At 47.2% G+C, this 68,825-nt stretch overlaps 8 protein-coding genes across 19 annotated transcripts in view; 6 read left to right on the top strand and 2 right to left on the bottom strand.

Moving 5' to 3' along the window:
• The window catches only part of rnf224 (ring finger protein 224), a 2,933-nt gene extending 1,795 nt beyond the window's left edge, over nt 1-1,138 (top strand). The window contains exon 2 of the mRNA XM_041238473.1: nt 1-1,138. This exon is cut by the window's left edge and continues 209 nt beyond it. Within this exon, the coding sequence (XP_041094407.1) occupies nt 1-274 (274 nt within the window). The 3' untranslated portion in view covers nt 275-1,138.
• Nucleotides 1,139-3,526: 2,388 nt separating this feature from the next.
• LOC121306666 (E3 ubiquitin-protein ligase RNF183-like) lies at nt 3,527-4,084 on the top strand. Its single transcript, XM_041238495.1, has one exon. The coding sequence runs from the start codon at nt 3,527-3,529 to the stop codon at nt 4,082-4,084; it is 558 nt and encodes a 185-aa protein (XP_041094429.1).
• Nucleotides 4,085-4,449: 365 nt separating this feature from the next.
• prpf4 (PRP4 pre-mRNA processing factor 4 homolog (yeast)) lies at nt 4,450-11,317 on the bottom strand. The gene is made up of 15 exons (XM_041238470.1): nt 11,220-11,317; nt 10,252-10,431; nt 9,794-9,960; nt 8,424-8,443; nt 8,140-8,227; nt 7,952-8,031; nt 7,518-7,611; nt 7,320-7,414; nt 7,048-7,106; nt 6,805-6,928; nt 6,276-6,365; nt 5,849-5,971; nt 5,589-5,696; nt 5,371-5,489; nt 4,450-5,075 (listed from the first exon to the last, which is right to left on the bottom strand). Exons 2-15 carry the CDS (start codon nt 10,415-10,417, stop codon nt 4,882-4,884), a joined length of 1,527 nt encoding a protein of 508 aa, XP_041094404.1. The 5' UTR covers nt 10,418-10,431; nt 11,220-11,317; the 3' UTR covers nt 4,450-4,881.
• Nucleotides 11,318-11,388: 71 nt separating this feature from the next.
• cdc26 (cell division cycle 26 homolog) lies at nt 11,389-13,393 on the top strand. The gene is made up of 3 exons (XM_041238472.1): nt 11,389-11,468; nt 11,806-11,911; nt 12,993-13,393. The coding sequence occupies exons 2-3, from the start codon at nt 11,831-11,833 to the stop codon at nt 13,152-13,154; spliced, it is 243 nt and encodes an 80-aa protein (XP_041094406.1). The 5' UTR covers nt 11,389-11,468; nt 11,806-11,830; the 3' UTR covers nt 13,155-13,393.
• Nucleotides 13,394-14,985: 1,592 nt separating this feature from the next.
• On the bottom strand, nt 14,986-19,245 carry slc31a1 (solute carrier family 31 member 1). The gene is made up of 5 exons (XM_041238471.1): nt 18,998-19,245; nt 16,646-16,851; nt 15,932-16,004; nt 15,464-15,632; nt 14,986-15,273 (listed from the first exon to the last, which is right to left on the bottom strand). The coding sequence occupies exons 2-5, from the start codon at nt 16,805-16,807 to the stop codon at nt 15,072-15,074; spliced, it is 606 nt and encodes a 201-aa protein (XP_041094405.1). The 5' UTR covers nt 16,808-16,851; nt 18,998-19,245; the 3' UTR covers nt 14,986-15,071.
• Nucleotides 19,246-21,807: 2,562 nt separating this feature from the next.
• zgc:92275 (cholesterol 7-desaturase nvd) lies at nt 21,808-31,681 on the top strand. Its single transcript, XM_041238632.1, has 7 exons — nt 21,808-22,827; nt 27,092-27,280; nt 27,455-27,633; nt 27,832-27,957; nt 28,904-29,023; nt 29,155-29,331; nt 31,191-31,681. The coding sequence occupies exons 1-7, from the start codon at nt 22,431-22,433 to the stop codon at nt 31,350-31,352; spliced, it is 1,350 nt and encodes a 449-aa protein (XP_041094566.1). The 5' UTR covers nt 21,808-22,430; the 3' UTR covers nt 31,353-31,681.
• An 85-nt stretch (nt 31,682-31,766) lies between these two features.
• LOC121306715 lies at nt 31,767-34,364 on the top strand. Its single transcript, XM_041238601.1, has 2 exons — nt 31,767-32,604; nt 33,002-34,364. Exons 1-2 carry the CDS (start codon nt 32,558-32,560, stop codon nt 33,909-33,911), a joined length of 957 nt encoding a protein of 318 aa, XP_041094535.1. The 5' UTR covers nt 31,767-32,557; the 3' UTR covers nt 33,912-34,364.
• Nucleotides 34,365-38,242: 3,878 nt separating this feature from the next.
• grin1a (glutamate receptor, ionotropic, N-methyl D-aspartate 1a) lies at nt 38,243-59,721 on the top strand. Of its 12 annotated transcripts, none has more exons than XM_041238550.1 (23): nt 38,243-39,065; nt 40,582-40,716; nt 40,851-41,027; nt 42,709-42,771; nt 43,416-43,516; nt 44,093-44,214; nt 44,433-44,607; nt 44,793-44,937; nt 45,916-45,999; nt 46,378-46,513; nt 46,767-46,894; nt 47,570-47,734; nt 47,938-48,056; nt 48,549-48,661; nt 48,784-48,932; nt 49,287-49,444; nt 49,679-49,840; nt 50,230-50,339; nt 50,740-50,885; nt 52,035-52,091; nt 54,979-55,005; nt 55,643-55,765; nt 59,570-59,721. In XM_041238550.1, exons 1-23 carry the CDS (start codon nt 38,817-38,819, stop codon nt 59,636-59,638), a joined length of 2,913 nt encoding a protein of 970 aa, XP_041094484.1. In that variant the 5' UTR covers nt 38,243-38,816; the 3' UTR covers nt 59,639-59,721. The 12 variants fall into 12 exon arrangements, with proteins under 12 accessions (XP_041094484.1, XP_041094483.1, XP_041094487.1 ...); XM_041238549.1 differs by having other exon boundaries at nt 46,378-46,525; XM_041238553.1 differs by lacking the exon at nt 42,709-42,771 and having other exon boundaries at nt 38,244-39,065.
• Nucleotides 59,722-68,825: the final 9,104 nt, after the last annotated feature.

The following is a 68,825-nucleotide window of genomic DNA, read 5'->3' as shown; positions in this document are numbered from 1 at the left end:
CCCCTGTCCGCAGTGCCGGCAGAACACCCCCTGTCCACGGGGCGGGGCTGGCACGCTCGACCTGGACCTCAGCGCCTTCCTCGCTGCCAAAACCCAGGCGGAGACCCGCAAGACATCGACCCGGCCAACCGGCGCCGAACCCCACAGCAAAGCGCCCAGCGGCAAGCAGCAGCCGATCAGCGAGCAGCCCTCTGTGTGGAGCCTGGAGCTCCCCTCGGAGCCACGCTTCCCCAGGAGCCCCTGCTGCTGCTGTTGCTGCCGCTGGTGGGTGTGAGCGGCCAGCATCCCGGTTCAGTGCAAAGAGATCAACCCTGTCCAGGCTGGAGGGGTCACAGCGGCAAACCCAGCCCTCGTTTCCAGGAGGGCTGCCCCCTCGTTGACTCACACACGACCTTGACTGGCCCAGCGTAGCAACTTTCCAACTGACACAGGAAATGAACAGGATCAGAAATCAAGGACAGGCACCTGAGCCACCGCTGCTGTGTGGCACAGATAAAGAGAGTGTCTCCTTTCTCACCCTGACAGACTGAGACAGACTTGCACAGGCTCAGCACTGCAGGCACTTTGAGCAACGGCAGGTGGAAACACGTCGTATGATATGGGAGATGGATTCTCCAGCCCTGGAAACTCTTGCGGTAATTGTGTGAGAACCCTGACCCGTGTGAATCCAGAGGGGTTGTGTTGTAAACAGGAATCAGTACCGCCTCTATCCTCTGGAACGATGAGGAGAGTCTCTTGCAATGCAAGTGATGCTCAGATTAGCCGAGATTAGGGTGGATCGCTCTGCTTCACATTGCTCTGCACTGACACACTCTTCCAGTTTTTTGTATTAAATCCGCTTCATTTCCTCTAGTCCTGGTATCTGTGCTTCTGGTGTCAGCTTTGGTGTAACTTTTTTTTCAACTCTTACTTTTAAATCTCCACCTGATTCTTTTTTGTTCTCGGCTAAATAGATTCCCTAAATGGATGTAAATAAAAATAAAGGAACGATTACTTTTTGTCAATCTGATCGGCATTAATAAAAAAATAAAAAAATAAATACTCGCCAGAGTCACGTTTTAATTTTCAGCACACCTGTGCACGTGAGACCCACGCGGATCGACTGTGTCTGGAGAACGTTTCCATAGCAACCACTTACCTGCGGCTCACGGGGAAAATTAGCAGACCCGGAATAGGTGATTCAGCGTCTGTGGTGAAGACTGCGGGTTTGTTATACTGTGGAAACTAGATTACTGAAGCTGTGCGAGTGTATTACCAGACTGCGTGTTTGTTATACTGTGGAAACTAGATTATTGAAGCTGTGCGAGTGTATTACCAGACTGCGTGTTTGTTATACTGTGGAAACTAGATTATTGAAGCTGTGCGAGTGTATTACCAGACTGCGTGTTTGTTATACTGTGGAAACTAGATTATTGAAGCTGTGCGAGTGTATTACCAGACTGCGTGTTTGTTATACTGTGGAAACTAGATTATTGAAGCTGTGCGAGTGTATTACCAGACTGCGTGTTTGTTATACTGTGGAAACTAGATTACTGAAGCTGTGCGAGTGTATTACCAGACTGCGTGTTTGTTATACTGTGGAAACTAGATTATTGAAGCTGTGCGAGTGTATTACCAGACTGCGTGTTTGTTATACTGTGGAAACTAGATTATTGAAGCTGTGCGAGTGTATTACCAGACTGCGTGTTTGTTATACTGTGGAAACTAGATTATTGAAGCTGTGCGAGTGTATTACCAGACTGCGTGTTTGTTATACTGTGGAAACTAGATTATTGAAGCTGTGCGAGTGTATTACCAGACTGCGTGTTTGTTATACTGTGGAAACTAGATTACTGAAGCTGTGCGAGTGTATTACCAGACTGCGTGTTTGTTATACTGTGGAAACTAGATTATTGAAGCTGTGCGAGTGTATTACCAGACTGCGTGTTTGTTATACTGTGGAAACTAGATTATTGAAGCTGTGCGAGTGTATTACCAGACTGCGGGTTTGTTATACTGTGGAAACTAGATTATTGAAGCTGTGCGAGTGTATTACCAGACTGCGTGTTTGTTATACTGTGGAAACTAGATTATTGAAGCTGTGCGAGTGTATTACCAGACTGCGTGTTTGTTATACTGTGGAAACTAGATTATTGAAGCTGTGCGAGTGTATTACCAGACTGCGTGTTTGTTATACTGTGGAAACTAGATTATTGAAGCTGTGCGAGTGTATTACCAGACTGCGGGTTTGTTATACTGTGGAAACTAGATTATTGAAGCTGTGCGAGTGTATTACCAGACTGCGTGTTTGTTGTACTGTGGAAACTAGATTATTGAAGCTGTGCGAGTGTATTACCAGACTGCGTGTTTGTTATACTGTGGAAACTAGATTATTGAAGCTGTGCGAGTGTATTACCAGACTGCGTGTTTGTTATACTGTGGAAACTAGATTATTGAAGCTGTGCGAGTGTATTACCAGACTGCGGGTTTGTTATACTGTGGAAACTAGATTATTGAAGCTGTGCGAGTGTATTACCAGACTGCGGGTTTGTTATGCTGCAGAGACACCTGTTTGTGACTCGAGATATTTCACAGTGATCGCTCCTGAGTGACTACGTGCTTTAGGACCGGAGTGGCGCGACTACAAAGGCAAGGTAAGAAACGAGAATTAGAAAACGAACTTTAAAAACAAAATCAATAATTAGATTGATGGATTCGATTGCTAATGTTAAAGTGACGTAAAGACACCTTTCAAAATATTATTTGAATTTAATAAATCACTTAAAATTGTAGAACTACAATATCCCTCACAGGATTTATTGAGGATGTCATTGTTTTCATGAGTATTAGTGCTTGTTTAAATTTGAGTAACGCTCACCTGTTGGGTTTGTGTGTCTCTTGAAAGGAGGCGAGTGGAAACACTGTCGTAGTTAGATTTGTTATTGATAATATCTCAGGACCCGTTAGAAACGATGTCACTGAACGCAGCTCTGGGCGCTGCTGATGAGCAGAGAGTGCGCAGGAGGCTTCGTTTTAACCTCGTTCATTGTTGTTGCTTTTAGTTTCGACCCGAATGTGCAAACCTACTGCAGAAACCTGCTTCGAGCCCTGGAGAGATCTGGGATGTACTCTGCTCGTTCTTCAGGAAAAGACTTGCGACTCAATGCTTAAAGGGACATCTTTTTAAGTGCAGAGACGTTTGGTTTCAAATAACCGTCTCCCCCGGGAGCTCCGTGCTTCTTTAAGGGAGTTAATTCTGCCGCAGCGCCGGCTCTCACAGAACCACTGCGGCAGAGCAACGACTCCGTCCTGTAAACGGGAAGGACTCTCTTAGAAGGAGCACTTGCTGTGTGAATGTACCACAGTCACAGCCCCGCCAGGATGTAATGGTTGGATTTGAATATGGCTCAGTGCAAAGCAACACAAGCACTAAAACAAAGAAAACATTGCCAGAGCCTCTTGTGATTTCCAAACGCAGGCCTGTAAGAACACAGCTGGGTTGACCATGGCAGTGCTCAGCTGGTGTTGATCAAGCAGTCCAGTAGCCATGCAGGAGGAGGGCGATGCTGGCAGCACGCCCCAAACGGACTGTGCGATCTGCTGGAGCCCCTACAACAACACCTTCCAGACCCCCAAGCTGCTCCTCTGCCAGCACTCCTTCTGCCTGGAGTGCCTGGCCAGGATGAGCCTGACCTTGAACCCAGATGCCCCCGGAGGCCTGACCTGCCCGCTGTGCCGGCGAGTCACGCCCATGGAGCTTGGGCAACCAATCACAGAGCTGCCCACGGACCAGGCACTGCTGGCCAGCCTGCAGCTGCAAGCTATGCCCATGGTGGTGGAGGAGGGCCGGCTCTACTACGCAACCACATCCCACAAGCCCTGGTTTCTGCCTCAGAGACCCACGGTGTACACGCTCAGCCTGGATGTGGAGCGCAGACTCAGGATCAACCACAACCAGGTCCACCCCGCGCTGCTGAGCGCCGAGAGCCCCCCGAGCCCCCAGTTCTGCACCTTCACCTTGGTGATGCTCGCGGTGGTTGTGGGGGTGGTGATGCTCATCCTGTCCCTCTACTGGACCCGGCAGGGGGTCTGGGGCTTGACGTGAGCCGTCCTGACAAGAGACCAGCCCGTCCATTCTTCAAGCCGAAACCAGATCTTCACTTACAACACGGCTTCCAAACAAACCCCAGGCTGGAACTCAACGCCCACTCCATCTTCTCCAGAAGATTTGTCAAAGCTGAATTATTTTGTGCATCTGCATTTTAAATCAGCAAGAACAGGGTTAAACATTTCTCCCACTCAAGGGTACAGGACACAGAGCTCGTCTGGTATAAACAGGAAAGCGGTCCCAGGGGGTGTTGAAGGCAGCAGCACGCGGGGGGGGGGCTCGGACTGGGAATTCACAATATAAATATTGTTATATTTATGATGATGCATTTATTTGTTTTTTTAAGAAACTATTAACACAAATTCTGTACAAGTGATTTTTTTTTTTTTTTATAATAAACACATACATGCTATTTTGCTAAATGTTTGCTAAAGCAACCCCAATGCTAGGTTTGAATGAATACATTGCAGACACAATGAGATCTGAATACAATTACAGGCTACAGGAAAATCTCAGCTGTAACAATGCAAACAAGGCTACCACTGCAGAGCAGTTTGACTCATTTCAGATTCTACCTCTAACAGCCTCAGTTCCAGTGAAGCCTGTTCATGAGCTGCAATGGAACACACTCTCATGTATATGGATTGGTGGTGGTGGGGGGAAGTTTTGTTTTTTCAACTGCAAATAAAGAATAAAAGGCCAGAGTAAGGAAGAGAAGCTCTGGGATCCTCTGCAGTGGCGCCCAGCTTCGTGAGAGTACAGCGGGACAGCAGCCTGCACACATGTCCGGGCTGCTAATCTGACATCCACAGCTTGAAGGTGCGGTCGTAGGAGCAGGTGGCGATGAGCTGCCCGTCCAGAGAGATGTCCAGCCCCATCACCTTGCCCTCATGCCCGGCCAGTGTCTTCAGCGGAGACCAGCCCGGGTGCGTCCACACTTTGGCGGTGTTGTCATAGGCGCCGGTCAGTAAGAAGTGACCGTCAGTGGCTGAGGGAGAAGTCAAGTTACAGAGATGAGTAACAACAAGCAACTCACGAGCAAAAATGCATAAAAACAGCCTCTCCGGACAAAAGATAATCACCTAGAATTCTGGGATTGAGAGATTTTCATTATATATATATATATATAAAATGTATCATGAAATAAAACAAACTACAAAATGAAAATCGCTAAAGTGTATCGAAAGTGATAAAAGCAGCACAGTACTTCATGCCACATTTGTTTTTTCAGTTTTTCGGTCATTATCTGGAAAACTTCCCTACCGTCACCCAGCGATACTCACGCTGAAACCTGACCCCAGACAGCAGGTTCTGGTGGGCGGGGATCGTGTAGATGCACTTCCTCTGCCGCAGGTCCCAGACCTTGCAGGTGTGGTCTCCACTTCCCGTGGCCACGTGGAACCTGTGGAAGCACAAGCAGGAGGGGGAAGTAAGAAAACCACTCCATTGAAAGCGTGCGGCTGCCCCGGGATCGCAACCCTGTATGCCCCTGGTCTCTTACCCGTTGGGGGAGAAGCTGAGCCCGTAGATCTCCTTCAGGTGTCCCTCCAGGAACATGATGCAGCGTCCGGTGCGCAGGTCCCACAACCGGCCGAACGCATCCAGACCCCTGCCAGAAAACCAAGAGAAACTCTCACACTAAAACAGGACCATCACAAACAATAATATTATATTATATTCTGCCCTACTGAAGTACTCCCTCCAGTGGGCGAATGGTGTGCTATGCAGGGTCCGCACACTCTCCTCTCTCTGCTCTCTTACCCAGTCCCAGCCAGCGAACCGTCGGGGTGGAAGGCGATGTCGTGCACCCCCTTGCTGTGCCCCTCCTGGTGCAGAATCTCCTCCTGAGCCTCCAGGTCCCAGAGGCGCCACGAGTGATCATAGCTGCGGGAGGACAGAGAGATTGCAACAGGAACTCGCACAGCAAGCAGCTCTGCAGCCTTCGTGCTGGATCTGGGCTCTACTGCCTCACTTGCACACTGCCAGCATGTTACCAGCTGTACAGAATCCCAACACCCCTGTCGCTCCCGCATTCTTGTATTTCATTTCAAACTGTCTGTGTAACCCACGCTCGCTGAAGGGGACGCGATGGCATCTCAGACGTGTATTAACTAGAACCTTTCGGGTCAGCACTACCCGGCACTAACTGAGCTTGCCAGTTGTATCCCCCGTCTTGAATCTCACTCACCAGGTGGTGCCCAGAAACCTGCCGGAGGGGTGCCAGCTGACCCTGGCGACCCTGGCAGTGTGCCCCTCGATATCGGCTACGGGCTCGTCACTGTGGGAGGGACAATGACACATTTCAACACGCAAGTGTGATTGACACACAGCATCTCCCAATAACTCGGGCTAAATAGAAAAATACTTGTAATTGAACAGGCGTTTTCCTAGACGCAAGCAATAATGTATCAAATACAGACAGACAAGCGTACACAGACAGGGCAGCCCCGTCGGTCAAGACTTTTTACTTGAATTTTCAGGGATATTAAAAGAGTTAGTGTGAACTCTCTGGGAGTTCAAGAGGTAGCACGGCCAAAACTTTGAAAAGAAAAACGTACATGCATTATAAAACACAAACAGACAGGAGACCAACCAAACTTAACCTTATGCACACGGTGACAGAAGGGTACATGGGGAGATAATTAGACATCTATACACAGTATCTATGCCACAGACTCAAGGCAGACGCAGAGTCCCCTTGCTGCACGGAAGCGGACCTGTCGAGACTCCACAGCTTCACAGAGCCATCGGCGGCGCAGGAAGCCATGTTGACGTCCTTCTCGTCCAGGGAGACAGTGGCCTGGGGGTGGAAGGAAATGGCGCCCACGTTGGTGTTGTGACCTGTGAGGGGAAACGCACACGGTGACGCTCACACCTGAAGCACTGACCGAGCTGGGCGCGGGTCAGCCTCATGAGATCAGACCAGGCTCAAACCCGGGATCATGCACAGAGAGACTCACCTCTGAGGGTGCGAATCAGGCTGCAATCTGGAACAGACCACAGCTTGCAGAGTCCACTCCTGCAAGGCAGAGACACAGGCACTTTCATTTTACACTCCACTCACTGACCGCTGGTTTTAATTCAAGATGTTACACCTTCGTTAAGATTATTTATATAAAATGTTTGAAATTCAGCACCATCTCTTATTCTGCCAGCGATATACAAACCAGGAATCCCCCCCCCCCACAGTGCCCAGCAGCAGCAGAGCACAAGGGTACAGTCAGGTCCTTACCATGACGCTGTGACCAGCAGCTTGGAGTTGGGGCTGAACTGGCAGAAAGAGATGGGCCGGTCGTCACCAATCTGGCTGCAGAAGTTATTCAGGCCCTGAGACACAAACAGACGAGATTACACAGGGGAGCTGGGTTCAGTGTGAAGAGGCCAGTCCCCAGCGGTGCGTCAGATCATTATACATCTCAGCCTGGCTCACCCGCAGGGTCGTGTGCCTCTCTTGCTGCCGTGCCGTGCGCGACGCCTCCGGAACCTCCTTTAGGTTTCTGGCCTCCTCCAGTCTCTCCATCGCCCTGGCAACAAAAGCGGATTTCATTGTTGAGGGAAACAGCCTCTAATGAGCAGCAGCAGCACAGAGCCAGAGAGTATCAGCACACTAAGGCAGGCAGGACCAGTGCAGGCCACTAGGTGGCAGTGAACAGCAACGAACGGTCACAAATTAAGACAATAGGGTTATATTATGAAAAACACATTCATTCATACATATACACACACACATATAAATAATGAATGAAATTTCCCTGTCAGAATATGCAATCAATTGAAGTTATACCACAGTACTTTCCCCCACCCCAGTACATAAATATAAAACATACAATGGCATGTAAATAATTAAATGGAGGTTCCCCTGACCTGGGCAGCGAGTAGCGTGCCAGCCAGAGCCGGGCAGCCTTCAGGGTCTCGGGACCCTCGTGGTACCAGGTCTGCTGGAACTGCGAGAGAGAGAGACTGGGGTCGGAGGGCAGCTACACACTGGCTTGAAAGGTTTCGCAACTGAAAACATGATTAGGGTTGTTTGCATCCCAAGCCTCCTCCATTACCTCGTCCTGCGGTCTCTTTGACTTCTCGTCCTCCTTCTTAGACTTCTTCAGAGCGTCCGTCCCGACCACAGACAGGATATTGCGCAGCCTGGAGGGGGAGAGAGAGAGAACTTCTGTCAGCTCCAGGAGATTTCCAGTCACTACAGCCGTGTGACTGTCTGGCAAACCGAGGGACTGGTCTCCAGAGAGGAATCCTTCAAGTCTCCCGGGTTGACTCGAGTATAAAGCAGCCATCAAGGAGCTGAGCTTCAGAAGCTGGACGTGAATAACGAGCAGCCCCTCACCTCTCCCTGCGCTCTGCCGGAGCGGGCGCCGCGCGCGGCGGCTCGGACCCTGCGGTCGGGCGGGCGCCCGCGGCGCGGACGCGCGGGTGCCCGCGGTCCGCGGGGGCCGATAGTGATCTGCCGGCGGGGACCGCCGGCGGTTTGCCGCGGCCCGCCGCTATTCGTCGCGGTCTGCCTGCGGCGGTCGGGTGAGTGGGCCCTGCTGCCGGCGCGTGCCGCGCGACCTACGCTACCGGCTTGCCAGCCCGCCGTCTGCCTGGCGAGAGGGTTCCGGGGTGGGCTGCCGGGGGCCAGCGGTCTGCGCGCGCGCGGGAGCCAGGGGTTCGCCCGGCCGGGGCAGCCGGGCCCGGTCGGCAGCGGGCGGGTCGGCGCGGCGCGGCGGGCGGCGCCCCCGGCGATCCTGGCCGGTGGCCCGGCGCGTCGCCGTCCCCGCGTGTACGCTGGCCGCTGACGTACGGTCGGAATTGGCGGTGGTGCCGCCGGCGGCCGAGAGGCCGCCGCGCGCATGACTGGGTGTGTTGGCTTGGGGTGGGGGGCGCCGTGCCGGGTGAGTGGCCTGGCGGCGCGCGTTGTGGCCGGGTCGCATCCGGATCTGCCGCGTGCGCGGCCGGCGTCTCGGGCGCTCTGCACCGGCCTGCCAAGAACCGCAGCGCCGTCGCGCAATGGGGCATTGCCGTCGCCTGGGGGGCGGACTCGCCGCCTCTTGGCTTCTTCCGGGGGCCGCTGCAGGTCTGGCCGCGGGGGTGGCCCGGGGTACGCGGGGTGCCGCGGGTGCCGGCCGGCGCGTCGGCCGCGCCGGGGTCGCGGCCGCCCGCGCGACCGCAGAGCCGAGGCCGGCTGCCGCGCGGTGCCGAAAGGCCAACGGTCGCCGGGGCCGGCCTGGCGGGGCCACGGGCCGCGGCGCGCTGCCAGGAAGCAGGCAGCGCACCGGCGCCTCGTGGCCGTGTCTGTGTCGGTCGGCGGTGCCGCGCGCCGGGCGGTCGGCCGGGTTCTGCCTAACTGGCCAGCCCTTGCCGGCGGGACCCCGGCCGGGCCGTGAGCCGGCCCGGGCGCTGCCGAGCCGCCCCGGACGCGGCGGCGGCCGCCGGGCCCGGCCGGCTGCGCGGAACATGACGCGCCGGCTGGTGGCTGAGACCCGAGCCGGGCGCACTCTGTATGGCCGCGGCGCGCCGTACCGGACCGGCGCCTCGGGGGGCCGTTGGGTCTTAGGCGTTGATCCGGCGAACGGTCTCTGCCGCAAGGGGGCCGCGGCGCGTGCCGGGGAAGGTCCGGGTGGCTGGCTGCGGGCCGCGGGACCGGACGTCAGGGTGCGGGGGCCTCGGGGCCGAAGGGAGAGGGGAAGCTCCGTGCGTGGCTGTGCCGCGTGATGTCCCCTCCCCGAACAGCGTGATTGGCTCCCCAAGAGCACGCAGACACGCCTTCACCTCGGCGTCATCCGTGGACACATTGATCTGCCGTGCCCGCTTCCTGCGCTCGAACTCCGCCAGCACCTCCGCTTGCCGCTCGCTGACGTGGTCTTCAATATCGAACGCCTCGCCTGCCCGGGGAAGCAGAAACAGGGTTCAGAATACGGCAGCGTTACACTGGCTAATGTCCTTAAAGCAGCGTGGAGCTTTCCTGTCCCTGACAGTGGAAACATTCTCCCCACACAGGATCTCCTGACCATGAACAGATCCAGCTCCACAGTGCGGGTCTGTGAACTCCTACTGCATAGCAGTTTGGGTTTCTCCAGGTTTTACAATGAGCGCGCTGGCAGCTGCAGGCACACCGGGTAACTAAGCTCACAGTAAACCCTGCAATGGACCGTGCTGCTGCACCCGTGTCTCACCGCTGGCCAGGTTAATGTTCCCTGCGTCTATCCCGGCACGGACCGCCTCTCTGCCCAGAGAGCCCCCAGCCCCCTTGCTCAGCCGCTCGCGCTCGCGCTCCTCCAGGCTCCCGTAATAGATACGAGACTTCTTCGCCATGGGGGGGGCGCCTTCATCGTCAGACATCTTCCAGGACTTCTCTACACCAGGGGTGAAGCACAGTTAGTAGAGAAGCACTTTGCACAACTTCAAAACAGCTACTTAACAGGGCTGCTTTTCATAGATTTGGAAAAATGGTTAATAAAGACCAATCTGTATTTATTTTACATTTTTAACCGTAGACACCTGGACAGAACTGGCTCGTCCAGTGTAACCTCACGCTGGACAGAACTGGCTCGTCCAGTGTAACCTCACGCTGGACACAACTGGCTCGTCCAGTGTAACCTCACGCTGGACACAACTGGCTCGTCCAGTGTAACCTCACGCTGGACACAACTGGCTCGTCCAGTGTAACCTCACGCTGGTGTGCACGCCAGGGATTCCTGACTTGCATCTCCAGGACATTTTCAAACGTCCCTTCATCTCGGCATGCTGTACTGCACGATTAAAAATAAACGAGCAAACTGTAGGACTAGATTTCACGATCGTGTTTTAAAACGTGTGAATGGGGCTAAAATACAGTTCGGCGTGGCATGTTTGCTACACAGTTCCACACACGGTATCCCTGTTGCTGTAGTTATAAAACGAGACAGTACAGTAAGAGAAGACCGTAATGCAGGAACGTTACTATTAGCGTGCGTGAGAACGACAAGCTGAAGTTTACAAGTTTCCAGCGCTGTGGCAACATTGGAGAAACTCGCAGTACGCAAAGCAACTCCGTTTCAATTAGCCAGGCGCTACAATGTGCAGCAGGCAGGTTACTAAAAACAAAACGTTCGTGTGTCTGGAAAATAACATTTAAACCATGCAATACAATCCCGCTTGTTACCTGCGCAGCTTCTTTCAAACGAAATACCAGCGTTGCTTCACTACACGCACACATACCCGGCCACCCCTTCCAGATCCGGTAGGTGCGGCACTATGGGAAATGTAGTTCTCGTGGTCTGCATCCACTCGGTCAAATTACCTGCGGTGACGTAATACATGTATCTGATTGGCCTACAATTCACAGCAACCCCTCTGAGGGATGCCGGTTCAGTTCCTCGGGTATAGTAGATGATTCTGCGGCCATTGCAAGGTTTGTAAACAGACACTTTTGTAATTGCGATTTATTTAAATATAATGAAAAGAAGATTAAATGAAGTTAGCGTTTCGTTATTGAATTCTTAAATAGAAAGATAATCTCTTTTGGGACATTGTGTAAACACCATGCTTTACGGTATGTATCAGTAACGCCGTGGCGCAATAGTATAGCAGGTCCAGACATTTTGCAATCTCTAGAAACAAACTGCTCCCGTCTATCCTATCAGCACCTCGAGTGCATGACGTATTCAATACACAACGACGCGTGTTTTAGTGGAAAGGGAATGTCGTGCCTCGTCCGCAGTCTGATGTCTGTCTCTGTCTCGCTATAGTGTCCGGTTGATTGCAGGAATCGCAATGCTGCGGCGCAAGCCCACCCGGCTTGAGCTGAAACTGGATGATATCGAGGAGTTTGACATGGTGAAGAAGGAGCTGGAGGTACAGTAAGTCCCTCTGGAGAGCACCCAGATACTGCAGACTGTGTATCGCACCACTGCTGTGCAGAACACCCAGATACTGCAGACTGTGTATCGCACCACTGCTGTGCAGAACACCCAGATACTGCAGACTGTGTATCGCACCACTGCTGTGCAGAACACCCAGATACTGCAGACTGTGTATCGCACCACTGCTGTGCAGAACGCCCAGATACTGCAGACTGTGTATCGCACCACTGCTGTGCAGAACGCCCAGATACTGCAGACTGTGTATCGCACCACTGCTGTGCAGAACACCCAGATACTGCAGACTGTGTATCGCACCACTGCTGTGCAGAACGCCCAGATACTGCAGACTGTGTATCGCACCACTGCTGTGCAGAACGCCCAGATACTGCAGACTGTGTATCGCACCACTGCTGTGCAGAACGCCCAGATACTGCAGACTGTGTATCGCACCACTGCTGTGCAGAACGCCCAGATACTGCAGACTGTGTATCGCACCACTGCTGTGCAGAACGCCCAGATACTGCAGACTGTGTATCGCACCACTGCTGTGCAGAACGCCCAGATACTGCAGACTGTGTATCGCACCACTGCTGTGCAGAACGCCCAGATACTGCAGACTGTGTATCGCACCACTGCTGTGCAGAACGCCCAGATACTGCAGACTGTGTATCGCACCACTGCTGTGCAGAACGCCCAGATACTGCAGACTGTGTATCGCACCACTGCTGTGCAGAACGCCCAGATACTGCAGACTGTGTATCGCACCACTGCTGTGCAGAACGCCCAGATACTGCAGACTGTGTATCGCACCACTGCTGTGCAGAACGCCCAGATACTGCAGACTGTGTATCGCACCACTGCTGTGCAGAACGCCCAGATACTGCAGACTGTGTATCGCACCACTGCTGTGCAGAACACCCAGATTCTATTAAAGGATTGCTTTTGGTTTGTATTGCCCTGCTGGTCCCGATCAGTAACGCACTGAAAGCTGTGAAAGCTCATTGCAGACTCTGGTCTCAGAGCACTTTGGATTGGTCTGTATTCCTCTCTTTGTCTGTCTCTTCTCCCCCCAGAGTCGTAAGAAGCAGCAGGAGGAGGTGGATGTGGTGGGCGGAGCCTCGGCAGCGAGCAGCGACAGCAAGTCCAGAGATCAGCTGATAAACGAGCGAATCGGCTACAAGCCACACCCCAAACCCAACAACCTGCCCTCACTCTTCGGGAACCTGCAGTTCTAGAGTGCGCTTAGGCCACGCCCCACAGCGGTGATGAGAACTGGAGCAGAGCGCCACAGCTGTGACCATGCAAGCATCTTTACAGTCCTCCGATCCCATCAGCAAAGCCGCGGCACGCTCAGCACTGGATTGGAGCAGGAGACCGTTTCTCCACAGGGATTGCTTCAGAGTTTGTTTGTTGTGTGAAAGTACTGGATTGCAGCTCTGAAGACTTGTGCACAATTGAATGTATAAAATACAACCTGTTTTTGTTGTTTTTTTTAACATTACAATAAAATATATTTTTTAAAGCAATGTTAAATATTGAAAGTCAAGAAAAAATGTTTTCTGCTTTAATTATTTTAGCAATACAAATAAAAGAAAGACAGGAGTCATGAAATTCATGCTGTTTTGTCCCTGGTTCAGCAATGCAAGCATGCCTTTGTAAAGTGTGTGTTTGCTAGTCTGCCTCAATGTGTTCATTAATCCTGCACAGCTCTCTTAGCTAATCTATATAAAACAGGGTTATGGGTGATTCTGTATAGAAAGAAGGACACTACAAACCCCGTCCCAAACAAAATAAATCCACACATTTTTTTATTTATTTTTTTAATCTTGAATGATTGATTACAACACTAAACAAACGTACTCATTGAAACCCGAGAAGCTTGTCCTTAACGCAGAGTTTTACCTACTGGAGCGTTTTGAAAACCTGCTTGAGTGCTAAACCAGATTAAACAGGACAGACCCCTGTCTGAGAGAGACGGCTGTGCCCCTCCCTGATTTCAAGAATCCGCTGCAGAGCCTGTGCTGTCCCCAAACTGCAAAGGGAGGTGAAGGCTTGTGTCTGGGTCTGATTTTGGTATTGGGGGGCAGCTCTGCAGGGATTCCCACTACCTGCTCTACGCTTGGCAGCAGCTTCTTTGCCTTTGGAGCAAAGTGGGGCACCTGTTCCAACCGACTGGGACGACAAAAGTGGCCCCATAGTGTTACATTGTTAAAAACACTTGACTGGTGTCTCCCATTGTCCAATGAATAAGGCATTGTTAAGACAGAGACACACGCTGGTAACAAAACAAAACTCCAGGCAGTAATCAAGCACCCTGGTTCCTCTTTAATTTCAAAGATAATCAACATTCACAATGCTTGCACCACTTTGTATTCTTTCTACCATCATAATACTAATGAGAAAAAATGAATGCAAATAACTCACATTTAAAAAAGGTTAAACTATCTTCTGTTGTTCTAGATCACCACCATAACAGATTTACAGAGAGAAAAAAAGATATTATTTCTTAGAAAAAGAGTGAACTGCAGGCACTTCTTCAATGAGAAATCCTAAACTTCAATGAGAGAGCTTGGCTGGAGTCAGGCAGGACTGATCCTAAACTTCTTCAGTGAGAGAGCTTGGCTGGAGTCAGGCAGGACTGATCCTAAACTTTTTCAATGAGAGCGCCTGGCTGGAGTCACGTTGGCACAGTCTGTATCTGGCATGAAGACGGGGGGGGGATGGAGAGTAGGCTTGTTTGCAATTTGATTGGACAGCTCCAGGACTCTGGGCAGGGCTTCCACAGCTCCAGGACACTGGACAGAGCTTCCACAGCTCCAGGACACTGGACAGAGCTTCCACAGCTCCAGGACACTGGGCAGGGCTTCCACAGCTCCAGGACACTGGGCAGGGATTCCACAGCTCCAGGACACTGGGCAGGGATTCCACAGCTCCAGGACACTGGGCAGGGATTCCACAGCTCCAGGACACTGGGCAGGGATTCCACAGCTCCAGGACACTGTGCAGGGATTCCACAGCTCCAGGACACTGTGCAGGGATTCCACAGCTCCAGGACACTGTGCAGTTTCAGAAAGAGAGAGAGAGTAAGAGTTGGGGTGTGTGTGTGTGAAAGGCGGTCTGGTCCGGTCCGGTCTGGGTTGGGGTGGTCACTGTTAGTGGCAGTGCTCGGTGATGTCCACCACCACTGCCTTCTTCCAGCTGAAGAGGAAGTAGCCGGTGCCGGCACCCAGGGCCACCGCGATGCACAGGTAGCCGTTGTAGGTCATGAAGACAAGCATGAGGAAGTAGCTGAGCACCACCTGGATGATGTGCAGCACAGTCTGCAGCAGGTGAGCCAGGCTGAGCATCTGCTGGCTGAGAGAGAGAGAGAGAGACGAGCATTACAGCAAGGCCTGCCTTTTAACAACAAGGCTGAGTGCAATCAGGCTCCACACAGCACTACTGAACTGAACTGGGCACTGGTCCTCGGAGCTTCAGGGCACTGGTCCTCGGAGCTCCAGGGCACTGGTCCTCGAAGCTCCAGGGCAGTGGCTTGGGCTCTTACCCAACAGTCTTGTGCGTTTCCATCAGAACAGTGCCGCTGGGTCCCGGGACCGGCATGGAGTTGTAGCGTACGCTGACCTGTGACCTCCGCAGCAGGAACTCGCGGCCAATCTTCAGCCCCTCATAGAGCACAGCCAGCAAGTACACAGCGATGCAGGCTCCCACCATCTCTGCACAGAGAGAGAGAGAGAGAGAGACACAGAGAGAGTGAGACAGAGAGAGAGAGACACAGAGAGAGAGACAGAGAGAGAGAGAGAGAGAGAGAGAGAGAGAGAGAGAGAGAGAGACAGTAAGACACAGAGAGAGAGAGAGAGAGACAGTGAGACAGAGAGACAGTGAGACAGAGAGAGATAGAGAGAGAGCTCTGCAGGCAATACACCAGGACCTCCCCCCATCCCATTCTATCCCATCCCATCCCATCCCCCTGCCTCCCAGACACACAGACACACACATAGGCACACAGACTGACCTCCCACACTGTTGATGACGAGTCCTGAGAAGAGCAGCTCCACTTCCTGGTACCCAAAGTAGAAGACCATGTGCTGAGAGGAGAGAGGAAGAGACCCGGGTTGAGAACGAGCCCGGGGGCGGGACTCTACAGGGGTGAGCAGCAAGAGCATTCCTCATAACAGCAGCAGCACTGAGCAGCTGCACTGACTCTACAGCATTACTAACAGCAGCACTGACAGCTGCAGCTGACTACAGCATTACTAACAGCAGCACTGACTCTACAGCATTACTAACAGCAGCACTGAGCAGCTGAACTGACTATACAGCATTACTAACAGCAGCACTGAGCAGCTGCACTGACTCTACAGCATTACTAACAGCAGCACTGACTTTACAGCATTACTAACAGCAGCACTGAGCAGCTGAACTGACTATACAGCATTACTAACAGCAGCACTGAGCAGCTGCACTGACTCTACAGCATTACTAACAGCAGCACTGAGCAGCTGCACTGACTCTACAGCATTACTAACAGCAGCACTGAGCAGCTGCACTGACTCTACAGCATTACTAACAGCAGCACTGAGCAGCTGCACTGACTCTACAGCATTACTAACAGCAGCACTGAGCAGCTGCACTGACTCTACAGCATTACTAACAGCAGCACTGAGCAGCTGCACTGACTCTACAGCATTACTAACAGCAGCACTGAGCAGCTGCAGCCAGTCCTCACCATCATCATGTGGCCCCCTCCACTCCCGTGGTCGGGCATGGCGCTGGGGTGAACGTGGTTGCCATGGGAACCTGCAGTCGTTTCCAGGGGAAAGTGGCTGCTATGGGAACCCGCAGTCGTTTCCATGGAGGCATGATGGTGGTGGTCATGTGACATGTCCATGTTTGGCCAAACGGTGAAGCTGAGAAAACGTGAAGCTTTGAGACCTGAAAACAGTCACAAGAGGACAAGAGGAGTGACAGCGAGCCTCCAAGCTGCTTGTGTGTGACGACATATTCCATCACTCATCTGAAACCCTTTGCGGTGACAGCCTATGCTCCAAGCTGCTTGTGTGTGACGACATATTCCATCACTCATCTGAAACCCTTTGCGGTCCTATGCTGGACCTGGTCCGACATCATCAAAAAGACGTCACGCGCGGGTCTCTAGTCGTTTTTTCTCCAGAAAAAGCCGAGAAAACCTTTCAGTGGCCGAGTGAGACCGATAGGAGCTGAATGAAGCCGAAAAAATAGGGGCGTACCTGAGCAATAGAGCTAGCAGCTGCACCACAGAGATAATGACGGACACAAACAAAGGAGATAGCTGCTTCCGCATCCAGCGCTCAAAGAATATCACAGCTTTTTGAGATGTTATAGTAATAAAATAATGACTTGGATCACATTATTGAGGAGTTTGGTGATAAAACGAGTGATCAGGAGAGGATTTATCAGTATGCACGTCTATAAAGAGGTATGTGAAAAATACAGTGAACACGGGGTGGGGCTTGGCTGGAGATGCAGTACTGAGTGTCCTTTTGCGATTCAATGCCTGTTAAACTCTTTTACTCTGAAAAAAAATAATTAAACAGCGCGTGTGAAAATAAATTGAACCCGACGTGCCTGACAAGCGCTGAACAAATGGAGCACTAAGGGTTAAATGTCATTAACACTGAGGCTGTCTGGCCAGACTACCTCCTGTCATTTCTAATCCACAACCAGCCCTCCTACAAGGCAGAGCTCAGTCACTCTGACATTACAGGCAGACACAGGATCAGTCCTCAGCTCACTGTGTGACTATGAGAGCAAACCCACTGATCACATCTGCTCGCAGCCTGCCATGCAAGTGATTGTATTTAAGCTGTGTGGGCTGGGATGTGAAACTGTTCCTGCTCCGTTACAAAGAGAAGGTCTCGGGTGTCCGCAGGCAGGTTGACGTGACGCACTGACATGGATTCTAATTGGATCAGCCTGAACGAAGCTCACCAGACAGACACACATAAAAAGCAAGATCAGAAACATGAGGACTGTGATAAGGGAGCAATAACAATGAACCCAGCCAAGGGGAGGGACGCAGCTCACTGTTCAGATCAGCGACTTCACAGTCAGCTTTTATATCTAATCTGTGTTTAAAACCAAACAGCCACAACCCTAAAGACTTTGTGTCCACGACGTTGCAGGCTTCTGAATTTGGTCCAGGATGGTGGACGTGTTTAAAGCCGTGTTTCCCTACCCGATGGCCAGAGCACCAATAGTATTCACTCTGCTCCAGTTACAATTGAGATTACACTGAGATTTTACAAGCCTCGGAAAACAAGGAAACGATACATTGTAGGTGCAGGTGAGATTGCAACATAACTGCAACAATACAGACGTGTAAAAAGACCTTCTGAACTTAGGTCAGAGTCCCCTGGCTACCGACACATCACACTGTTACACACAGCACTTGTTTTTATTCAGCAATCCTTTCCTTTTTCCAGAACCTGCGGTACATTTCAGACAGACCCCCTAATCATTTCACTCCACCCATCCCACCCCAGCTGTGTGAACCCTGAGCCCCTCCGCCTGCTCAGGATGAACCCCGAGCCCCTCCTGCTCTCTCTGCTCAGGACAAACCCCGAGCCCCTCCTGCTCTCTCTGCTCAGGACGAACCCCGAGCCCCTCCTGCTCTCTCTGCTCAGGACGAACCCCGAGCCCCTCCTGCTCTCTCTGCTCAGGACGAACCCCGAGCCCCTCCTGCTCTCTCTGCTCAGGACGAACCCCGAGCCCCTCCTGCTCTCTCTGCTCAGGACGAACCCCGAGCCCCTCCTGCTCTCTCTGCTCAGGATGAACCCCGAGCCCCTCCGCTTGCTCTCTCTGCTCAGGATGAACCCCGAGCCCCTCCTGCTCTCTCTGCTCAGGATGAACCCCGAGCCCCTCCTGCTCTCTCTGCTCAGGATGAACCCCGAGCCCCTCCTGCTCTCTCTGCTCAGGATGAACCCCGAGCCCCTCCGCTTGCTCTCTCTGCTCAGGACGAACCCCGAGCCCCTCCTGCTCGCTCTGCTCAGGATGAACCCCGAGCCCCTCCTGCTCTCTCTGCTCAGGTCCCCTTACTCACCCTTGACTTGGGGCTCTTCTTTGTGTTGGGCTCAAGGCTGTCTCTGTGTGCTCCTGCTGAAAGATGGCTCAGTTTCCTGTGCTGTGCTTTCTGCAGGTAGCAGCCCCTGAACTCTGTGTGCTGAAGCTTAGCCCCGCTGTGTCCGTTTCAGAAGCTTCCTGCTCTCAGAGCCCAAGTCCTCATGACTCGCTCCCTGTGTTCATGTGATCTCTGTGCTGACTCAAATTTCCAGTCAGCCCCTCCTCTCTCTCTGCTCAGACTCCCTCTCTCCTCCCTGTCCTCCCACACCGATGGCAGCTTGCCTGCACTGAAGAGCCACACTGCGTTTGCTGTGAGTGGAATGGCAGGCCAGTATTTTTCCACTCTAATAACCCTGAACTAGTCTAATGAGGCAGCATGAATCCCCTCTGACTGGACTGGTGAACAATGGCAGGTTTATCCATTTCTACTGGCTCTAGACTGAGCCTGAAGAAACAGCCCCACAGCCAGCCAGCTCACAGCCTGTCTGCCTCACACAGAGACAGTCTAACTACAGCAGCACCAAACCCCTAACTGAAGTGCAGTGTGGGTGTAATTAGGAAATCAGTTGGTCACTCACAGCCATTGGGTTATTTATTTGAGGTGGAGGGCTTCAATCCCTTGGTTTCCGGCTCTCAGGTCATGCAAGCACATGTAATCTTGAGGTAAGAAAGTCTTGCAAATCAGAACTGCAGTTTCTAGTGGGAAGATTTCAACCACCTTTGTGCAACATTTCTATCAGCAGTCCAGCAGCCTGCTCACTCTCATTACACAACCACAGCCGTCAGCAATGCCAACAGAGCTCTTCTGTTTTCAGAAGAGAGGAATTGGGACTTCATTCAAGCACTGCAGTGGTACTTCAGTGAGTGCATGTGTGAGGGAGTGAGTGAGGGAGTGCATGAGTGAGTGAGCGAGCTAGCGCTGGGTAAATAAACAGTGCAGGTCAAAGTCACAGAACACTGATAACTCTCTATTTGAAGAGCAGCATTGATTATATGTTAGAGTTGAAAACACACTGAAAATATTTCCTTAAATAAACAAATAGCGGTAACATGAAGACGATGAGTTTCTGTATAAAGCACAGTCGTGCTCGCTGTATACACAGAGCCACAGCAAGACTGTAGACTCCGATACACTGCACTGCACATGCGCACACTACTGCTCCTGTATACTGAAGCGCTGTGCAACTGTCAATGGCTCTCTCTCACTCCATCTCTGCACCGTGCTTCCTGTGTGGCTGCGCTTTCTGTGGGATGGGTATTCAGTTACGTTTGGGCTCACAGTCGCGTCTCTCATATTAATATATAGACCGCTTTTTAAAGACAGCGATAGAAAAAAAAATATATATATATATATATATTATATATATATATACAAAAAAGCGGGATGTCGTGTCGGGTGATGATACCCATGATGGCAGAGGTCACTTTGGAAGAGCGGACACACAGTCGCGCTAGACCGGGGTATTTAAACAGGAATACACGCTTACCCCGGAGCAGCCTGCTGTATCAATGCTCTCGTCCGGGACAGCACCCCGCTCTGCAAACCGTAACTCCACACTGCAATCGCCGCTACAGTACAGACAGGGCACCGGGCAACGTCACACCGGCTACCACGAACTCTTCTGAGCCTCATCCAATCAGAAAGCCGCTTGATTCCTAATTCCGGCGTGTGCCACATCAACACCCCCACCCCGACTCAGCACGTCATGTGATCAGCGCCGTGCATTCTGGTTCTTGTAGTTCTCTTAAGAAAGCGCAGGTGAAACAGGGCTCAGTGTCGGAGTGGATTTACTGCACCTGGGCACTGCTTTCAGCCCCTTAAAGAAGACGGGACGTGTGTATGTGCTGAAGTGCGTTGCTGTGTGACTGGAAACGCCTGTTATGCGTCACATGCATTGTACATATTTATTTTACTAAACCGTTGCGTGCCGATGATGGATGGATGCCATTGTTTTTTGCTGTATAGATTTTAACGTCATGGTTGCAAGTACGGTGCGATATGGCGCTAGATTCTGGTGCCTGGGCGCCTCGTATATCCTTCAAGAAGACACCTTGCGGTACTTCAAGAAGCTGCTTGATGAGATTCTGAGATCAATAAGCTACTGACAACCAAACGAGCAAGATGGGCTGAATGGCCTCCTCTCGTTTGTAAACTTTCTTATGTTCTCATATATATATATATATATGAGAGAGAGAGAGAGAGAGAGAGAGAGAGCGACACGGTAGATGTGTGTTTGTTGTTTGTTTGTTTGTTTGTTTTTTAATTATTACTGCTTCGCAATCACAGGTGATCGTTGGGTCTGGATTTCTCACATGACCCAGCCACACTCCTCCTCAAACCCTAAACAGGAGATGAAGAGCGGGCAGGGGTTTGATTAGGGCGGGTCTGACAGTGTAGCACCGATAGGCTCCAGAAACTGTTTTGAAAGTTTAGCTCCAATCTTCAAAAAGATTTGCACTCTTCAACGTGCAGTTTGTAACGTATTAACCCCCCCCCCCGGAGAGAAGCACACTCCAGCCCTGCACTGCGCGCTTCACACACCAGATGGCGTCTTGGGATTCAGTTTCATATTCCGAGTTGTTGGTGACGGCATTTTTTTTTTTTTATGTAGGTTTTTTTTTTTAAACTTTGTTTTTATTGACAAGCAACACAACACATCAGTACAGAAGTTTTAACGTTGATTATTTTATATATATATATATATATATATATATATATATATATATATATATATATATATATATATATATATATATATGACAGTAATTCATCACAAAAATTTAAAAAAAAAACCTCTAAACTAAATATCAGAGATCTTAAGACGGCTGTTATAAATGCAGATGATATAGCCTACACTTTGTTTTAAGTGACAGTTTGCATTGAATCAGGTGCGATGTGACAGGTAGCCTGTATGCTGTTGCCAACGCATATTTATACCTTTGATAATCGTGACTAATCTAACAAGTGATTGTCCTCATAGTAATATTAATGACCTGAATTACAATACCCGCCGCGCTGGTTCAGATCACTCTCCTGGAGTCGAGACGCTTGAAGCGTTGCCTGGGTTACCTCCAGCCTGCACCGCCTGAAACCACGAGGCTTTTACAAAGCGAGGCTGCTGGATGGGCTGGACCTCAGAGCGCTGTGACTGGGGCAGGGAGCAGAGCTGAAGAAATGGTGTTGCTGTTTCGAAACAAACTCTCGACCGACAACGATGTACAAAGCGACTTCCGAGAAACTGTAGCATGATCTATTAACACACACACAATAGCGCTCAGCAGACTCCTGAAAACGACTCATCTCACAGGTGCAAGATAGGGTCTACAAGCACCACCTGTCGCGCACTTCACTCTGCTGATTCAGTCCCAGGAGCACTGGCACACCGGTGCGATACAAGCACTGCAGAGCTGCGATGGAGCGCCTCAACATCTCATCGCTTCTTAAAACCAGCGGGGTGTTGCTTGTCAGCCTAATCGCAGGCTTGCTTCTGACGGGCCGTCACTTAGCAGACTTTGTCCCGGTAGATGGAGCAGCCCTCTTCCGACCCGCTCTGTGCGTCCTGTCAGGTCTGCTTCTGTTTGCCTTGGTCTGGCTGTACAGACTGATGTGTGCCCCCATGGCGCTGCTCCGGGGCGCTGATGAGGCCGGCTACATCACCCAAGCGGGTCGGACCCGAGCCCAAATTGCCAATGAGGTGCGGCGGCGGAGGAAGACCGGGGACCTGCCGCCTGTGTATCCGAACGGCTGGTACCGAGTGCTGGACTCGGACATGCTGGCCCGCGGCGAGGTGAAGAACGTCACCATGCTAGGTAGGACCTCCTGGGCATTTTTTTCCTGAGCTGTGTATTTTATTTAACAGTGGCTGTGTCCCGAGAAAGTTGTGCAGCACAGTAGAAACCTCGGTTTGTTTCCAATAGGCAAGTGTAACTTTGTTATTGATAACAGTAGTTATTAATTAATATTTCCCATTGCATCTGAATTTCTGTGGATTTATTAATGGAACACAAGCAGAGTTTATGTTGCTGAGGGTTCACCACTGCCAGTGTGGGATGAAATGGGTAATGACGCATTTCACTTCCGTCATTAGTTCTATTGCTATTTCTGTCGCCATTCCTGTTGCTGCAGCATGTAATGTATGACTCTATACAGAGTGGCTTAATTTCTAATGTTTGTCACTAACCTCACAATTTAAATGAATAAATATTTAATGTGACTGACAAGCTACTGATTATAATGTACCCGTTTTTAGTTACAACTTGTCCTGTAATATGGAGAGGGACTGGGATAGATCAGACAGCGACGCGTGGTCTTCATTCATTCCTGTATTTTTAAATGTTGTAACTGTAGGCTTATAAAATATGGTTAGAATACAAATCCCTTTCAAATGCGCACAAACGTACTCACATCGCCCTCAAACTATATTTTCAACACCCCTTTTACACAACCGCTGCGTAAATTATTATTAATAGTATTTAAATGTTAAAAATCACTGGACCTGGGAAAAAAAAGATATCAAAACTTTGTAAAAAACATTTCTTTTTTCGCCCACAGTGGAAATGCATCCGGCGTGTTTCAATAGTCTGCGAAATGGGGTCACGATCCTTTGTGCGAATAATAGAGACACCAGGCATTCCTCTGCGGAGAATTCCTTCTCTTCTGGAATGCAGCAGAGCAGGCAAACACAGCGAGAAGCTCAATGATAATTAAGTGGTGCTGTCCTGTCCTGCCCTGTCCTGCCCTTGCCCTGTCCTGCCCTTGTCCTGTCCTGTCCTGCCCTTGCCCTTGTCCTGCCCTTGCCCTTGTCCTTCCCTTGTCCTGTTCTGTCCTGCCCTTTGCCCTTGTCCTGCCCTTGCCCTTGTCCTGCCCTTGGTCTGTCCTGCCCTTGTCCTGTCCTGCCCTTGTCCTGCCCTTGGTCTGTCCTGCCCTTGTCCTGTCCTGACCTTGGTCTGACCTGGCAGTGCCCGCTCCGTCTTGTACCCGCAGTGGTGCCAGCTCCAGGGTGCCAAGACTGATTGTTCTGGAAAGGAGTCTGTAGTTTGGGTCATGTCTGGGAAAGCACTGCTTCAGTTAACTCTTTTGTGCTGCCCGAGACCACAACACAGAATGCTTTGTAACTTTGTTTGTTTGATTGTGTCGGGTGCTGGATCCAGGGGCTCATTAAGCTGAGGTCTGTCTGTTCGTGGTCATTCTCATCTGCGTCAGTCCCTGCTGGGGTAATAGTCTCTGGTGTTTAGATTCCAGGACTGTGTTTTCAGTACTGTAGTGCATGTGCTGCATATCTCAAGTACAGAGTTCTCTATACTGTACTGTATTGAATTGTCTGGCTCTCAGATCCCCAGTACAGAGTTCTCTATACTGTACTGTATTGAATTATCTGGCTCTCAGATCCCCAGTACATGAGCAGTAGCTGTAAAATCCTTTATGTGTCTCTGCTGGAGGGGCTCGTCTGTGCCCTGATAACACTGTCTGGATGTGTGGAAAGGTCTGTGCAGGCAGCTGACCATGCACAATCACTGCTGGAGGCAGCTGCACAGGGATTTGTCTGGGAGTGTGATCCCTGATGGAAGCAGCTGCACAGGGATTTGTCTGGGAGTGTGATCCCTGATGGAAGCAGCTGCACAGTGATTTGTCTGGGAATGTGATCCCTGATGGAGGCAGCTGAACAGGGATTTGTCTGGGAGTGTGATCCCTGAGGGAAGCAGCTGCACAGGGATTTGTCTGGGAGTCAGCAGTGGGTGCTGACCCTGCCCAATCCCTTATGGGATACTTTGGGCTGCCAGGCCTCTGGATTTGCTGCCCCACAAGGGGAGGCAGGTGGCATGTGTGTGACAGAGTGGAGCTGAGGGGTTGTGTGAGGGACCCTCTGTTGGGCTTTGTACTTTCCCAGGTCAGTAGATTAGAAAAAGGAGCAAGACCCTTCAATGCTGTTAGTGGCAGTCTGTGACATGCAGTCTGTTCTTTGGGACTCTCCCAGCATTGCGCAGTGGAACACGACTCCAGCGTTGCCTTGCCCCACTGAGACAGAGTGCTCGGGAGCCACCCTGCTGGAAGGGGTCCAGCACGGCTCTCTGTGCTTCTCGCTGCCAGGTTGTGTGGCTGCCCTGACTCTACCTGTTCACCCCTGGCCAGCTCTCGCCTCACGTGGAGGGCATGTTACCGTTGCCTGGGTAACCAACAAGTTGCTCATTGTTTCTGTGGTGTGGCACAAAGGGGACCGAGGTGACCCCTCCCATCACTACTTTACCTGTGCAGGTAGCCAAGCTCTGTTACCGTGGAAACCTTTCTTCTCTTTAACATGAAACAAAAATGCCATTGTGAAGACAAGCCAGGGGGCTCCTGCTGTTTTCTTTAGTGTTCCCTGCTAGGAAACCTTTGTGGACAGTTGCTAGAGGAGAGAGAGAGAGAGAGAGAGAGAGAGAGAGAGAGAGAGAGAGAGAGAGAGAGAGAGAGAGAGATTACCTGTAGAACACATTGTCTTGGTTTTATCAAAGCATGGGAAACTGCCATCCATAGCTTTCTGGGGAGCTGGTACATGTGGTTAAAAAGCCCCTGATCAGGCTGAACAGCCCTTTCTGGTTCTGCAGCGGGATTGTGCTGGAGGGGTGTGGAGTGCTTGCTGTAGCACAGAGGACTTGCCTCCGCCTGTGTGAATAGTGCATTGAATATCTCTGCCTGCCCTGCAGACACAGCTGCACAGAGAAAAAAATGTATTTATATTCTGTGTAATCTATGGATTCTCTTCTGAAACTGAAAAGTTGCTTAACGGGATACAGTTCAGTTCAGCTATGAGCCTGTAAATAACATTGCATTGATTCAGAGTGAACCTGTAAATAACATTGCATTGATTCAGAGTGAACCTGTAAATAACATTGCATTGATTCAGAGTGAACCTGTAAATAAATTGCATTGATTCAGAGTGAACCTGTAAATAACATTGCATTGATTCAGAGTGAACCTGTAAATAACATTGCATTGATTCAGAGTGAACCTGTAAATAACATTGCATTGATTCAGAGTGAACCTGTAAATAACATTGCATTGATTCAGAGTGAACCTGTAAATAACATTGCACTGATTCAGAGTGAACCTGTAAATAACATTGCATTGATTCAGAGTGAACCTGTAAATAACATTGCATTGATTCAGAGTGAACCTGTAAATAACATTGCATTGATTCAGAGTGAACCTGTAAATAACATTGCATTGATTCAGAGTGAACCTGTAAATAACATTGCATTGATTCAGAGTGAACCTGTAAATAACATTGCATTGATTCAGAGTGAACCTGTAAATAACATTGCACTGATTCAGAGTGAACCTGTAAATAACATTGCATTGATTCAGAGTGAACCTGTAAATAACATTGCATTGATTCAGAGTGAACCTGTAAATAACATTGCATTGATTCAGAGTGAACCTGTAAATAACATTGCATTGATTCAGAGTGAACCTGTAAATAACATTGCATTGATTCAGAGTGAACCTGTAAATAACATTGCATTGATTCAGAGTGAACCTGTAAATAACATTGCATTGATTCAGAGTGAACCTGTAAATAACATTGCATTGATTCAGAGTGAACCTGTAAATAACATTGCATTGATTCAGAGTGAACCTGTAAATAACATTGCATTGATTCAGAGTGAACCTGTAAATAACATTGCATTGATTCAGAGTGAACCTGTAAATAACATTGCATTGATTCAGAGTGAACCTGTAAATAACATTGCATTGATTCAGAGTGAACCTGTAAATAACATTGCATTGATTCAGAGTGAACCTGTAAATAACATTGCATTGATTCAGAGTGAACCTGTAAATAACATTGCATTGATTCAGAGTGAACCTGTAAATAACATTGCACTGATTCAGAGTGAACCTGTAAATAACATTGCACTGATTCAGAGTGAACCTGTAAATAACATTGCATTGATTCAGAGTGAACCTGTAAATAACATTGCACTGATTCAGAGTGAACCTGTAATTAACATTGCACTGATTCAGGGTAGAGAGCCTGTATAAGGGACCTGTGGGTTCTGTCAGTGTCTCATGCCCACTCTCTGTGTCTCGCAGGGGAGCAGGTGGCAGTGTTCCGTGGCGAGGACGGTCAGGCTCACGTGGTCGACGCCTACTGCCCTCACCTGGGGGCCAACCTGGCGGTGGGGGGGCGTGTAGTGGGGGGGTGCATCGAGTGCCCCTTCCACGGCTGGCAGTTCCGCGGGGAGGACGGCAAATGCATGCACATCCCCTACGCTGAGAAAGGTAATTAAAACAAAGGATTTCGTTCTAGTGCTCTTTCAACCTGCATGTGGAAGGTGTATCTGCTCCTATAGGAGTGGCAGAGTTGTGCAGCTGAACTGCAGGTCCGGTATATTAGCATGCTGTTCAGTTGCACTCCGTGGTTTATGTATTTTGTTCCCCCCCCCCCCCCCGCAGTGCCGGAGTTTGCACAGATCAAGCCGTGGCTGAGCTGTGAGCTCAACGGGATGGTGTTGGTGTGGTACCACTGCGATGGCATGGACCCCACGTGGCAGATCCCAGAGCAGGAGGAGATCACTCTGAAAAAGTGGATCTACCGAGGGAGGACTGAACACTTCATCAACTGTCACATCCAGGTACAGCCTGACAAACAGGAGGCAGCCTTTCCCAGCCCTCACCCTGTTCTAACCATGCATCTCTCCCTCGCTCACCCCAGAGTCTAACCATGCATCTCTTTCTCCCTCAATCGCCCCAGTCTAACCATGCATTTCTCCCTCTGTCACCCCAGTCTAATCATTCATCTCTCCCTCGCTCGTTCGTTTTCTCTCTCACAGGAGATCCCGGAGAACGCTGCAGACATTGCACATCTGTCTCACCTGCACACTCCAAGCATTCTGAGCGGAGTCGACCTGCGATACACCAACAGCAAGGTCTGGGACTTCGTCCGACACCACTGGGAGGTGAGCACTAGCAGATCCTGCATGACAGAGTTTGGGGATAGCTCTGTGTCACAAGGCTAGTTACGATCCTTAGGGCTGGCCTGATGTGGAAAAGAAGCACAGGTGTTCAGGCAGGATCTTTGTCTGATTTAGTGGTGCATGAAGTAAGGGAGAACACAGAGGAAGTTTTGGTGCATTACCAGAACAAGTCCTGCTGCCTGCTGTGGAGAAGAGGGGATCTGAAGCAAGACCTTCATCTTAACAGAAGGACTGAGCCTGCTTGCTTCCAGTGTGATAGTGCTGTATGAACTTGCACACACATTCAACTTTTTGTTCTGTGTTTTTCAGCTAGCAATTTTTGAAAAATAATTCCTTCTGAAAATAACAAATTCAAACTAACCATTTATTGAAAATAAGTTTGCGCCTTGTGATCGCCATCTAGCATTTCTCATCATCCAAAAACAAAGGTGTTTGGTCTGGTCTTGCAACATCACCAGCTGAAGTTGTCCGCTGTGGTCTAATAGTGTGCTTCTGAAGCAGTATCACAGAGTGTGTTTTTGCTGGAGGTGTTAGATCAGGATCCCGTCGGGATATTTAACTTCACTGCTAGCTTGCTGAAATGAATTATTATTCTAGTTAAAATGTTCACATATAACCAAGCTAATGCATTATAATTATGGTTACATTGCTCAGTATGTGCATTTTTGCTTAAACCAGTTAAGTATTTTGCAGCATGATTTTATTAAACAAGCAGGATGGGTTGGCATTTGAAAAAGGTCTTAAGCACCAGTGCATGAACAGAACATCTTTATCCCCGCAGGAGTGCGGTTCCTCCTGAGCGTTGTCTTTCTAGGGCTGGAGCGAGACCACTGGAATAAAGAAACCACAACGTGTCTCTGCCAGGGCGAGCCTGGAGGCTGAGCTGAGCCCGGCTCTGATGGGTGTGTGTGTTTGTGTGTCCTGGCAGGTGGCGTGGAGTCCAGAGCCAGAACCCCACAAGCACTGCTCTCGGATGCTGGTGAAACACTGGCTCACGATCTTCAGGAGGCGCTTCCCCCTGCTGGATATGGACGTCGTCGCCAGACAGGTGCGCTGGGATCAGAGCTGTGGGGGGGGGGGCGCTGTGAGGCCACGGTCAGGGAAGGGGAGGGGAGGGATGGGAGTTACACAGTTAAGCTTGTGTATCAAGTGCTCACCGTCTGTCTGTCTGTGGTTCAGGTTGGCCCAGGTGTGGTGTTCATGACCTTTGACCTTTCCTTCCTGGGCCGTGGGCTTATCGTGCAATGTGTCACCCCTGTGGAGCCCCTGCTACAGTGTGTGTCTCACAGCATCTTCTACCAAGCGAACGTCCCCGCCATTGTGCCCAAGTTCATCCTGCGAGCAGAGTGCACACAGGTAATAGAGTTCATATAGACAGTGCACACTGCATACAGAGTTCATATAGACAGTGCACAGTGCATACAGAGTTCATATAGACAGTGCACACTGCATACAGAGTTCATATAGACAGTGCACACTGCATACAGAGTTCATATAGACAGTGCACACTGAATACAGAGTTCATATAGACAGTGCACACTGAATACAGAGTTCATATAGACAGTACACACTGCATACAGAGTTCATATAGACAGTGCACACTGAATACAGAGTTCATATAGACAGTGCACACTGAATACAGAGTTCATATAGACAGTACACATTGCATACAGAGTTCATATAGACAGTGCACACTGAATACAGAGTTCATATAGACAGTGCACACTGAATACAGAGTTCATATAGACAGTACACACTGCATACAGAGTTCATATAGACAGTACACACTGCATACAGAGTTCATATAGACAGTACACACTGCATACAGAGTTCATATAGACAGTGCACACTGCATACAGAGTTCATATAGACAGTGCACACTGCATACAGAGTTCATATAGACAGTACACACTGCATACAGAGTTCATATAGACAGTGCACACTGCATACAGAGTTCATATAGACAGTGCACACTGCATACAGAGTTCATATAGACAGTGCACACTGCATACAGAGTTCATATAGACAGTGCACACTGCATACAGAGTTCATATAGACAGTGCACACTGCATACAGAGTTCATATAGACAGTGCACACTGCATACAGAGTTCATATAGACAGTGCACACTGCATACAGAGTTCATATAGACAGTGCACACTGAATACAGGGTTCATATAGTCAGTGCACACTGCATACAGGGTTCATGTAGGCAGTGCACAGTGCATACAGGGTTCATGTAGACAGTGCACACTGCATACAGGGTTCATATAGACAGTGCACACTGCATACAGGGTTCATATAGACAGTGCACACTGCATACAGGGTTCATATAGACAGTGCACACTGCATACAGAGTTCATAGACAGTACACACTGCATACAGTTCATATAGACAGTGCGCACTGCATACAGAGTTCATATAGACAGTACGCACTGCATACAGAGTTCATATAGACAGTGCGCACTGCATACAGAGTTCATATAGACAGTGCGCACTGCATACAGAGTTCATATAGACAGTACGCACTGCATACAGAGTTCATATAGACAGTGCACACTGCATACAGAGTTCATATAGACAGTGCGCACTGCATACAGAGTTCATATAGACAGTGCACACTGCATACAGAGTTCATATAGACAGTACGCACTGCATACAGAGTTCATATAGACAGTACGCACTGCATACAGAGTTCATATAGACAGTACGCACTGCATACAGAGTTCATATAGACAGTGCACACTGCATACAGAGTTCATATAGACAGTACACACTGCATACAGAGTTCATATAGACAGTGCACACTGCATACAGAGTTCATATAGACAGTACACACTGCATACAGAGTTCATATAGACAGTGCGCACTGCATACAGAGTTCATATAGACAGTGCGCACTGCATACAGAGTTCATATAGACAGTGCGCACTGCATACAGAGTTCATATAGACAGTACACACTGCATACAGAGTTCATATAGACAGTACGCACTGCATACAGAGTTCATATAGACAGTACACACTGCATACAGAGTTCATATAGACAGTACACACTGCATACAGAGTTCATATAGACAGTGCACACTGCATACAGAGTTCATGTAGGCAGTGCACAGTGCATTTGTAATATTTCATTTTGTAGACTGTGTATCGCGCTCTGAAATGCATTTAAAGGAGTGAATCAATGAACAGGTGATTCCTCCCCTCCCTGCAGTTCGAGCGTGATCTGATGATCTGGAACTATAAGAAGTATGTGTCCAAGCCGCTGCTGGTGAAGGAGGACTCTGCCATTCAGAGACACCGTCGCTGGTTCAGTCAGTTCTACAGTGAGAACAGCCCTCGCCTGAGCTTCCAGCAGAACCAGCTCGACTGGTGAGGCATGCCCGAGAGAGCCAGGCGGCAAGAGCGCGCGGAGGCATTCCTGTGCTGCTGTGTGGGAGAGTGTGGGAGCTGTAAGCGAGCTTGCCGTTCAAGGCTTGGGGTGAAGCTGCTGTTTCTCCGTGTATCGCCTGCGCTCGTCTCCAGTGTTCCTCCAGTTCTGCTGTTTTTGCTCTCTGGTTGTGCATGAAGTATGTTGCATTTTGTTCTGGTGAGGATTATTTTGGCGTGTGAGTCTGTGTATATCATCAGTAATCCAGTGAAGTTAATGCAGTAATACAGTCGACAGCGTTTGTGTGAAATCATTTTGACAATGTTGTTTAAAAAAAAAAAAAAAAAAAAAAAAAAAAAAAGATTTTTCAGAATATTTTTGTAACAAATGTTAAAAATAATTGTGTGTTTTAAAACAGACTCTAAAATAAATATAACTGTACAATTGTTTTCTTTATGTATCATTAATTTTTACTACATATACAGTAGGTTTCAGTGGCAATGAAGTCTGTGCACTGCAATGTGATGCTAGACGCTGAACTCTATAGAACAGCATGACGATCTTTGGGTTTTCATGTGATAAACCATTCATTTATAATCGCTTTGCTAGGATCACCAAGCCAGTCCAAAACTACAGAGACCCCCATTCCACACACAGCTGCACAGCTTACAAAACCACAGAGACCCCCATTCCACACACAGCTGCACAGCTTACAAAACCACAGAGACCCCCATTCCACACACAGCTGCACAGCTTACAAAACCACAGAGACCCCCATTCCACACACAGCTGCACAGCTTACAAAACCACAGAGACCCCCATTCCACACACAGCTGCACAGCTTACAAAACCACAGAGACCCCCATTCCACACACAGCTGCACAGCTTACAAAACCACAGAGACCCCCATTCCACACACAGCTGCACAGCTTACAAAACCACAGAGACCCCCATTCCACACACAGCTGCACAGCTTACAAAACCACAGAGACCCCCATTCCACACACAGCTGCACAGCTTACAAAACCACAGAGACCCCCATTCTACCACAGGGCTGCTATCCCAGCCTGCCCTCCTCCCTCCTCCCCACTCCTCCATGGGGCTGCTATCCCAGCCTGCCCTCCTCCCCACTCCTCCACGGGGCTGCTGGGATTGGCTGCCTGCTGACTGTTGACTGACTTATCAGCCTCTTATCAGGGCGCAGGTACCTGATGTTTAATTTTCTTCAGTTAGCAGTGAGCTGGGCTCGGAAGAGAAGGTAAGACTCTCCTTTAGATTACTGTGGCGAGGAAAGGAACTCAGGACAGACCTTTTACACAACTGCATTTCTTTTTTAATTGGCAGAAGAGTTATAATGTGTTTCTGACTTCTCAAGAGCTGGAGAAAACTAGATTGTATTTACAATCAGAGCAGAGAACAGTTCCAATGTTAACTTTTTAATCAGAGCCAAATGTAGACAAAGGATGTTGGGGGTGGGGGGGGGTGACGGTAGTGTAAAATTGTATTTATTCACTATTACTTTCATTTTTTATTTTTGCACTGCTACTTGCAAGAAAAAATACTGAATATTTGCAAAAATATTCTAATTATTCATTCCTGAACCTCATGAGACAGTTTGTTTTTAAAAGCTGATCAGACGGATATATCTGCTGTAGGTTTGTCTCCAGTCAGCAGCATAGTGGCAGCTCTAGACCAGGACAGGAGAGGATGGACGGTTCTGCTGAGCTTGGGATGGAGAGTTTGAGGGGACCAGAGACCCCCTCTTCCAGTGGGAAGCAGCAGAAGGGTGGGGCTGAGGCAGTGCTTTCTGAAGTAGCTGTACCAGGTGGTGCGCAGAGTCACAGTAACATGTCTGTGAGCAGCTGCCAGTCCCATTCTGCTCAGGAGAGCAGTACTGTGATAGAGGAAGGCAATGACAACCTCTTGCTGTCCATTGATAACACAGCAGGAGGCTCTGTTGCTTTAGACCTGGGTCTTGATGGAAGCGGACTGGGCTGCCCTCCTGAGCTGCTGCCCTCCAGCTGCTTCTCCATCCCCATGCCCATGCCAGCGGGATCTTCGGAGGACCAGGACGAGTGCCCGATCTGCACGGAGCCGTACGACGGTGCCGACCACAGGAGGGCGCTACTGAACTGCAAGCACGCGGTGTGCAGCAGCTGTCTGGATGCCTTGCAGGAGAGCAGCAGCAGAGCCGACATCGGCCGGGTGAGCTGCCCGCTCTGCCGCCAGAACACTCCCATGCTGGAGTGGGAGATCCGGAGGATGCAGGAGGAGATGGTGTCCCAGTTCAGCTGCTCTGCATACACTTCCTCCCAGCAGAGCCCCCTGCTCCCTCTGCCAGCCCCTCCCTTCCCTGGGGCCACCCTGGAGAGGCAGCTCCAGACCACAGGCATGTCCAGCTGCCTGGTCTGCCTGCGCTGCCCCACCTGCCTCCTCCCCATGCTGGGCCGGTCCAGCTCCTCCTGCCCCTGCTGCTACAGGCTCTCCCTGCTGGAGATGAGCTGTGTGCTGCTGCTCTCCCTGCCTGTCATCATCCTGGTGCTGCTCTGCACAGCCAGGCAGTGAAGCCCGGAGGTCTCCCCTTGCACAGGTCAGCTGACACATTGAACTTCTACAGCTTCTCTGACTGAGCTCCAGTGTGACCGACTCCCTGAAAACCTTGGACAAGATCAGAACACTGCAGCGGGAGGAGGGCACCCATCTCTGTGGACCTGCAGCACCTTTTAAAATAGATAATGCATGTTAAAGAGCGGGCCAACCTACTGTCCATGTGTTCTGTGTAATTCAGTGTACCAAAGGAATGCAGACAAACTGTGCTTCTGCATTTCATTGAATGTGTTCACTGTTAGTGTTATTTGCTGCTGTTGTCATCCTAATACATAATGTCTGCAATAAATCTATCTTCCTCCACTTGAGGAAAAAAAAACTGTGCATGTGTTTGCATTTGAGCTGTGAGCTGATTGGATGTAATTCTGTGATGCAACAGCCGGAAAGTTACAAACATTCTACTAGCAAGCAACTGAAACCCACACAGCATGAGACAGCAGTTTGTAAGAGTTGCCACTCCCTGTGTCAGGAATTCTTATCAGTACGAGTGGTTCTGTTGGCACACAGGCCTGTGCCAGTGATTTAGACTGTAAACACATTTAAGGATTTACTGTTCTCAAAAACACAGCTGCTCAATATTTAACATCCTGAATCTTTCACGCTGTGGTAAAGAACTAACCCACCCCCTCGTGCTTTCACAGAGTGAGGTCTGTGAGGGTCTCTGTATCACTGCAGTACATACACACACACACACACACACACACCCTGTGAGCTAGGGTCTGTTGAAAGACAGCAGGGCACAGTAAGTGGAGTGTGCAGCTCTGTATGTGGATGGCAAGCGCCTCTTACTCACTCGCTCACTCACACACACTAATGGGATTTCCTGAAGCCAGGCTTTTAATTCAACCTCTTACTGCATGAAACAGGCCTCTGGGACTCGACCCTGCTGAGAGAGCGGGCCGCTTGTCTGACATGCAGCTCCCACAGCAGCACTGCATTACTATTGACTGCAATGCCTCTGCCAGGAGCATGCACTACTGCTCTATACAGGAGGGCTGGCTGGGACTCAGGAAGCGATGCTTGTCAGTGCTCAATCGCATGCAGCTCAATCTATTTCCAGCTCCACGGAAATAAAGGCAAGAGATAATTGGCCCATTCTCTGTGTGGTTTGGTTTCTATTGCTCCTTATCATAGATGTGTAATATACTGTATATATATATATTGTACTCAAGGTGTAATAACTGTGTGTGTGTGTGTGTGTATATATATATATATATATATATATATATATATATATATATATATATATATATATATATATATATATATATATAACTCACTAAGGTGGGATGCTGCTGTACAGTGTGCAATGGAAGCAGCAGCAGCTGACTGTGTTTGAATGGATCTGGGCTGAGCTATTGAAGCAGCAGCAGCAGCAACTGCCGAAGGGTTTCTATTGAAAGCTGCATTGTAGGCTCTCGCAGCTCCCTTGATGTTTCTGAGTCTCAGTGGCAGTGACAGTGGTGAGGGAGGGGGCCTCTGAACACAGAGCAGGCCAGCGAGAGTCATGTCCGCTCTTTGATTCCAGCGCTGTCTGCATGCAGTGCTAATGTTTCATGCTGTGACTGAGAGTCATGTCCAGGGCTGGAGGACGCAGGTGCGTATCACTCTGTGTTTCAATGTGTTTTCTGGGAGAGTGCTGGTCAAGTGTGTTTTTAATTGCCAGCCAATAACCCCCAAATATACTGTGTTCACCAGGCACTAACTCTATCAATATTCTATATACCTACTCTCTTATGCATGTCAGTGTTGCTCCTCTCAGTGTATCTCTTATGCATGTCAGTGCTGCTGCTCTCAGTGTATCTCTTATGCATGCCAGTGCTGCTCCTCTCAGTGTATCTCTTATGCATGCCAGTGCTGCTGCTCTCAGTGTATCTCTTATGCATGTCAGTGCTGCTGCTCTCAGTGTATCTCTTATGCATGCCAGTGCTGCTGCTCTCAGTGTATCTCTTATGCATGTCAGTGCTGCTGCTCTCAGTGTATCTCTTATGCATGCCAGTGCTGCTGCTCTCAGTGTATCTCTTATGCATGTCAGTGCTGCTGCTCTCAGTGTATCTCTTATGCATGCCAGTGCTGCTGCTCTCAGTGTATCTCTTATGCATGCCAGTGCTGCTGCTCTCAGTGTATCTCTTATGCATGCCAGTGCTGCTGCTCTCAGTGTATCTCTTATGCATGCCAGTGCTGCTGCTCTCAGTGTATCTCTTATGCATGCCAGTGTTGCTCCTCTCAGTGTATCTCTTATGCATGCCAGTGCTGCTGCTCTCAGTGTATCTCTTATGCATGCCAGTGTTGCTCCTCTCAGTGTATCTCTTATGCATGCCAGTGCTGCTGCTCTCAGTGTATCTCTTATGCATGCCAGTGCTGCTGCTCTCAGTGTATCTCTTATGCATGCCAGTGCTGCTGCTCTCAGTGTATCTCTTATGCATGCCAGTGCTGCTGCTGCTGTATTTGATGCTGTCAATATCAAATTTTGGTTTTGTTGTTGCTACACAATTACCTCTCTCTCTTCATTAATTTATACTTCCCACAGAACAATACAAATGAAAGCATGTTTTTTTGTTTCTCAAATCAGTTTTATGTTTTGGATTCTATTTTGCGAGGCAGTGGTTATCTGAGCAACGTGCAGCAACATTTATTTGGATTTCATTCCCTAGCACTCCACAGGAAACGCGTTTCAATTCCAGAACGCTCTCTTAGTATTATTTCCATAGCACTCCACAGGAAACGCGTTTTAATTCCAGAACGCTCTCTTGGTATTATTTCCATAGCACTCCACATGAAACGCGTTTCAATTCTAGAACGCTCTCTTGGTATTATTTCCATAGCACTCCACATGAAACGCGTTTCAATTCTAGAACGCTCTCTTGGTATTATTTCCATAGCATTCCACATGAAACGCGTTTCAATTCCAGAACGCTCTCTTGGTATTATTTTGGCGTCAGTCTTATTTATTTATTTATTTATGTATTTTGCTCCTCCATCGCAATAGCTCGTGAAACACTTGAAGACCTAGATTGTTCTGGTTTCCTTGGTAACCGTGGTCCATGATGACGTGTGCCTTGTGAGGCTGTTTTTTTGTTTCCCAGTAGAAAGTTGGTAGATGATGCTAATAGACTGGAAACGCTCTTGCGCAAGCCTGCTACTGTAATGAATGTGAACGCTTTAAAGAATACCATCCTAATCGAATGGCTTTGTATTCTCAGTGTTAGTATCATTGAGGAATAACATCGTGGAGAATAATAAAGGGTGAATCTATATTCCGATGGTCTCCAGAGCAGACAGAAAAGACACTTGATATATTTCGCTGGTGAATTGTCGTTTCAAAGTGGTTTAACTAATTGCTATTGACGCGAGACGGGCTCTGGATTAAACTAGGCCCCTGTGTATTAAGAGGAGAAGATAACTCGGTTATATGCCATTATCAGGTGTAGTAAACTGCATTAACAAACACTGAAGTAAAGCCGTCACACCACCGTGCCCTGAATCTGGAGGAATAAATATAGAAATGTTAATTCTGTAGTGACGCAGGCATCGTGTATGGCGCATAGGGCGCCGCTACAGGGATCAGAAACCCAGCCAGCAATCAGCTCCGCCGGACCCAGCTGTGACTATGAGAGCCTGAATTTCTGTAAAGCCACCTTCATCTGCCACTCGCGTTAAACTCACACTGCATTGACTGAGAGGGAGCCCGCGACCAGGGTTACAACAAACAAACAAACAAACAAACACACAAACACCAGTCTAGCATTTCCCCTTTGTGGAAACGATTACAATACAATAAAACCGCTATTGTTAGAACTGAAACTCAACAGGAAAATTAATGTTAGATTACAGTAATTACAGCATTTAAAACACCAAGCAAACCAACAGATTCTATTTAAAATATCACACAAACCAGCAGATTCTATTTAAAATACCACACAAACCAGCAGATTCTATTTAAAATACCACACAAACCAGCAGATTCTATTTAAAATACCACACAAACCAGCAGATTTTATTTAAAACACCAAGCAAACCAGCAGATTTTATTTAAAATACCACACAAACCAGCAGATTTTATTTAAAACACCACACAAACCAGCAGATTTTTAAAAATGTTTTTTTACGCGGAGTGAATTGTGTTCATCAAAAAAAAAAATGGCACCACGTCTGAAGGACAGAATAATCTATCGCGATCTATTGTTCGTGTGTCTGCTCCCCCCCCCCCCGCCCCCCCAGTATCTGCAGCAGGAGCAATCAGCGGGAGCGAGCCTGTAAGTGTGAATCAGCGGGAGCGAGCCTGTAAGTGTGAAGCAGCGGGAGCGAGCCTGTAAGTGTGACGCGCTCCTTCGTGCCGCACAGATTTCAGCACCGAGGACAGCGCTTCATACAGACAGGACAGCGACAGGATAGCGACGGGAAAGCGCTTCATACAGACAGGACAGCGACAGGATAGCGACGGGAAAGCGCTTCATACAGACAGGACAGCGACAGGACAGCGGGAGGAGAGCGACGATTTAACTGAAGCACCGTTGCTCGAATCTGATCCTGACATCAGAGAGCAGCATTATTTTAACTGCAACAAAATAAAGAAAAAAAATGCTCTCGGTCTGCTCAAAGCTTCAATAGGAGTGGTGCAGTGTAGAGTCTGCAGACTGGACCCAAAGCGAGACCTGCAGCTTCATCTCCGAGTAACATAACGATTGAACAGAATGAGGGGCTGCGATTAGAGTCGTCACAGTCCGCAGCACTGGCTATTCATCTAGACTGGCATGTACTGCGCGGTATTTCCACCAGGTAGTATACTAGATGAAGAGAAGATAAAGCCAGCGAGAGGAAACCACACATTCAAATAAAACAACATCTATCTATTCGCGCACAATGCGTCTTTTCCTGCTTGCAGTATTTTTTTCTTGCTCCTTTGCAAGGGGCGGCTGCGATCCCAAGATCGTGAACATCGGCGCCGTGCTGAGCACCAAGAAGCACGAGCAGATGTTCAGGGAAGCCGTGAACCTCGCGAACAAGCGGTACGGCAGCTGGAAGATCCAGCTGAACGCCACCTCTGTCACCCATAAACCCAACGCCATCCAGATGGCTCTGTCCGTGTGCGAGGACCTCATCTCCAGCCAGGTAAGCGCAGTGCCGGATGAGATGTACTTATGCTTGTATTGTTTATTTATGTATTTATTCATTCATTTATTGATGTGTTCATTTATAATGCTATTGGGATCTTGTATAAAATGGTATCATATTAAAATGCATCGACAAACGCAGGAGTTACAGCCAAGCAAATGTCACGTTTTTTTTTTCTCAAAATTTCTGTGCTATTCATAGTAAGAAGATACATTCTCACAGCCATTGTAATGTGTTAAGAGACAATCATTCCAGTGGCGCGCTGTTCTGCAGTAACGCTCAGGCTAACCTTGTCCCTGTTAATGCAATCCACTGTGCTTTCACATTACATTGCTGTTTTTGTAATAGTTTATATTGCATTTTTAATGACTTCGTTATTAGCTGTATTAATAATCTCACAGTAACAATTCTCCTTATACAGCATTCGTTGTGCAAAACCTACATGCATTTACCGCAGCCTTGAATCGTAATGTATGTCAATAGTATTCATGCATAAAATACAGAAACAGTACCAAAGAAGTGTGCGCATGACAAACATTACGCAATACGCGCTTCACTGGGCGACCTACATCGACGCCCTGATGCAGCACAAGCTGCCCTACTGGAACTGCGTGTCGATGTCGTGCCCGTTCCACATTCCACGGGACAGAGGAGGGGGTCGCTATTCTTCCACCTTTAACACGTGGGTTAAAACAGTGTGTTTAAAACGTATCAGGTAGTAAAATTAAGTAGTTAACGTGCTGATGGGGCAGCATTCTTACCCATCGCTCGTCCTTTCCACTTTATTGATTTATTTACCAAGAAACAAACGCTTCCGAAACAATAGGGGTGAATCGGTAAATAACAAGGACACATTGCAACAGATATACAAGGTATGATCGTTTGATAAAACGTATGGCATGGTATTTCAGCACATGGAATGTGTCTGTTTGTGCGTTTGCAAAACGCGGCGCCGGGCTTTCTTCATGAAGACAGTATCTGATGCTTGCATACATTTTAACTTTTGCAAGACCGCTGTAACCATTGTGCTAACATGGCGCCGATCCAAGTTTGAACCACCTGCGCTGGATCCGAGAGTGGGAAGAAAACGAGCACAGACAAAAAAAACCCTCCACAGTACTCATCTCAAGGAGCTAGTGCTCGACAGTACTGTGTGTGCATCCTAGCAATCCTTATTCTACTGAAGATGCGTACATGAAAAAACATGCGTATAATCCCAATGGGAATCCCAACATGCATGTGGAGCACTCAGATGTTCCTGGAGGGACATAGTTTCAGATGGCCTCCGGTTTGAAAGGGTAATTAATGACTGTTGCTCTCAAAGGGCCCCATACTTAATGCTGCAGATCTAGATTTCATCTCATTAAACTGGGAAGAGGAGATTAGTGATCATGCTTACCTTTGGTTTCTCATCCTGTATGCTGCTGAGAAACGGGGGGGGGGGGACGGGGGGGACTCATTCAAGCTACACCCAGCACAGCAATACTGTTTAATGGTGCCATTACTTCAACAGGTGTATGCGATATTAGTGAGTCACCCACCAGCTCCGAACGATCACCTGACCCCGACGCCAGTGTCCTACACAGCAGGGTTCTACCGCATACCAGTGGTGGGGCTGACCACGCGCATGTCTATATACTCTGATAAGGTAAGAAGCATGCCTCAAAGCTCTAATATGCTGTCTGTATACACTGCAGGGGAGCAGTGCTGTAATCTCCTGTCTATTTGTGTAAAGCAGTTCTCAGTGTGGGGATGCTGATGGGTCCCCTCCTCTCTCTGCAGAGTATCCACCTGTCGTTCCTGCGCACCGTGCCTCCCTACTCTCACCAAGCCCACGTGTGGTTCGATATGATGCGCGTGTTCCGCTGGAACCACATCATCCTGATCGTGAGCGACGACCACGAGGGCCGCGCGGCGCAGAAGAGGCTGGAGACGCTGCTGGAGGAGAAGGAGTCCAAGGTGGGTCCTCTTCCCCAGAGCAGGGGTCTGTCTCTGCCTCTCTGTGTGTATGTGTGTGAGTTTCCAGTGTTAAATATCTCAAAACTCTTCTATGTATGTAGAGTTCTGTTATGTAAACACATTTCTTTTCATTGTAACAACATTGGCTAACATTTTACTGCTAGAAGCATCAACAACATCCTAAGTGGTTATCTGACAGAACTGTGTACTTCTTCATCTCACATGCTTCTGCCATAGTCAGAATCTCCTACATGTGAGTCAACAGCAGGAGCAAAAAACATGGACATAACCTGGGGCTGTGCAAAACAAATAAATAAAACAAGCAAATAAAACAACACGAGCAATGAACCCACCTGCAAGCCATTTAACCCTTGATATCCCATTGACTGATTGGTTTGTTAACAGGTTGCTTTATGACATCTGATACATTTGCCTCTGAAGTGATATGCTATCACCTTAATATGATAACTAAAGTATCAAAAAAAAAGAAATCAGATAAAAAGAAAACCTTTAAAAGAGTGCTGTGAAGTCTGTCAGGAAAAATAACAATTGAGCCATTTTTTTGAAGACATGGTTTAAATGTAAAACCACAGCCCAGTCCCAGATTCACAGTGAGGGTTTGAGATTGTTGACCCAGCCCAGCAAGGACTTTAGAAAGTGTATTCAGCCTGACCCAGCCCAGCAAGGACAGTCCCAGATTCACAGTGAGGGTTTGAGATTGTGCCTGACCCAGCCCAGCAAGGACAGTCCCAGATTCACAGTGAGGGTTTGAGATTGTGCCTGACCCAGCCCAGCAAGGACAGTCCCAGATTCACAGTGAGGGTTTGAGATTGTGCCTGACCCAGCCCAGCAAGGACAGTCCCAGATTCACAGTGAGGGTTTGAGATTGTGCCTGACCCAGCCCAGCAAGATTTCAGATCCCATCAGTGCACACAGGCAGGCACTCAAGTATTATTCCCACACTAGAGATGAAGTGGAGCTGCTCATTCTACGGGAGCTTTCAAAGCGGATTCTCTCCAGGGCTGTTTCCCTATGAAACTCCTGGCTGATCTGAGCTGGAATTAGAATGACATTGCTGTTCACTGTGGAAGCAGTCGGCTGTAAATATCTGCTGCTGCTGAGTATCAGCCACTGTGTGGATCAATATTTCATAACATTTTCCTGTAGAATAAAAACGTTTTGCACATTTGAAGAGCTGTGGCTACTTTTATTTTGACCCTCGCTACCAGCATTGTACTTTAAGTGAAGACAGTTGTAGGACACTGTGCAATGCAACGCATTCTCTGGTCCTCACACGGGAATACGTGCATTACAGCACAGCTACTCAACAACAGTGCTTTGCCACTGGAGTAGGCAGAACAACAGTGTTGGGACGTTTTTTCAGAAAGAAACCCAAATGCCAGCAAAACAGCAAAATAATCATCTGTGAAACTGCTTTGCTCGGTCAATGAAATCTTTTTCCTTTGTCAGTACTAAGCCTGCTGCTCAAAGCCACGCTCACAGTAAGATGACTCCTTGGCGTTGCCCTCCTCGTGAAAGGTTTTTGCAAGCCCCAGTGTTAGAGGCTCCCTGTTTTAAGCAGGAAAGGAGAGAGATGTTGGATTGCTTTACTGCACACCATTTTCAACTGTTTATAATATTCTTGTGTCTACACATTTTCTCTGTGCACATTATTCATCAGAATAAAAAGAGGAACTATGAAAACCTCGACCAACTGTCCTATGACAACAAGCGAGGACCCAAGGTATATATGCATGGGAAATGCACGCCGCCCACCAGTCTTATTCTAAACGTAGCCGTTAGAAACCAGTCCAACACCACCACCAGCCGGTCCAGACCTGGTTCTGATCTGCTAGCACGTCTTTTTTATGTTGAAAAGATTATTTTTTTTGTTCGATTATTTTAATCAAGAATGTTATTTTTTTTTTTTTGTTTAAATAATTTGTATCTCTAATAAAACCCAACCTGAGAGAGATATATATTTATTTATTTTTTGTGTAAGGAATGCATGTAATAAATTGACGAGTTTGCAAGTATATATTTTTCAAACTCTGGTAGTGTGGGACAGACACTTCCAAGATTTTTTACTTTCATTTTGTTTTTCTTCATTTTTTTGGGAAACGTGCGCCCCCCTCCCCCCATGTTTTCAGTTTCCGGATCAGTTTGCATTTCGCTAGCCCTCCTCTCTAACATGCACGCCCTTCTTTGGAGTCTTGATGCCCTTCATTCAGTTTGCATGCACGATGCAGAACCTGTTCTCCTAGATTACGTTCTTTTTTTAACTAAACACATTCTCTGGAAGATCTTTTTCTTCACTTGAAAAAGACAGCGTGGCTCGGTGGGGTAAGTAGACTACTTGACTCATTCTCTTGCTCACACCAATCGCAGGCTGAGAAAGTTCTACAGTTTGAACCCGGATCCAAAAACGTAACGTCACTGCTGCTGGAGGCGAAAGAACTGGAGGCCAGAGTGCTGATCCTGTCAGCGAGGTCAGGCCTGTATTCTGCTCTTCCACACCTCTGTCTCTTTAGAGTTACACCCTCATGTGAAAACAACAGCACCTGTTTAACACCTGGCCGTCTTCGCATGATGGGGGCAATAGAGCTTTTCCGTTTTGTGTCGTGGATATTTCTGTCAAACTCCTGCAGTTAGAGATATAACCTCTATAACTATTGGTTTGTCAATCCTCCTAGTGGCTCACCTGGCAAGTGTGGGCGAGTCATGCAGTCACAGGGCTGCAGGTTGGAGTCCTGGCTGTGCTGAGTTGCTAGTCTTGGCTGGTGATCCACAGGGAGTAAGATTGTCAGGGACTGTCTCTCCTGAACACGCTCCACATGGTTATTTGCTCCACTTCTAAAATTTTTTTTAAAAAAACAAGTTTAAGAACAAAGTGGTGAGAGGAGCTCAGTAAGTCTGCCCTGTCTGTTAATGAAGACCTGCTAGAGGAGGGTCAGTAAGTCTGCCCTGTCTGTTACTGAAAACCTGCTAGAGGAGGAGCAGCCCTGCCTCTTTGAACCTGGTACGGTGGGAGGGCTGTGCTCACACTGCTTCTCCTGCTCTCACAGTGAGGACGATGCTGCCACAGTGTACAAAGCAGCTGCCGTTCTGAACATGACCGGCTCCGGGTACGTGTGGCTGGTGGGTGAGAGAGAGCTGTCAGGAAACGCCCTGCGATATGCGCCTGACGGTAAGACTCTTGTGTTACCAGGATTTTAAAGTGCAGCACATTGTCAGTGTTATCATTCAGTCTACTGTAAACAGATGAAAGATTTGCTATGGCACATAGCAAACGTGGTGCTGTGTGAGTGTTGTGTGATGTCTCAGTGGTAATCACAGGAGGCAGAGAGGCGCCTCGTGCCTCAGCCTCCCGAATCACAGACGGGTTCCTGTGTCCCGTCTCTGCAGGCGTGATTGGACTGCAGCTCATTAATGGGAAGAACGAGTCGGCGCACATCAGCGATGCCGTGGCAGTGGTGGCACAGTCCGTGCACGAGCTCTTTGAGAAAGAGAACATCACAGACCCGCCGCGGGGCTGCGTGGGGAACACCAACATCTGGAAGACAGGCCCTCTGTTCAAGAGGTAAGCGCTGCCAAGCCGGTCCTGGGATCCACGCTGGCTGTGAGGCCTCGGCAGGACCCCAGTGTGAACTAAGGACAGTCCCTGAGCTCAGACCCCCCCCGCTCTTCCCAGCCAGGAATGCTTTGCATTGATCGTTGAGTCTTCACTGGTGCTTGACGCTGTTTCCTTTCTCTGTTTAATCACAGAGTCCTGATGTCCTCCAAGTACCCCGAAGGGGTGACGGGGCGCGTGGAGTTTAACGATGACGGAGACAGGAAATACGCCAACTACAGCGTAATGAACTTGCAGAACCGCAAGCTGGTGCAAGTGGGCGTGTACAACGGCAGCCACGTAGGGGGCACTAGCGTCATTCTCCTGCAGTCTTTATCCTGCTTGTTTCTGTTATTATTATTATTATTATTATTATTATTATTATTAGTGGCAGTATTCTTCTTCTTCTTCTTCTTCTTCTTCTTCTTCTTCTTCTTCTTCTTCTTCTTCTTCTTCTTCTTAATATTCTTCTTAATATTCTTCTTAATATTCTTCTTCTTATTCTTATTAGTAGTAGTAGCAGTATTCATAATTATAGCATAATAATATTATAAGAAATAATATAACAATATAAATAATAATCATCGATAAGAATTATATATAATAATATCTATAACATCTAATAATAATAATAATCATATAAGAATTAATCATAACAATCATTAATAACCATCATAATAATTATTGTATTCTCATATATTATTAGTAGCATAAGTATTCTTATCGTTAGTATTAATATTATTATAATCATCATCGTCGTCATAACAATCATACCATAATAATTATAAGAATAATATTATTATATTAATAACAACAATATTCTAATAATCATCGTATAAGTAATAATAATAATAATCATCGTCGTCATAAGAATAACAATCATAAGTAATAATAATTATTATTATTATTATTATTATTATTAGTAGCTGTATTCTTATTATTATTAGTAGTAGTAGCAGTATTCTTATTGTTAGTATTGGTATTATTATTAATATTCTTCTTATTATTATTATTATTAGTTGTTGTTTTATTAGTAGCAGTATTCTTATTGTTAGTATTGGTATTATTATTAATATTCTTATTATTATTGTTGTTATTATTATTAGTAGCAGTATTCTTATTGTTAGTATTGGTATTATTATTAATATTCTTCTTATTATTGTTGTTATTATTATTAGTAGCAGTATTCTTATTGTTAGTATTGGTATTGCTGAGCACCCAATTGCTGTGCTTGTATGAATTGAGACGTGGTCGCTCTTGTCTCTGGTAATCCTGCAGGTTTTATTAAATGACAGGAAGCTCATCTGGCCCGGCGGGGAAACTGAAAAACCGCGTGGATTTCAGATGTCAACGAGATTAAAGGTGAGCAAGCCTTAGTGTAGAGACCCCATGAGAAGCCAGCCTTGCCTCTGTGTGCAGGGGAGCGGTGAACTCCCAGCAATGCAGCTTCAACTGTTTTACACCAACGCTCTGGACATGAGGGAGTTCTTCTGCTGGCTGAAACACTGACCAGTAGATCTCAAAGCTACAGACTGAGTTAATTGCAATGGGATCATTTTAAAGGAAAGTCTAACCTGAATTCACTTCACCCTGCTGAAGGGTCCAGTAAATACCGTCTCAGAGAAAGACAGCCTCCTTGTCACTGGAGCACGCTGCAGTCCTGCCTCGCTCTCCTCTAGAGGGCGCTGTGCTGTGGCTCGGGCATGGAACGCAATGCATTGTCTGTGTTATACTCCACAGATAGTCACGATACACCAGGAGCCCTTTGTCTATGTGAAGCCGACCCTCCTGGATGGGACCTGCCCAGAGGAGTTCACAGTAAATGGAGACTTGATTAAAAAGGTGATCTGCACGGGCCCCAATGAGACCATCCCAGGTAACAAAACAGGGACGTTTCTGAAATCACTGTGCCTTACTTCTCTACATCAGACCTCGGGGAAGGGTCTCTTCACTCAGACATATATATGTGTGTATATATATGTGCGTGAGTCTGTGTGTGTGTGTGTTTGTGTCTGTGCCTGTGTCTGTGTCTGTGAGATACACAGTGTGTATCTTTATATATCTATCTCCTTGTTCAGTAAAAAGCCTCAGGTCTATATTAAGCAGTGTCTCTGCTGTTTTAATTACAGGACGCCCCATTGTCCCGCAGTGTTGTTACGGTTTCTGCATCGACCTGCTTATCAAGCTGGCCAAGACGATGAACTTCACATACGAGGTGCATCTGGTAGCTGATGGGAAGTTTGGAACGCAGGAACGAGTGAGTGGCAGCAGTGGTATAATTCTCAGTTTGCTAGTCTCTGCAGTTCGTCCCTGTTTGTTCCAGTGCTGTATGGTATAATTCTCAGATTGCTAGTCTCTGCAGTTCGTCCATGGTTGTTCCAGTGCTGTGTGGTATAATTCTCAGATTGCTAGTCTCTGCAGTTCGTCCCTGTTTGTTCCAGTGCTGTGTAGTATAATTCTCAGATTGCTAGTCTCTGCAGTTCGTCCCTGGTTGTTCCAGTGCTGTATGGTATAATTCTCAGTTTGCTAGTCTCTGCAGTTTGTCCCTGTTTGTTCCAGTGCTGTGTGGTATAATTCTCAGATTGCTAGTCTCTGCAGTTCATACCTGTTTGTTCCAGTGCTGGGTGGTATAATTCTCAGATTGCTAGTCTCTGCAGTTCGTACCTGTTTGTTCCAGTGCTGTGTGGTATAATTCTCAGATTGATAGTCTCTGCAGTTCATACCTGTTTGTTCCAGTGCTGTGTGGTATAATTCTCAGATTGATAGTCTCTGCAGTTCATACCTGTTTGTTCCAGTGCTGTGTGGTGCTGTTTGAGCTCTGTGTGATATAATGAAGATGGTGCTCCCGGACAGTACAGACAAGCCTCTAATTGTATCTCAGGGTGCTTTTAAAGCCCTTCTCTCCAGAGTGACGGCTCGCACTGCCTTGCAGGTGAACAACAGCAACAAGAAGGAGTGGAACGGGATGATGGGAGAGCTCCTCAGCGGTCAGGGAGACATGATCGTGGCTCCTCTGACCATCAATAATGAGCGTGCCCAGTACATAGAGTTCTCCAAACCCTTCAAGTACCAGGGACTCACCATCCTCGTTAAAAAGGTAGCTGCAGGCTTCCTTATGCTGGTTTCCATATCCGGGCAGGTAATAGCAGTGGGGGGGCACTCCAGGTGGTCGGCTCAGGGCATTGGCACCAATAAGAAGCAGCCAGCTCTCAGGAGTCTCATTCTTGATTTCCCAGTTGAATGCTCATTCCTGTGGTTTACTGTTCTTCGGTTTGATGTCGCTTCGTTTCTCCTCCCCAGGAAATCCCGCGCAGCACCCTGGACTCATTCATGCAGCCGTTCCAGAGCACGCTGTGGCTGCTGGTCGGGTTGTCAGTGCACGTGGTGGCTGTGATGCTGTATCTACTGGACCGCTTCAGGTGAGCGTCCAGCCCGAGGAGGACCCTGGAGCTCATCAGCCCTTCTTTTCTCTGTTTCTTCTTTTTGTCTCCATTCCGTCCTGTTTCTTTGTTCGCTCCCAGTCTTTCTCTCTACTGGGGTCAGTTGACATTTTTATATCCAGACCCTGCTGCTTCTCAAGCCAGAGTCCTCCCAATGTATCCAGGATGGTAGTGGGGCGTGTTCACTGTTTGTCTCTCAGGCTATGACAGGTCTTCACGTATTGACCAGCCAGTCTGGCTGTGTGCTTGTCTTCCTTTAGCAGGATTGACAGCTTTTGGGTGTCATACATTTTGGACAATTCTGGGACTAAATAACCAAATTTGGGGAAGAAAAAGTTCCCTCCTCTCTCTCTCTCTCTCTCTCTCTCTCTCTCTCTCTCTCTCTCTCTCTCTCTCTCTCTCTTTCTCTCTCTCTCTCTCCCTCTCTCTCTCTTTCTCTCTCTCTCTCTCTCACGCCTCTCTGTTTTCCAGCCCGTTTGGACGGTTTAAAGTGAACAGTGAGGAAGAGGAGGAGGATGCCCTGACCCTGTCCTCGGCTATGTGGTTCTCCTGGGGGGTGCTGCTGAACTCTGGGATAGGAGAAGGTAAGGAGTCCTGCTAAGGGGCTACCGAGAGGGTTTAGTGAGGGGGTTTAGTGAAAGAGGGGGTTAATAAATGGGGGTCACTTAGAGGGTTTACCGAGCGCTCGTGCTGCTGTGTTCTGCAGGGGCTCCCCGGAGTTTCTCGGCACGGATCCTGGGGATGGTGTGGGCCGGCTTCGCTATGATCATCGTCGCCTCCTATACTGCCAACCTGGCTGCCTTCCTGGTGCTGGACAGACCGGAGGAGCGAATCACCGGGATCAACGACCCCCGGGTACAGACCCCACCCCCTCCCAAACACAACCCCTGTTTCCTGTTCTGCCCCAAATCAAGCACCTTTGGTTCCTGCATCAGTCTCTATACTGTGTGTACAGTACAGTAATATAAAAGCCTTGTGCCCAACTCTGTGCGATTGGAGAGGGAGGGAAGACGGGGCACACCCTGGGCTTCCTGCCTCTCTCTCTTATGCAGTTCTATTGGTTTGCATTTGAAAAAAGAGGCTGGAACAACAAAGCTTGCAGTAGGCTGGCTGGGTGAAGCAGATCCAGGACTGGTGACTGTGGAGCCACGAGGTGAGGCTGCCCAGTGCTCTAGTCAGCTAAACTTTTCTCTTCTCTCCCTGGCTCAGCTGCGAAATCCATCTGACAAGTTTATCTACGCGACAGTGAAGCAGAGTTCAGTGGACATCTACTTCCGACGGCAGGTGGAGCTAAGCACGATGTACCGGCACATGGAGAAGCACAACTACGAGAGCGCAGCCGAGGCAATCCAGGCCGTCCGAGACAAGTGAGTTGAACTACGTGCACCAGGACTCACTTTGTTTTCCAGCACTGTACTGTTTCAAAAATCACTGTGTCTCTGGCAAGCATAGGCTTGTGGTGAATAGTCTACTAACTTCAGAAGCGTTTTTCACAGAAGATGTATTTGTCAATTATTTTTCAATTCCATGATCAGACTGGGTCTGGGGTTTGATGAAGTGTTTAGTGTGTCCAATGATATTCAGACCCCTCTTTCCCACAGCCAGCTGCATGCCTTCATCTGGGACTCTGCCGTCCTGGAGTTTGAGGCATCCCAGAAGTGTGACCTGGTCACCACTGGAGAGCTCTTCTTCCGCTCAGGCTTCGGGATCGGGATGAGGAAGGACAGCCCCTGGAAACAAAATGTCTCCCTCGCCATCCTCAGGTCTCCTGTTAGCATTGCTGATACATTCCAAACAGAAATGACACGTCTCAGCCTGGCAGGCACACATGCAGCTTGGCACACCCTGCTTACGTGATCTAGCTCTTAATATTATTATTTACTTGTTTGCTTCGGTCTGGCTGCACAGGGAAATAAAGTACCCAAATCAACAGGTCGTAGTCCAATCAAATCCAGAGCAAAGCTTTGTGGGATTAACCCAGTGTCCAACACCACGCTGAAAGCTTGCTGAAACGTTTGGTGTTTGATCCTGGGCTAAGCAGTCCGGTGTCTTACGCTGGCTTCACTGGCTCTGGTATAAACACTGACACGGCTGCATTTCATTCCGGTAGGGATAGCGCTCCTGTTTCCTATCTTTGCATTTCTTTCTCTAGTTCCCATGAAAACGGCTTCATGGAAGACCTGGATAAAACCTGGGTGCGATACCAGGAGTGTGATTCCCGAAGCAACGCCCCAGCGACCCTCACCTTCGAGAACATGGCAGGTACAGACCCCAAGTCAAGCTTCCACCTCCCTGCTTGCCCTTGGGGGGCGAAGCTGCAGCTCCTGTTAGTGGGACACGGGCTACACAGGGTGCTTGGAGCAAGATAGTGAGAGGCCCAGTCACTCTCGATACTGCCCGGTCTGCATAACTGTACAGCAACGTGGAAAGGCCATCAGGAGGCTCTGTGGCAGCTTTTCAAATCCAGGGTCCTGTTTTAAAGAACGCCTAGAAGCGCAAGCTTGTGTTGTGTTGCGTTCAGCACACGGGTCTGTTATCTATAAAGCAGCAGCTCTTCAAGCAGGAAACATTGTGGAAGTGTTTGTAATAACTGTACTGGGTGTGCTCACAGAGAGCTCCCGTGCCCACTCTATTGTAGCTCTCACATCCCTTTTCTCCCCAGGTGTGTTCATGCTGGTTGCTGGAGGTATCGTGGCCGGAATATTTTTGATATTTATTGAAATTGCGTACAAGCGACACAAAGACGCGCGGAGAAAGCAGATGCAGCTCGCGTTCGCTGCCGTCAATGTCTGGAGGAAGAACCTGCAGGTATGGCTTTTAAACTCATCTCTTTACTGCAGCTGGGCCGATGGAAGGCGTGGTCGGATTCAGTGAGGCGCGGTCCTGGGATCATGAGGGATTGCTGCTGTGGTTGGAGGGTCGAAGCACACAGAGGAGTTTCATTGTTTCAAAGCCCATATGCTACTTGTTTCTGGAATGATTCGTAATGGTATGCTGAATGGACTCCGGTGACTAGGAAGCTGATACGAAACCTGAGGATTTAATGTATTGTATTTAGCATGGCTTGGTTTATTTACAAAATAAGAGGGAAGCTTGTAACAGGGATCAACGCAGGCTTTTAAAACCCCAGAATAAGTTTCAGGAGGTGAGGGCAATATTCATCTTTTTCTTAATTATAAGATAACTGTATTAAAGAAAACAGGGCAAATGTCCAGTGTCTGGGACAGTTTGAGAGAGCAGAGAGCACACGGCTCTGTGGGAGTGGAGTATCAGAGCCAGAGTTCCCAGGACCGGAGCATTCACCCCCCCCCCCCCCCCCCCCCCCCCCCCCCCCCCACTGCCCCCTCCTGGATCCACTGCCCCCTCCTGGACCAGGAAGCAATCACACTGCCCCCTCCTGGACCAGGAAACAATCACACTGCCCCCTCCTGGACCAGGAAGCAATCACACTGCCCCCTCCTGGACCAGGAAACAATCACACTGCCCCCTCCTGGACCAGGCAATCACACTGCCCCCTCCTGGACCAGGAAACAATCACACTGCCCCCTCCTGGAGAAGCAATCACACTGCCCCCTCCTGGACCAGGAAGCAATCACACTGCCCCCTCCTGGACCAGGAAACAATCACACTGCCCCCTCCTGGACCAGGAAACAATCACACTGCCCCCTCCTGGACCAGGAAACAATCACACTGCCCCCTCCTGGACCAGGAAGCAATCACACTGCCCCCTCCTGGACCAGGAAACAATCACACTGCCCCCTCCTGGACCAGGGCAATCACACTGCCCCCTCCTGGAGAAGCAATCACACTGCCCCCTCCTGGACCTGGAAACAATCACACTGCCCCCTCCTGGAGAAGCAATCACATTGCCCCCTCCTGGACCTGGAAACAATCACACTGCCCCCTCCTGGAGAACCAATCACACTGCCCCCTCCTGTCTCTTGTGTGTCCCTACAGGACAATAAGGAGGCTCCAGGCAGGGAAGTACTTGGTCGAGCCGGGACTCCGAGATTAGTACGTAACACCCATCTCACTGCATGCCATCCTCTCTGTCACAATTGGAATTCTACAGACCAACTGAAAATACATCCCAGTTCATGGCATGACCAGTAATACTGATGTTTTCAATGAAACCTGTAGTAAAGGTTGAAAAACAAAGTAACAAAAGCAAATGAAACAGCGTTGACCCTTTCCCACTTAGAAACGGCTCCTCTCCTTAGAGACAGCCCCGTGTCTCAGAGCCGTCACAAAGCGCCCAGGTGCTGCTGGTTAGCTGGCGGGTCGCAGAGGTGGCCAATAAGGGGGAAAGAGTTCATATTGACAGCTCCATTCACTCATACTGTCTGTGGACAATGAATGTGGGAATGTGGCTCCAGATCTTCAGATGGGCTGTTCCCCCACCCAGCTACCTGCTGCTTCCCACTTCATTTATAATAAAACCCTTTTATCCAAACTGCCCAGAGGACAGTGACACATCGGGTGTGAATGGGAGTCCATGTGAAACGCTGGCGCTGGTGGATTACTGACTGATTCTCCAGCTTGCCTAAGAGGGCAGTTCAGATAAAACTATATTTTACAGCTAGAACCTTTTCTAACTTGCTGTATCATATAGTGGAGCACTTCAGCCATGAACTCTCTGTCTCTGTTTGTCTCCCCAACCCCCCCGAACTGTATGAGATTAGTTTACTGAGTTCTGTAATAAAGATGAGTGAGATTGAAGGGAGTGAGCGGAGGATGGTCATGCCTCATGTCAGGGTCCTGCCATTGGAACAGGGGCCTGCACAGGAACACGACAGCATTCCTGTCTTGGGCACTGGCAAAGGAACGCTTGCTGCAAGTAGCTGTTTGAAACATCATGCCATTATGTAGCCCAGTCGCTAGTGATTGGAATAGCGCACTGTACAGTGTGGGGATTGCAGTGAGCTGTCTTGGATTGGATTTGTAAAGTTCTGCATGAACACAAGTGGGCAGAAGAATTCCTGTTTACATTGTGGTGAGGAGCTCAAGGCTGGGATGGACCGTGGATTCAATCCTCAATTAAACCCCAGAGGCTTAATATTCAGCCCATAAGAGGAACTGGTCTGAAAACTGGGGCAAGGGCCAAGGGGCAAGGGGCAAGAGGCATGGAGCAAGGGGGAAAGGGGAAGGGGCAAGGAGCAAGGAGCAAGGGGCACAGAGCAAGAGCCAAGGGGCAAGAGGCAAGGGGCAAGGGTATGATTGAATTTATAGGGTTACATATCAGGAGGGATGAATCTTAACTACAGCTGCGAATTGAGATGGAATCTACACCATCCCACAGCAGCCACCTGGTTAAAGCACAGAAGCTAAAGACCAGTACCGATGATATCTTCTAACAAGCTTCTCAAAAACGTGTCCACACAGACCTCACTAACATACTGTCAACAAACCGGTGTGCTTCTTTTTCAGATCCTAAGGTAAGATATATATATATATATATATATATATATATATATATATATATATATATATATATATATAGACACACACACACACACACACATATATGTGTGTATGTACGTATGTATGTATGTATATATATATTTCTATAAAGGTAGTTAGCCTCATCTGTAATTTAACAAAGCAGTTTTGTTAAAGGGCAGATGTAGTCACCTGTGTAGACTCTTCATGTAGTGTGTTGTTCATCAATGTGACCGTTGCCCACATTGCCTGTGTTACATGCACATGATCTGTGTGCAGGTAATAGCATCCTGAGAGCACACGCTGTTGGGATGATGCTGATGCTTTATGGGTTCAGCTTTCTTCAAGCAGAACTATATCCTGGACCAGGGCCAGTGTAGCTTTTACTTGCCAACCTTTCAGTGTAGGGATAGCGCTTGTTGTGACGAGTCGTCTGTTCTGCTTGCAAAGGCAGCAGTGGAACGCCGTGCTGGAGACAGGCTGGGAAGCACAATCATATGTGGATTTGCATTAGTTTTGAAAGGGTGGTGCATCGGAGGTCTTTGTTTAAACTGTGGCACAACAAATATAAAAAAACAGATCTGGAGAAGGTGATTGGACCTGCTTGACCTTGTGATTGGACCTGCTTGACCTTGTGATTGGACCTGCTTGACCTTGTGATTGGACCTGCTTGACCGGGCATGCAATAACAATAATTCTAATAATATGAAGAAGAACATTTCTTTCAAACACACTGAACATGTTTTAAATTGGTCTCCTTTGGTTCTGATGGTAGAATCCTCTCTCTGATATTGTCCCTTCGGGTTCTGTCAGTCTTAATGTATTTGTATTCTCAAGAGCTGTTCAGTCCAAATGAATCCGTGCCCATTTGCTCTGAAGATTGCTGTGCATGCTGGAACGCATGAGGTCTTCTTTTCATTCTTCTTCTTGTTATTTGAAATGGCCTCCGCTGCACTCGAGAGCCTCACATGTATGTAAAGCTGCAGAAGCCCCTCTCCCTGATTGCAATGGAAAGGTTGGCAAGTAGCTGTAACTTCAACAGCCACATGAGCCTTGGCTGCTTGTCAGGGAGTCCTTATAGTGAGGCTGTACTTGGCAGGCCCTGGAATGCATTTCATTTCATTCATTCGGCTTCCACTTTAGCCTTTCTGACGGTGCATGCAGACAAGTGAAATTCAGAGCACACAGCAGCTAGCGATGCTCCTGTGGATGAATCAGAGTTCTACCTATATCCTGCTTTTATTTTTCTGTTCACCACATTTTTATTTTTGCTTCTTTATGATGTCATACCTATCTCTTGATGACATCATAAAGATCATGCTTGGCTTCTTTCTTTATGTTGAAACATTTATTATTGTCCTTTTTTTACTATTCTGAATTTTCTGGATTTCTTTCTTAAAACAACATCTTGGATTTTATCAGAAGATGATTTTTCTTTTTCTTTCTTTTCCCCCCAATGCAGACGTCTATCTTTCTAGAGACACAGGATGTAAGGATAACAAACCCTGACTTAAATGCACCGACACACAGCCCACACTGAACACTTTGTGAGGGGCACACTGTAACACATCCTGCATTTATTAACCCTCACTTTGGGAGGATACTGTGTGCTGTGTTTTAAGGTGGGGGCGGGGTGTGTAAATAGTGTAAACCCATCAACAACACACACAGCAATACAAGCCAGTGGCAATGCTGAGTGCGGTGAGAGCAGGTTAGAAATCTGAGCTTCGTTGGCATTAGAGGCAGGATTAACCAATGAACGTTATCCAATGGCTGTTGAGAAAGGGCAGGTTGACAAGGTCACTGGACCTGCTGCTCCTCTCAGAAGGACCTGCATGTTAAACAAGGAAAGCAGCCGCCCCAAGACAGGGAATCAATTTCCAAACAAAGATCCTTTTTACTAGCAGCTAGCTATTGTACATGATTTGAGTTGAGACCCGTCCTAAGGCTGGCTGAGTCCTTTCCAATTGCACTTCAGTTATGAGGTGTTGATGCTGGGAGGAGCTGGACTCCCTTCTACAGCAGAGGCAGCAGCAGCAGCAGCAGCAGTGAGGTAGGCTTAGATGAAGCCAAACACTCAAATACCTGGGACATCAATAATTCTTCTACATATATATTTATTTTAGGATAGAAAAAGTGGTAGCGCAGAGCCCGACCCCGACCCCGACCCCAAAACGAAAGCCACTTTTAGGTCCATCAGTACCACCCTGGCCTCCAGCTTCAAGAGACGTAGGTCCTCCAAAGACACGGTAAGGAGATGAAGAAATTCCGCCCTCTCTCTCTCTCTTTCTCTCTCTCTCTCTTTCACTCTGTCTCTCTCTTTCCCCATCTCACACTCTCCCTCTCTCTTTCCCTCACTTTCTCTCTGGCTCTCTCTTTCTCACTCTTTCTATGTCTCTCCCTCACTTTCTCTGTCTGTCTGACTGCTCTCTCTCTCCTTCACTTCCTCTCTGTCTCTCTCTTTCTCTCTCCCTCTCTCTCACACTCTCTCCCTCTCTATCTCTTTTCCTCACTCTATCTCAATTCTGCTAACTGATCTATACTGCCAGAACGTCCCATTCCAGAGTTTCTTCACCCTCACACGTGTAGTTAGTCATGGCCACATGTCCGTCAATATCAACCATTGACAACCCATCCAGCCTGAGGTAGAGACTGAGGACTGCAGGTCGCAGGTACAGGACTGGGGGTAGGCTTTGGGTGGAACAGCAGGAGCAGGTCTTGCAATGGTTGGGAGGATCACACAGTGGCTTTCTGAAGATCAATGCTAATCATATCTGCAAGGGTTCATTTCTTTTTTAGGATTTCCTTTCCCTCCACCTTGTCCCGTCAAACGTGCATTTGATTTCAATGTCGCTTCAGCTCATACACTGCCTGCGTTTTAAACACCTTTTCAGTTTTAATGTTTGTTTCATTTGTTTTTGTTTGATTTGTGTTTTGTGTTTGTGTCGCTGATCTGGGTGAAGAAGCTCCTGTAAATTTAAAGTTGATCCGATGGGTCTAGATACACAAACAGAAATTATATTTTTTACTAACCACATGATTTATTTTTTCAAACCATCTTATTTTTAGGTCACAGAAACACAAGGCTTTTTTTTTTTACAGGATGAACTTCTGACGGCAGACGCATTAGTGAAAGGCATTCTGTTGAATAGGCTGAACGCATTTCTTGCTATTAAAATGATTTTTTTTTTTTTTTTTTTTTTTTACCTTTTGTCAAACTAGAAATACCTCCATACTCTCATTCTCTTGGTTTGCTCTAGCGTTCAAAATGAATCAGCAACTTCACAGCATTATATTTCTTTTATCTGTAGTGAAAGGGGATGTTTTCATGTAGAAAATGAAGCAGTAGTTTAGAGCTGCTATAGCAGGGCAGCCTGAGCTTGCTCTGCAAGGCTGTCAGGAGGGTGTTCTCTTCAGGGGGCTCCGCAGTTCTGTGCAGTTTACTTGGCACTTGTATTTGCTGTTCAGTGTGGTGCTGTGGGGGCTCAGAGCTGTGGTATTCAGTCATCGGGCTGGTTTTAGATGAGTTTGCTGTAAACCCTTTGATGGTTATATACTGGTTGTCAGACTGGGGTCACTTCTTCACTGAATAATTCTAAAAAAAGGTGCTGCGAGGCTGGGACTAGCAGAAGGCCACGGTATGGAAAGGTAGAGTTCTCATGTTTCTGATCAGTCTTGGGGAAGCTGGGAATCTGCAAGGTAAGCCCAGTTACACATGAGTGAAATCGACTGTTCTCTTCATAGCCTTTTTCAAACAGACTCTCTGGCGGCTTTGTGAAATAAGCGGGCAGTGTCTCCAACAGGAATCAGGTGGGTTTGCAGAGCCCCTCCAGCACACCCACAGAACCAGGCTGCTTTCAGGTTCCTGCTGTCTCTAAAGAACGAGGCAACATCTTTGGGTAATGATATTCTAAAAAGTCAGGTGATTTCTGCACACTTTTAAAACTTAAAATGGTTTAAAATAAACGATTTTATTCCCTTAAATTAGAAAGAATGTGTCTGTTTTTATGGTCCTGGCCGATGATGCGCTACTGTAATGTGTATTCTTCCCAGGCATGGAGGGATTGGAGACTCCTCCTTTCGTTCTTTCCCCAGGTTCACTGTCCAGAGACAGGGGGTTTGTTCAGCAAGGTTGTCAATTTGGAAACAAATGAAACAAGAGAGTGTGGGAAAGCGAGATGTAACACCCCCTCCTGTTTTCCTACTGTTTAAAAATGTCACATTTTTACACAGTATCTCAAATCATTGGAGGTGTGCTTATCTGTCTTTAGCAACCATTCATTTAATGATCTGCTTCTTTGTGCTAAAACCACGCATGTTAGTGATGAGATTAAGACTGTATCATTTTTATCAATGTATTTAAATGGATTTCAATGGAGTTAAGTGCTGTGATGTTCCCACTACATCCCACAATGCTCCCTCTCCTGTAAGCATAAACCTCTATGTGGATCTCTAATGCTATGCACTTGTCTCCCAGCAGGAGTCACTGTGGATTAAGGCAACCTTTCAGAAAAACATGCATTTATATAAAAAACACACACAACTCTCATTACTAATGAGCAGGTGAAAGTATCACAGCCTGGTACGCTTCCAGGGCCCTATTTCTGAAGCAAAGGCAAACTCTGCGAGAAACACAGATTGTAACTGTATCAAACCAGCATCAAACGATGTATTAGTTTAGGTTACAATGACATTGTGATCAGTTGTTTGTCAGTGTTATATCTTTAATGTGAATCTTTCCTTTGGAAACAAGTCTTTGCTGCTGCAGCTCCTTCCCAGTAGGAACCACACTGTACTTTAATATGCAGGGGAAGTCATGCTGTGATTGTCGTTGTTATAGTAAATCATATTGCTTCATCACTTAGCATTACTTTATTATACAATAGTAGATTTACTGTGCGTTTTTACACTCTGAAATAGGTTACAAAATCGGTAAATATGTCTGTTTGTTTTCTCTCTGTATTTTGTAACCCTTCCCCTCTATTGAAACATGCCGGTCCTCTGGAAATTGAACACAAGGACCCCGTTTTAATGGCGTTGGCATGTTCTGTTGCATGTTGCTGTGTGTCCGAGCTGCCCCTTACAGAACAATACTGCATCGATGGCTTTGCTATATCACTAATCGTTGAAGGCTTATTCCAGCTGTGCCTTACCTTTAGGCACTATAGCAGTGACTGCTTGAGGCGGATTCATAGTGCGCTTGAACATATTATTTATTACCTGGCCTGGCACAAACAGGACTGCTACTGCACATTTAAACAGCAAAGGAGTTTCATTTAAAACCTCTTCTTTCAACTGACGCTGAGAATGCATTTGAACCCATTTGATGAAAAGCACAGTCACCGATCACAGGAATGCAGATTTGATCAAATTAAACACACGTCCCAATGGAACTTTGAAAACCAATGCTACTGTATTAGCTGTGTACTTTAACCTACAGCCCTTCTATATGTGGGTCTGGAATTCTATAGGAATCTGTTTCCAGATGTAAGTGTCTGGTAGGACAGGGTTTGTTATGAAAGATGTCTGTGTGTGTGCTGTAATTGCTATTTTAATGTACTAGTAACAGATTGTATTTGTGCAATGTGACCATTGCTTGTTCAGATATAGTCATTACCTACCCTGATGGCACTTTATATACAGTATTTAAATGTAATTACCGGTTACACCTGCAGAGGCAGAAAATGCATTGAAGTTTTTTTTTTTTTTTTATCTCCAAATCTTTTTGCTCCTTAAAAAGCTGAACTATGTGTTTTGTCAGTGAGGCAACATTTTCAGGCAGAGCAAATATGTATTGCTTCCTTTGTTGGGTTAAAGGTACAGTTCAGAGATTCTAATTAATTGACAGGTGAACCAAATCTAAAGTGATCATTGGTCACATTGACGGGATTCTTTTTTCATTGTAGGCTGTCTAACTGGAGTAGTGAAAAGTCACAGATAAAGGGGCACGGGTTAAAACACAGAGTCTGGGTTGTTAATGTAACATTACTATGAAATGCACAATTCAATAGGTGCCAAGTGTTTTACTTTTCCGTTTGTGTCTCTCCTTGCAGCAGTACCACCCAACGGACATCACAGGCCAGCTGAACCTGTCCGACCCGTCAGTCAGCACTGTGGTGTGAGAGCCATGTCCTGGGATTCTGCAAACACATTACTGACACTCACCCACATCCTCACACACCCACACCCACACCCCACACTCACACACACATTCACATCCACACTCACTAACACTCACACATTCACACCCACTCTTACTCCCACACTCACATTCACACTCACTAACACACACTCACACACTCACACCCGCCCTCACACGTTCACATCCACAGCAGCAATAAAGAGGAGCTTTATATAAGCCGCTTCTATAATGCACTCCATCTTCTGCTAAAAGACAAGCTATTTTTGGGAATAATTGTTTTAAAAATGCTGAAGTTGCAGCATGCTTGCACTCTTCACTTCACCTACAGAAGACCTCTGTTACCATAGTAACGACTTGAAGTGGAAATGTGAAAAATGTATGGTCTAAATTATCCCTGCTGTTTAACTGCTGTGTTCTTAGGCATGTTGATAATGCATTACAACACTGTATTAGTATTCTGAATACAAAGTAGAGTAACACAACAGCTCCTTTTAGAAAAATGCACCTTTGTTTCATTGACAGCTTCACCAGTTGAACATTGCATCATGCAGGCAGGCCTAATAGGATGTCTTACCAATTTCTGTTTGTATTTCTATAAATGAACTGTGATAAAGTTTCACAGTGAATGTTTTCATTTGGTTTCTGATATGGTATAATATTGCTATAAAGATATAAGATGAAATGAGCGTTGGAATGAATTGGGAATGGCCAGGTCTAGAAGGGTGTATTATAAAGGGAGATAGCAAGTCTGTTGTATATTCTGTATATTCAGCTCTATTCATATTCTGTTCATTCAGATCTATTCATATTCTGTTAATTCAGATCTATTCATATTCTGTTAATTTAGATCTATTCATATTCTGTTCATTCAGATCTATTTTTGCACAGTAAATGATAAGTGCAATACCATGCTTAGTGGCAGTTTACACTACAGGAGAGCAATAAGCATTTGATATGCTAGCAGGCTTGAACCCATGCCTTGGTATGGTACACTGTTCACAGGCTTGAACCCGGGCCTTGATATAGTACACTGTTCACAGGCTTGAACCCGGGCCTTGGTATAGTACACTGTTCACAGGCTTGAACCCGGGCCTTGGTATAGTACACTGTTCACAGGCTTGAACCCGTGCCTTGGTATGGTACACTGTTCACAGGCTTGAACCCGTGCCTTGGTATGGTACACTGTTCACAGGCTTGAACCCGGGCCTTGGTATAGTACACTGTTCACAGGCTTGAACCCGGGCCTTGGTATAGTACACTGTTCACAGGCTTGAACCCGGGCCTTGGTATAGTACACTGTTCACAGGCTTGAACCCGGGCCTTGGTATAGTACACTGTTCACAGGCTTGAACCCGGGCCTTGGTATAGTACACTGTTCGTTTCTGGGACACAACAAGTAGCTCAGCAGTGTTCAATATGTTATTAATTGTGCACTGTAGCAGTAAACATACTGGCAGAAAAGCTTCAATAAGACACTGAAAAGTATTTCTGCGCTTGATTTTCATAAAGGTATGTGAATATGAAGTGCTACATTTCTATTTCTATGAGTTCTCTTGTGTATATATGAAGCCCTGGATTCGAATGCTGGTTAAAGCTTCTACAGTACGTTCACTTGTATGATGTACTGACACGCTATACTGTGTTAAATAGGCTGCTTCACTTGGATGTTTAGATTACATTTTCTGCACTATCAATGCTATATATCACATCATTAAACAATAATGGAATTGCTTTGCCTGTTTTATAGAAATATTATGTCTCTATATATAAATGTAAATAATTTGGATGTGCCATCCTTATGACCTGAAATAAATTTCCTCCTGGTTTAGGCGTTTGGGTTTTATTCTTCTCCACACTGGAATAAGGAGCCCTGGTTTTGAATCTATGAATTACATCACAATTATGTCTGAGGGATCAGTTATTGTATTTCCAGTGTGGATCACTGGGTTTGTCCTGGTTTCAAATGATGTGATCATATCAGATAATGCATGTGGGGTTCCCTTCATCGTTCAGATTGGCATGGGTTTCCATGCCAAGTGCATTTCACCTTGTAACGTTATTTTCCAAATATCATTTAATACACTTTAAAAATTACTCTGAGAAAGACTGCAGGTCGAAATGTTTGTCAAACAATTGTAACTATTACTATAAAGTCCTGAAAGAAACTACTTCAATGTATATTTTTTAATATTACCGGTAGCGAAAAGTTTATGAACAAATAAAGACTTTACTACAAGTGTTGAAATTTATATTTTGAAACTCAGACATTTACAATCACGTTAAAAAGTGCAGTTTTGTAAAACAGCAATGCTCTATTGATCAGCACTCTGCAACCTCAATTCTCCCTCCCCAAATAATTGTCAATCAAAAAGTCATTTCAAAGAGGAAGGACAGGAGCTTCTTTCATGCAGCCCAGTTTTGTTTGCTCCTGACCCTGCTAAAGCCGGCTCCTTTTCTTTCTCACGGTGGAGGGTGTTCTTGCTGTGCATCTTGGGTTTCCTGTGCCCCCTGCTCACTACTCAACATGACAAGATAATCTAGGAGAGAAAGCATTCCCTGCAAGAAGCCTTGAAACTGAACTGGAAATATTTGCATGATAGTCTTACCAGGTATTTCCTGTTTTATCCATTATCCTGTGACCTTGGCTTGTGACTCGTGTGAACTGCTTCTATGTCCGGTTCAGACACATTATCAGTATCAGGCAGGTGAACCAGCTTTGACTCTTTTAAGGGTGTCCTGTTAATTGTGATGAATGACACTCACACTTATGAAGACAATACGCATTCAGCCTATAGAACGAGGAGCAAAAGTGCAGAAGACTCTGTAACTCTTACATGAACGAACACACAGGAAAGAGAGACACAAACACAATGCTGGCCCCTAAAGCAATGGCAGTGACTCTTCAGGGGCCTCCATCGTGCTGTAATTCCAGAAGCAGCTGCAGTATTTACCTGGCGAGTGGGACGGGGCTGCAGGGCTTCAGGGCTGCTGGTATCTGATAAATTCCCCTTGCAAGTTGTCAGGGTGGTCCCATTCTGCTAGATCCTCATTGTTGAATAAGCGATTCTCCAGCAGCTTGATTATAGTCACATCAGCCGCATCAAACTCACTTTCCTTTGCGTCTGAAGGACATGATTGCACATTAGCAAGCCCATGACTGGAATACTGAGCATGGTAGGAATCGGGGCTGTGTGCCAAACTTCTGTATTCAACACTGCTAGAAATGCCTTAATATTTGAATATACATTAGATAACTCCCCTTACAATATTAAATACTACAGTGTCTGTGGAAATGATATAAACACTTGCATATTTGTATAAAATTGCCCCCAGAATCTGAATCATGTAAGTGAGGACTGACCTGAGCAGGACGGCAAGCAGCCAGCGGAAACATCACAAGCCGACACCTGAGCACCGCACACTAAGAGAGGAAGAGGCTCATTACCAAACATGTCCTACAGGACAATATGTGCAGTGCAGCTTCGATTATCTGAACAAAGTGTCTATTTAAATGATAATAATATGTGAGAGTGTGTGTGTCAGGGTCTCTCTACCTTGCTGAGCGCTCGTTTTGATTCCTGAATTGCAGTCACACTTTACAGGTTTGGTCCAAATCTCACACTTGCTGCCGCTGTAACCTGGAGAGCATTCTGAGGGAAACCAGGAAAGAGTCACTACCACGCAATCACACAGGGCAAATAAACAGACTATAACCCTCTAGATACTGAATTTGTTCCATTCAAAAATGACTCATCTGATCATATAAGATTTTTAAAGTGTAGATGTCTGTCTGTCTGTCTGTCTGTCTGTCTGTCTGCCAGTCTAACCTGGTCTGGAATATATCATGGAACTGGCTTTTGGGACTATCTTGGCACTGGCTGGGACAAGATAAAAGAAGCCTTCTGATGGCACGACAGCTGCACATTGAGACTTGGTACTCTGACAGGCATCCTTAGCACTGGTTAGGTCTGACCTCTTTTCATAGCTGTATGGAGGGCTCTGTTCCAGGCCATATCCTGGCTTCTCTTCAAAAAAGTCTGCAGCTTAAGGAACAAAAATGGGAAGGGAATAATTTTCATGAATACATCACAGACTGCAGATAGTTAGAAAAGAAAATCCATCGTGGTCATTGTCTTCTGGTCAACATGTGTTCAACAGAGACAGACATTCATTCACTATTCTATCCACTGAGATAAACCCACATCTGGCAGCATACATTACTACTGGGCATTTACCTGTGGCAAATGCATATCTGTGTACTGAGATAAAAACTTGATCAGCAATAACAATAGTAAAAGAATATGGCTACTGTAAAATATATATGGTTTTTCTTCAGCAATGTTGCTTTCAGTGTGCTCCAGTTTGTACCACTATTACACATCATGACAGGTTTAGCCGTGACAAAGCCAACCCTTCCCATTAGCCTGCCAGATAAAATGGTGCTACATAACATTTACATTACATACTGAGGGGTAGGTGGCTGTAGTTCAAAATAAAACGAAAATAGAAAGTGTTTTGTGCATACTCGCATTGCGTTTGCAGATAAAGAAGTTCTTGGTCGCACAGTCATTGTCAGTAAGAAATCCGGTCCTTGTGCTGAACAAGACGCAGTCCTTCAGCCCTCCCTTTACCCTGTCATCAAGAAAGTAGCTGCAGAGGGATAGAGAGTTCTGCAGACATGAACAGCTCAGCAGCAAAAACCACACATCACCATGATGCACTTCTATCTCTGAGTTGAGCAGCACCACAGGCTCTGCTGGATTACAACTCATTCACTTCCATGCATTGATTTACCCTGGATCTATACTGCTGCTGCTTTATTTATTTTACAAAACTGAAATGAAACCACAAGTCACAGGAACTGTGACAGTTAATTAAGACACCATGCGGTTTGGTAACTGAAGCAGCCCTCAAATTAGAAGTGATTTGTGACGGATCTGAGAAGATATTGTGAAAGTGTTTCTATGCACCTAGCAGTATCTTCAAGCCACTAGTTGTGATTTGTGTTCATGTTGCAGCTCAGAGGGCTTGTTTTTAAATAAGCACAAGAGCTCACGTTTTGAGAGAGGGGTTGAGTGTGGACCCTGCGCTCCACTGGAATAGCGACTCCTGAGACCGATCGTTCAGTCCTGTCCAAAATGTTCCAAAGCCAGCAATAACGGCCAGCAATTCCTGGAAAACGAAAGACTTCATTATTCAATATTTCAGAAATAATACAAAATATCAAGCACCAGAGAGGGAGAAACGACAGGCCAATAATGTAAGTCATGAACTGCAGTTTGGGAGGCTGTTTGTTAACTGGTTGTATGGGGTTGGTAATACAGTACCATTTCATAATATAGTATAATTTCATAATACAGTACCATTTCATAATATAGTATAATTTCATAATACAGTACCATTTCATAATATAGTATAATTTCATATTACATTATCATTTCATAATACAGTACCATTTCATATTACATTATCATTTCATAATATAGTATCATTTCATAATACAGTACCATTTCATAATATAGTATCATTTCATAATACAGTACCATTTCATATTTGCTCTCCAAGTAGAGCAGGTCTGTCATCCAATACGATCTACAGATCGCTAGGGCCTCGTTCCAGGTTGTCTTGGTGTTGCCTTCAATATAATAGCAGTTCTCGTTCGTGTATTGCCAACCAGGAAGGCAGGGGTCTGTAAAACCAATAAAACCACACATAACAATGCAACACACGCTTGTACTGAAAAGGACGCAAAATATAAAAAGCAAAGCAGCTGCGAGTGGAAATCCGAGCTGGAATGAAGGTGGCGATGAGAGCCATGCTGCTGCAGCACAGGGCGGCGTTTCGAGACAGCGCGCCGCCAGGTCCTGTTCAAGCACACGCGCTGTCGCGTGAGATGCACACTGAGGGAAAAAAACCGTTACACTTTAAAATTACCAGGATTCTAATGTCACAAATTTCCCAACGTTTTTCTATTTGGAAAACAACAGGACGTAATAACTTTCTCCAAATTGAAACAACAGCCAAAGCTGTCCGCTGCGCTCACAGTCCACTCTCACGTCACTCTTGTGACCGGCTAATCCTTATTAAGGATATTATGAAATCATAAGAATTGACACAATACCGTGGCCATTACACGAACATTAATTATACATAAACACATAAATATGCGTCTTACTAGTGTAGGTGTGAGAGAAGTTGAGTGCTAACATGGCTATTAACTGTAACCCTACTAAAGAAAAACTACAAGAAACGCTCATATCCAATGTTTTCTATATACCGCTAATTATTCGACTGTTATGTTTAAAATGATTTCACGGTTTAAAAGTTACGGCTTCGTCTCACGTAGATAAAACTACTACACGGAGATTTTACCACAAATTCAATATCTAAAAAAAGTTTGTTTTTTGTAATGTCACAGTTTTTAAATCGAAAAATAGCCGAAGTGTTATTTGTTAGTTTCGCACCGGTCGGTTGACCCCGTCGTTGTCAAATCGCTGTTCGGTCGAGTCACTTGAAGCGCTTGTCCGGGTGTATCACGTGACTTCGTGTTCTGCATTTATAGTTGCAGTTTCGTTGTTTCAGGTTTGCGTAGAGGCTTCCAAGTTCTTAAAAATACATTAAAAACCTTCCAGTAATTTTAAGAATCGTTTTAAACTCTGACATGCATCTACCTATGGTATTTTTAAAAATCCATTCTGAATAATCGTTTCGCTGTGTAAAGGCGATACAGCCTCAGTCAGTTACAGTGCACAGTGCGTTCAATATGCAATATACATGCTGTGGGATCACAGCATCACTGCCTCACTAATCTTCCTATGCTGCTAACAATCCTGCTGTAGCAGAGCATCGTGCCAGGGCCGAACACGCTGGTCACCTAGATAAAGCATGCTGTGCTCGTGGTACAACCCTAACTGCCCTGTAGCACACTTGGAACGATCCTATGGGACACACACAAATTTCATTAAATGCCGTTAGAGCGTTGATCCCACTGCAGATCCAAAAATGGGTGTGTGGAGTGGTGGGGGGAGGGAGCAATCACAGCGGGTCGCTGTGTGGAGCTAAAATAGAAACCTGGCTCCATGCTGGAAACGTGTTGTGCTGCCCCGTGCACCTGTTGTGTACTCCCTGCCCGACAGGAGCACAGGGGCCAGGAATGAATACAATAGAAATGGGGTTTATCAGTGTGCACTCAAATCACAGGCCAGCAGGGCCAGGAATGAATACAATAGAAATGGGATTTATCAGTGTGCACTCAAATCACAGGCCAGCAGGGCCAGGAATGAATACAATAGAAATGGGATTTATCAGTGTGCACTCAAATCACAGGCCAGCAGGGCCAGGAATGAATACAATAGAAATGGGATTTATCAGTGTGCACTCAAATCACAGGCCAGCAGGGCCAGGAATGAATACAATAGAAATGGGATTTATCAGTATGCACTCAAATCACAGGCCAGCAGGGCCAGGAATGAATACAATAGAAATGGGATTTATCAGTGTGCACTCAAATCACAGGCCAGCAGAGCCAGTGAGCACCCCTGGACCTCAGAGTTTTATATTGTCAGATGTTCCTACATGCAAAATACTCTGCTGTGAGAATATGATCAGAATAAAAATATATGAGGGACATTCACTGTTTTTCATGTAAATAAATACTGTCTATGCAGAGTGCAGCCAAATAACAAAAGAAGCAAAACTTCCTTCATTTCAAAAGCCAGGTCTCATAGTTCAAACCTTGGTGCAGAAGTTACAGTATCTCATGATTTGAATGTCAGTTTACAGAAAGGATCAGTTTGACTTGTAACTGTTTTAAATGTGGATGTATTTAGTTAGTTGTGTTTCTCATTTACAATCACGTGTTTCTGTTGTAGCCCATTCTTGATCACAGTCATGTAAGAAGGCCATAGGTATAGCTAGCACTCTGACACAAAGCTGGAGCCATAATGTCACTAGCATGGTTACCATGGTTACCCATGAACTATTGGGAAATAGACAGTGCCTCCTCATACTGTGGCTCCTTTTACCAGTGCTCCTGATCAGAGCATGCATTCAAAATGTACCTTGATCTTTCCTAACCTGGAGCTGCTCTGTGACTGGTTTATAGTAACCAGCCTTGCTGTTGTTCTTGGACGTGTTTCTGGAAAATATTTGTGCTGGTTAATGTGTAAGACCCAATACCCACAAACACAATTGCAGTGGTGTTTTCATTGCCTTGTCTCTTCTCAAGACTGAGCACAGGAAGCATGCACGAGGGAAGCCAGCAGGAGCTTTCTTTTCATTATTTCTCATTCTTCAAGGTTAGACTCAAGACAGAGGCTCAAGTTCTTCTTGTGGAGTTGTGCACGCAGCCAGGAGAGAGACAGCTGTGTGATTACTGACACCCCCCTGATTATTAGAAGCTTAATTGGTCCAATTAATTAATTTAGGGTAAAGTTGTTCTTTGTTCTGCTGGTAAACAGCTTAGCTGTCCAATGTACAGCTAGGACAAAGAAAGTTTAGTTTAGCGCTCAAAGTGGAGTTTGTGCTTTGTTTCTTTGTTTTGTTATTGTAAATAATAAAAGTGTGCCACTGTGCTAAACCTTGCAGTTCTGTGACTGGGTCAGTGTTTTTTAAAAGGGGCAATGAACGCTGGCTGTAAGGCTTCATGTTACATTATATAAATATTTATATGTATACACACGGCATGTTCCAGTTCCACCCACTTGAAACGAATCTCTCTCCCAATCCCATGCCTGCCAATGCTCCTGTTTCAGCCCTGGAGTGCTGATTCTGCTGCATATTACCAATGGGTATCGTTTTGAGATAACCTTGGGGTTATGAATCCAGGCACAATCTCAAAACCGGCACAGTGGGATGATAGAAGTGGATAGAAGCCTTACTGCAGAGACGCTGGAGCAGGAAATCTTATTGTACCTCTTTGCTTCCCCTGCACTGCACAGACTCTCTATCTGTAACTCTCACACCAGTATGAGTCCCCTCTTACTGACCTGCATGCAGGACCCATGCACAGCCTCTCTATCTATAACTCTCACACCAGTATGAGTCCCCTCTGTGTGTGCTTGTGATTGCTGGTGTATTAGTGTGTGTGTGTGTGTGTGTGTGTGATTGCTGGTGTGTGTGTGTGTGTGTGTGTGTGTGTGTGATTGCTGGTGTGTGTGTGTGTGTGT

Source organism: Polyodon spathula, chromosome 49, assembly GCF_017654505.1.
Source record: "Polyodon spathula isolate WHYD16114869_AA chromosome 49, ASM1765450v1, whole genome shotgun sequence".
Lineage (NCBI taxonomy): Eukaryota > Metazoa > Chordata > Actinopteri > Acipenseriformes > Polyodontidae > Polyodon > Polyodon spathula.
This window is presented reverse-complemented; position numbering and strand designations above follow the sequence as displayed.

Coding starts and splice junctions, on each gene's coding strand:
- LOC121306666 (XM_041238495.1), top strand. CDS start 3,527: ATGCAGGAGGAGGGCGATGCTGGCAGCACGCCCCAAACGGACTGTGCG.
- prpf4 (XM_041238470.1), bottom strand. CDS start 10,417: ATGTCTGACGATGAAGGCGCCCCCCCCATGGCGAAGAAGTCTCGTATC. Junction 8,228..8,423: donor CCGGCAGAGCGCAGGGAGAG/GTGAGGGGCTGC, acceptor CTCCCCCTCCAG/GCTGCGCAATATCCTGTCTG. Junction 8,032..8,139: donor CAAAGAGACCGCAGGACGAG/GTAATGGAGGAG, acceptor TCTCTCTCGCAG/TTCCAGCAGACCTGGTACCA.
- cdc26 (XM_041238472.1), top strand. CDS start 11,831: ATGCTGCGGCGCAAGCCCACCCGGCTTGAGCTGAAACTGGATGATATC. Junction 11,912..12,992: donor TGGTGAAGAAGGAGCTGGAG/GTACAGTAAGTC, acceptor TTCTCCCCCCAG/AGTCGTAAGAAGCAGCAGGA.
- slc31a1 (XM_041238471.1), bottom strand. CDS start 16,807: ATGGACATGTCACATGACCACCACCATCATGCCTCCATGGAAACGACT. Junction 16,005..16,645: donor GAGGGGGCCACATGATGATG/GTGAGGACTGGC, acceptor CTCTCCTCTCAG/CACATGGTCTTCTACTTTGG. Junction 15,633..15,931: donor CGTCATCAACAGTGTGGGAG/GTCAGTCTGTGT, acceptor CTCTCTGTGCAG/AGATGGTGGGAGCCTGCATC.
- zgc:92275 (XM_041238632.1), top strand. CDS start 22,431: ATGGAGCGCCTCAACATCTCATCGCTTCTTAAAACCAGCGGGGTGTTG. Junction 27,634..27,831: donor TCATCAACTGTCACATCCAG/GTACAGCCTGAC, acceptor TCTCTCTCACAG/GAGATCCCGGAGAACGCTGC. Junction 27,958..28,903: donor TCGTCCGACACCACTGGGAG/GTGAGCACTAGC, acceptor GTGTCCTGGCAG/GTGGCGTGGAGTCCAGAGCC.
- LOC121306715 (XM_041238601.1), top strand. CDS start 32,558: ATGTTTAATTTTCTTCAGTTAGCAGTGAGCTGGGCTCGGAAGAGAAG. Junction 32,605..33,001: donor AGCTGGGCTCGGAAGAGAAG/GTAAGACTCTCC, acceptor TATCTGCTGTAG/GTTTGTCTCCAGTCAGCAGC.
- grin1a (XM_041238549.1), top strand. CDS start 38,817: ATGCGTCTTTTCCTGCTTGCAGTATTTTTTTCTTGCTCCTTTGCAAGG. Junction 50,886..52,034: donor TCTGGAGGAAGAACCTGCAG/GTATGGCTTTTA, acceptor GTGTCCCTACAG/GACAATAAGGAGGCTCCAGG. Junction 55,006..55,642: donor TCTTTCTAGAGACACAGGAT/GTAAGGATAACA, acceptor TATTTATTTTAG/GATAGAAAAAGTGGTAGCGC.